This window comes from Hesperophylax consimilis, chromosome 1 (genome assembly GCF_061612785.1).
Source record: "Hesperophylax consimilis isolate HC1 chromosome 1, BYU_Hcon_1.0, whole genome shotgun sequence".
Lineage (NCBI taxonomy): Eukaryota > Metazoa > Arthropoda > Insecta > Trichoptera > Limnephilidae > Hesperophylax > Hesperophylax consimilis.
The window spans coordinates 45,480,082-45,552,170 of record NC_142836.1 but is presented as its reverse complement, the minus strand read 5'-3'; positions in this window follow the sequence as shown (position 1 = coordinate 45,552,170).

The window sequence follows — 72,089 nt, the reverse complement described above, 5'->3', positions numbered from 1 at the left end:
AATGAATATATCTGACCATTTTCCAAAGATAATAAAATTAGAATATATATAATAAATAAATTAAATTTTCAATTACGAAAACATTAATTAATACTAAAAATATTTTAAAATAGTAAATATAAAGTATACAAAATGCATTAGGACATAGGTAACTACTTATCTTTAAACCATTAATAAATAATAAACGAAAAACAAAAAAATTAAAATGTCATCATATAACAACAAAAAAACTTGCAATTACGTCCCGACGAGTAAGCAAACACGTGGGTATAGAATAGTAATAGAATTTTCATATAAATGTTTAATTTCATCTAACTTTAAGCAACACACAGTTATTTATATTTTCATGAATTTAATTTTTTTTAAATGTTACTTATAAACAAAAAAACTTGTTACTACGTGCCAAGAACAGAACATATTTTTTTTACCAATAATTCATGATGGAATAGAATACTAGGAGACATCATAAAGTCAATAGAATTTATTTCCGATTGTCTCCAAGAGTTGCCCACACCTCGGGGAGATGAATCTCGTGCAACGTACCGAGAGGCAGAGGCAGGATTCGCTTGTAAATAAATAACGTTTTATATGGCCCGTATGAATGGCGAATGGATTTAATATTGCATTGTATTTTTTTATCGTCCGCTCTGCATTGTTTCAGGTGCAGGTATTCGCTTATGTTGTACTCTTATAGGGCTCAGATGATCTATAGTAAGTATATTGTGATACCTATTGAATTTTATGGGATTTCGTTCAAAAACATAAGTTTTTCATGGTATGTTCCTATCTGTAGTCTGCAGTAAGTTTTATTATCGATTAAATAATATGGAAAATCATGAATGCTGTTTATCTACACGCTGAACTCCATAGCTGAACATTTTTCGTTTTTGCTAGCATGTATTTCGGATGATGGTCCTTTTGTACTCCAGCGTGAGTGGACCGGCAAATAATGTCAAATTTACTATTTTTAAAACTATTTTTTTTTAACTGAAACCGTACAAGAATCCCAACTGCTCCCAACAGTGAGACTATGAGACTATGGCATCCCCAGACGGAGTATGTTTTGAGGCTGAAGATAGTTCAGAGGGGAAGGAGATGGAGAAGAGTTAGAAGGAGTACCTGGTTATTCAGATCTGGTCACCAAACTAATACAAGTAATATGCAACTAATTACAGACCTAGGTATTAGCTAGTTATTCACATTCAATATTTCTAGTCTTTAAAAAAAACTTGTATCTTATATCAGTGTATTCCGTACCTAAGAGTACATCAGGTTTTTTTTAGTTTTATTTGTTTTTAACAAACATATTAATGATTGTATACATACGTACATATTTGCTTTATATATTAGACCTATATATATTCTCCTTTTTTAAAATCTTCTGTCTTATACGACGAGCGAAAACGCCGTTTGGTTTGGACGAATTATTTTGATTACTTGCGACGTTACCTTAATTCTAATTCCTTTTTTTTCCAAAATCAAACTTAAATTCAAAAATATATTTACTGCACAAAAATACAGAGTACAAAGGGTATAGATTATGGGTTACATCCTATTTCTTCCAGCTAACCCAACACATACACATTATATTACATAATCCAACAATTACATGTTAACAAATATATATATATATATATATAAAAACTAAAAAAACACAGTTATTTAATTTATGTAAGGTATTCATTTAAGGTGTAGTGACATTTGTTTAAAATAAATGTTTTAACTAATGATTTAAATTTAAGTATCTTGGTTATTTGTTTGATGCTACGTGTAAGGTTGTTATATACTTTAATGGCCATGTAGTGTGATCCTTTTTTAAATATATTTTTGTTTGCTTTTGGGATTAATAAGTTTTCAATGAACCTTGTAGCGCGTTTATGTGATGAGTTTTTTGTGTGAATTTTTCTGGAGATGATCGTACTAACAGGCATAACTCCATTATATATTTATATGTCCGTCACTGTCAGAAGTTTGAGATTTTTAAAAATTGGTCTACATAATCATCCTTGCCTTGTAAAATTGAAAAATTTGACTTACCTGCCATTAGAATTAAGGTGACGATAAGGAGCATAATTTGTTTCATGAGGCTGTTTCAGTTTGCATCTTATTGGTTTATTATTATTAAATTACCATTTTTTTCTTTAAATTTTTAAACCAATCTCAAATTCTTTCGTAATCTTTTATTTCTTCTTAATTGCATTTCTTTCACCTTTCACCACTCAACACTCTGTCAAAATCAACTCAGTAATATATTTTTTTGGTTTAGCTTACATTCAAATATCGTGATGATATCTGCTTCATCTTCCGAGCATTTGTAACCTTACCGCGACGATTTATAATATGTAATTAATTATCTTTATTTAATTAAAACCTTGGTAAGGTGCTTCACATTAATTCCCCGGTATTTCGTCTGCATAACTGTTTTAAACAATCAGCAAACCGGTAGAGAGGAAAAATACTAATTTCATTGACATCGACAGATTAAAAGTTTTCTCCCCATAAATGGAAGCACACTTGACGGATACAAAATCGAACAATAATAATGACCGTACATTTTAGTGTCAACTATGTTCGTTGCGAATTGACAACAGTTTGTTTGAAACTCCGCAGTGATGACAAGAGAGAGAGAGAGCGGGCAAAATGAAGATAAACGTCGGGAAAAATACGTCGTGTCAGTTGGCTCCGTGCTTTATTAAGCGGTGGTAAACCCACTAGTACCGTGTGGACCAGATTGTTATGTTCGCGGAGCCATAAAAATAAATCGACAAGCAATATTTCAGCCAGACTGTCACCCTGTACCCTGTAGCCCGTACCCTACACTGTACAGTCTACCCGGCATCGGCAGTAGCGGAAAGAGTTTAGTATGCCAATAGTTACTACCGTGTGTTGTTTCATGAATTGAAAATGCGTTATTTTATCCTGATCGGGTGAAAATGTTGCTGGAAACGTGTGTACAGTCATACTAAGTTTAATATTACATTATAACATCTTCCACTTCCAATATTTAGTATAATCTTCCTTAATTTGTGGGTTCTCTTCAAAGTTAATAGATCCCATAATTTGTATTTATATTTACACAAATAAAAAACACAACAATTTAAAAAAGTTATGAACAGTAAAAAAAAAATATTACAGAAAAAAAAGCTCAGTTTTCAAGTCCGAACCGTGTTCATAGGCAGCCCGTTCCTACGGGTAGAAAAATCCATTTTACAAGTGACCAACCTAGTTCGCGACAGAGATTGATTTTTCTGAGACTCGGCATACACTCGACACTTTATTATAAGATCAAGTAAAGATAATCTTTTTCATTAAAGCAATAAAATTAAGGCAACCAAATGAAAAAAGCATGCAATTGGTTGAAATGCCCCTGTAAGTACATTTTCAGGACATTTTGTTCGATCTCCGATTTGATTTCTCCAACACGTTTTATAAACAATTTAAAATATCTAGCAGCTTCTAACTTGCAGTGCGATTTGTTGCACACTTACCCTACCCACGTATGATGAACAAATTAATAATGTTTAATATTTTGTTTTTCTTTCTTTAAATATATATATTTTTTGGTGAAATATCTTTTTAACAATAATAAATGATTGCTTTAAAAACCACTGATTCGGTCCAACCCCAGCTTTAAGCGCTCTCCTAAAATAGGTAGGTAGATCTAGTAGTTTTTTCACCGGTAAATAAAAATGTTTTTGTATCCATGCGTACACAATCCGATATGATGTGTTCCCTTTGCGCCTATTGAAAAATTGAACACAATGAGTGACACAACATCAAGGCGACTCTTTCGGGCATTGTCACTGGAAGAGAACAAAAGTATTAAGCTTTCTGAAATTTACGAGGAAAAAAAAGTATTGTTATTAGAAAAAAAAAACATTTCGAAGGTTGAAACGATATTTTTAATTACTTACTACCGACCCCATATAAAAATATAATTCATTGATCTATCAAATTTAGCTTAGACTTAGACAATTATACATCCATAGGCATCAGCCAATATTGAGAGGTGTACTTGGTATAAATGCTTTATTATAGTCAGATGTTTTAAAATTTTACTGTGTGATTACATAATCAAATGTGTAAGTACGTAGATTATGGGATAAACATTCCATGGTTAAGAAGCTTAATTTTACTTTTAATCACTAAGTTAAAAGTGGGTCAACTTGCCTCGATCTTCCCTACTTATTAATAAACACCTTATAATAACAGTAAAGGTAATTAAAATTTTAAAAATTATTTGCGAAATAATTATTATCATTTCAATAAAATCGTTTCAATATTTTTGTATTAATTTAGTTGATATAATTTTTTTATAAGTTTCGAAAGACTTGTGTCACCTATTATTCAAACGTCTCTTTTTTCTGTTCACCAGTTGATCTAGAAGCAGATCTCATTCAGTGGAAACTGTAAGAACCATAATGTATGTAGGAGTTTACAAAAAATACTTAAAATAGAGCTGGTTTTTTAGGCCAAGCGGCGAAGTCTGTTCCCGAGATGCTGGTTCAAGATAACCCCCTTTACGCGTTGTCACTGAAAGAGAACGTATTTTTTACTCGACCGAAATCCGGCAGGCCATATTCACCACATCTTACGAAAATACAGTAAATATTCAAATCGTTTAAATTAAACTAGGGCCATACACATATTAAGGTCTCGCGTTATATCTAGCTCCATATGAATGCGTTTGGAGCTATTATAACACGTTTTGGGACTTACTTCGTGTTGGAGGTAATGCAAGGATGCAACATATGTCTCTGTCTCTTTACCGTTGTTCAACTTACAATTATTTTGGTAGTTAGTGACAGCAAAAATAATCTAGACCAGGAGTGCTCAAACGGTCGATCGTGATCGACCGGTCGAACGCGAGTGCTTTTTGAGTCGATCTCGAGAAAAATTTCCCATTTTTCATGCCTTCTTTTTTATTATTTATTTGTTGCTTGTAGCGGACTGAGTTAGTGAACGGAGTGTTCTGGAACAGCTAATGCTTATTGCGAACTAATTTCTGTCGTTCCTCCAAATTCTATGTGGATTCGTAGCCATGTAATTGTGCAACGTCCCTATATATACACATATACCTGCGCCACGATACACCCTACTTACATAGACGACAATCCTACATCACACATAATTGCAGCCTCTCAGAGTCGATCGATCGGTATCTAATAATAGGTATTGAGGTAGATCGCCAGCAGTTCAAGTTTGAGCACCCTTGATCTAGACCAATCGTATAACTTGATAGAACTTCACTATTTACGTGCCGAATATCGAAAGCTTTCTGCTGGAAGAAGCCTTAGCTCTGTGTTAAAATATATACCATTAATATACTATTATTAACATGGGTGTTTTCACAACATATTTTATTTCAGGTAATGATAATATGTAACATATTAAAAACAAACGAAAATGTTGAAAAATGGAGTAGTCACCCTGGTTCTGTTCAGTGTGGAGTAATAGCAATAATATTCAATAAATGATAAGATAACAACGTCAAGAAGAAAGGCAAGAAAGTCAAAAGAAACTTAATTTGTGTCTGGAGAAAATCTAAAATCTCGCATTGTAACACTGTATCTTTCATTGATATTTTGGCGTTATAAATGAAAGAGCATCTCGCAAATGACAGACTTTATTGTAAAAAGCTCATTTTTTTGGTTTAAACATTTTAAATGATAGTGTGTGGATAAAACTAGAAGAGTTCTCATCATAAGAGATGTCGTCAATTCAATTACAATATTTTTATATAAATCATTTTATAGGGAGCCGTATCATTTAAATGTAATGATAAAGTAAAAGGATTAAGCAAAAGTTAAAACTAAGCAATACATTAAAAACAATACTAGCTAATAAAATTGTTTCGTCCCGTTTTCCGCAGAGTTTGGGATTTCAATCCACTCCCGGAGAACTAGTTCGCAAAACGTCCCTCTGAGACCCTTCCCTGAACACTGAAGTCATAGATAATGTCCCGCTCTCACTAATGCTGACTGCTGTTTGATCGATATTCAATGTGCATCGATATCATTGTAACATGTACCCACCGTATGTTGTGCTTCAATGAAGTATTTCTTATCTTGCTCATTGTATCTAGCACAATCAATCGATTATGTCCGTAACTTGTCATAGTTTCCGAGCACGCCTGCAGATCGCGACCGTAAAAATTACAGTTAATAACGTGTAAATGAAGAACACTTAGTTGTTGTGAACTGTTGATTTTGGTTGGCGATCTGCAGTAATTCTCGGGAAAGACGACAAATTATCGATATTATCGATAAATCCTTTATCGATCGACCGCTCTAGATACCCAGGTACTTGAGATTATTAGCACAGCACAACACTATTGATAAATTAATAATAATATCATAATAACGGGCTACTTTTAGTTTATTTCAAACAAGCCTGCAACGAGAAAACTCATTGTTGTTGAATCACTCGTGATAGATTCGAAAGTTTGGTCACAGCATCGGCGGTATGGTCCTGCGGTGTAGTCACAGTCACTGTAGAGATAAAAAGTCTTTTGTTGCGGAGAACTGAGTTTGTGACTTGTATGTACTGTGTCCTGTGTAACCACGGGTAAACTGTGTCTGCTAGATGCTGGCGCATTGATAGAGAAGATAGTTTTTATAAATTGGGTACATGCAGCATACAAACACTGTATGTAGTGTGATAAGAACTTGAAACAACTTACGAACAATCAGGTGGCGAAGAAATCTCGTAATATTTTAAAAATCGGGTATTTTTAAAAAATCAATCATAATCAGTATTAATCTTAATTTTTTTTAAATACCCGAATTTTTAAATATTACGAGATTTCTTCGCAAAAAAAAAATAATAATCAGTATTAATCTTGCAATAACTCTAAGAATATAAATTTTAGATTTTATTTGCATTTAATAATAGATTCTTAGTATCCTAATCCATGTATCTTATCGTTAGCGCTATTTTTCTAACTCAATAATTATTAATACATGTTTAAAAATGTTAATTTTAATTTCGGAATGCATAGCTACCCCGTAAGAAACTGTCGAGATTTCAGACTTCCAAAAAGAAATTTGTCGGGAACCCAAAATAATCTCTATTTTAAAAGATTTAAGATGTTTAATGAATTACCGACAGATGTTTAAAAAGCTTAAAGCCTTGCTGCTTTTCGTGGGTATTCCCTAAATACGATAAAGAATAAGTTTTAGAAGTATTGTAAAATGTCCTTAGTGCAATAGAAATAAGTTAAAAGGTTTATACTAGACATAAAAATATAATTTTTTATAACTAAAAATTTCTCGGAACGACAAAATTAATATTTCTTAGGCTACGCATCATATTGCATTTTTATAGTTTCAGAGGATATCGTCATCCGTAAAACTAATACGCAAGGGTAAATTAATAACCCACATGATTTTAAGAATTCTATTCATTGGCAGATTTTTGATCAATGCTAAGTCACGACTAACCCTGTGAGCGACGCTGAATTGAATAGATAATCAACTGCAAAAATACATTGTAATACATTTCGCTAGATTGGCACCTACACATATTTTAGAGCTGTTGACAACCTGTGTAAAGTGCAAAAGTGAAAAAAAATCACACTTTTTTATATAACTCTATGAGGACACGAGGAAAATTATTATTATACAGTCATATTCGGGGATGCTGCGTGGAGGTTTTTTTTAAGGAAATTAAGGATAGGGAGTTCTGGGGAGGAAAATGTTTGAAGGGTGGGTAGGAATCCGAGGGTTAGTAATAGGAGTGACTGATGTATGATCTATCCCTTTCACTGCGGTACAAGACGATGGGTCGAAAGAATCTGAAACTGGAGAGGTCAAAACGTCTCCCTCAACTGGTCTTTCCCGATCTGGGCCTGGAAAAATCTCGCCCTGTAAACCCGGGCATCCCTGCTAAATCGCCAAACGTAGCGGTGTGGGTTAATTGTTCCCGGGCGGATTTCTTTGATGTACCTTTTCTGTACATCAAAGGAATGTTCTGATTGAAGATGATCGTTGCAATCCAAATTTTGATTTAAATGTAAGACGTTCATATAGATTCATGTACACCTTTAACTGCTCATTATCATATTGTACGATTTAAAAACTTAAGTTTTAACGAAAAGACGTAATCAAATAATCAAAATAAAAAATACAAAAAACTCTGAAGAAAACCATAACTTGAAAATTCATAGCCCGCATCACTTAAATGAGCATTGTAATTGTCCCTCATTAGAAAATGTTGACCATATAACGTATCTAGGTCTAAAAATAGATGGGAATTTAAAATGGACCAATCACATTAGCTATTTAGATAATAAAATTAAAAAACTTAGTTATTTTTTCAAAACTATCAGGAATGTGTTCATTAAAAAAGACTTAATCAAAATCTACATGGCTCTCTGCCAATCACTGTTAGAATACGGTATTATCGGATGGGGCAGTGCAAATAAAAACATACTAAATCCACTTATCAAATCTCAAAAAGCCATAATGAAAATTATACTGAAAGTTCCTGTAAGAACTAGCACTAACGAAATCTTCACCAATCTTAACATCATGTCTATTAAACAACTATATTCTAAAACTATACTCATTTACATTCATAAACACAAAACACAAGAAATAACAACAAACACGTACAATAGAAACACTAGATCTCATGATCAAAAACTTATCCAACAAATAATTACAAATACAACTTTTGGGCAAAAAAGCTTCTTATATCACAGTATTAAACTCTACAACAAAATACCACTCACACTCAAAAACCTCAACACTTTAACATTTAAATCTGAAATAAAAAGCTGGATACTTAACATAGGAAGATCTGAAATAGAAAATTTACTGAAATCAAACACAGACTAAAACAGAATCAACTGAACTATACCAAAAAACAGTACCTTACTTATTTTAAAATTACTTAAAAAATATATATATACTACATTATACTTTGTTGTAATATTAATTTCTTATAATTAAATTATAATATGTAAATGACATCCTCAGCACGGGAGATCCCAGTGAGGATATCATTATATCTATGTGTTAATAAGAAAAGAAGACAATAAATCATTATTATTATTATTATTATTATTATTATTAAATACTCCAAGCATTCTAGACATAAACTCTGAAAAACACTTCTGTTGAGAGTTGATAAACTACGGGAAGATCGTCTTCATGCAATTTTTAATCAAAATTAACCTTATTTGGCAAATTTTGAACTATAATATTCGACCCACTACTAGATTAAGGCATTATCAATTATTTTTTTCATAACATTGATGGATGTTGATAATAGTATTTGGAACAGTATTCTGAAAAACGGTTATGATGCGACTTCATTGGGAACTGATAGCAAAACCACACTAGCCCGGAGTCGAATTTTCCATATTCTCAGATGTTGTCACCTAGTATATCGTATACCAATGCTAGAAGTAATATTTTCGTCAGCTGTACAGAAGTAAGGAGAGGTGATTTACATGTGATGCGTGCGTCGCGCAAGGACACATCGGAAGACATTAATATCATATTAAATATATTACTAGCAGTTAAAAACCCGCTCCGCGGGTTTTTAACTGCTAGGCCCTGCGGGCGGCTCTTCGTTGGGCTTCGCCCATTTTAAGTGATATTAACAACAGTTACATTTAATAGATAGATATTAGGACGTTCACAGAGAGAGGGTGAGTATATATATTGTTAAAACACGGAACAGAAAGGAGTTAATTAATAATAACATGCTAAATTTACGCATAATAAGAATGACAGTTGTTTGAATAAATTAAATTTTACGTATTTGTGATGGATTATTTCAAATGAAACACTATTATTGACGACATGTCTACAACTGATATTAACTGTTATCTTAGGTACCTAATATAATTAGCTCATAGGAGACTTGCAGTGCTTAAATATGTGTTACAACCGTCAATGTCTATAAGTTGAATCAATATCGTTTAGTTTGTCACAATTAAAGATAGTTATAACAAAGTTGACTTAAATAATAGATTATTACATATTGATTAATTGTACCCGTGTTTATGAATAAAAGGAGGGTAATTGTGCGATGAGATTAGAAGTCGGTTTAATTAAAAGGTGTTAATTTTACTCCAACTGGTGGTAATTCTTTACCTACAACTGTTACTGTATCTAATAAAGTTTAAAGTTAGATTATATATACAACATCATCAGGAGAGTAAAAATCTATATATAAAGGTAGATTATTACAATATAGCGCCCCTGAGGTGATATCTCACAAAAGTGGCGCTATGCAAATTGTCCAATAAATAAATAAATGTAATGTTTACATTTTATTGTGTATACACCGAAGTCAAAAATTAAATATAGATTGCAATTGGGAAAGAAGAAGTGGAAGGAGGGAGGGGGGAGGGGTAAGAGTAGGCTGGGTTTATAATAATTAGGAATTACAATATCGTTAGACGGGAAAGACCAGTTGAGTGGGAAAATATTTAAAAGAGAGTTTATAAAAAAATTCTTGTTAATTATATCTGCTTTTATATTAACATGTTTCCTCGTTTCCAAAATTTATATATTATTTATAGTGAAGTATTTTAAGACCTGAAAAAAACAAATAGCATACAACCTTAAAACAATATATCCATAAGACAAATAGCATTTAATAACGGTTATTCTAATAAATTGATAGTTGAAATACTAAATAAAAAAATTAAACATATTCTCTTCAAACGGTCTTTCTAAAGATAGAAATAAACAATGGCGTAGAATTCGTTTTGTGGATAACGATACTTCTAAAATTATATATAAAAACAATCCTGATACTATTCAACTGGCGTTTTACACTAATAACAATGAAGAAATATATTCTTAATAAGAATGACAGTTGAACAAAAAAATCAGGAGTTAAAAAACTGGGATGATTGTAATTTCTTTTACAAAGGTAGAACCAATAGAAATTTTGAAGTCAGAACTAAAGAATATCGCACGGCTCTAAATGGAAATAGTGAATCTGAGTTTGCAAATCATCTTTTGAATAATGATCACACTTTCGATAAAAAATTCAGGTCTTAAAATACTTCACTCAGGATATAAAGCATCGCAAATAAATAATTTTGAAATTAGAAAACATGTCAATATAAAATCAGATATAATTAATAAACAAAAAAAATATAAATAATAATGAAAAATGCCATTACAAAGTGATAAACTTCCAGAAGAAATCTGCTTGTTAATCGTAAGTACTCAAATATTGTGAGCTGCATATTTAAATATTCGCGCCATTCATTTGGTTCGTTTTTAGACCGCCAGAGGTGCGCTCTGTCGGCGATCTAATCTAAAGCCGTGCGTATCGGCCATTGAAGGATCGCGTGATTTTTTTATAAACGTCAAACATAATTACGTAACTGTGGATAATTTTCACTGTAATGTAATTAATCCAATGGATTATGAACTTTCTAAAATATATTTTCTTTGATATTATCCAAAAATTATATGAGGAGAAACGATGCTTTTGAAGAAATCTCGTATTATTATGAGGCGATCCTATTTTAGTATGAAATCGTGTCATTTTCAAGTTGGCGGAATTTAACCGAAACAGACAATTTAAATTTGACCAATCAGAGGGCCTACACCGTCCAGACGCTGAAGTATTAATACTATCAGATTTAGGTAGCTACCTGCCTCACTAGTCAATACGCAGGTTCCTACCTCCCTTATTGGTACAGGCACCGTACAATGGTTGCAAGACATCTAAATCATTATCTTCACGTTGCTATCCGTATATTTGGTATCTAAATATTATAGTGCGCAAATAAAATTTTAATAATATAATATTAATTTAATGTCGCAAGAATTATACAAACTCTTATCAAAAATACAACTAACTTCCTAAACTTTTTTTGTAAATTGACTGTGTTTTAATAGTTGTCAAAGTACAACATGGAAAAGCAATTTTTACTGAAAAGGGCATTTTAATACTAATAACTTAATTTATGCTTATAATTTTTTTACATTATATTGAGAAAACCATAGATGAAATAACTCAACCCTCAAATCTCTGATCAATACTTATAGAATAGAAATACTTTATGGTGATTTATTTTTGGGGTATTATGCCATTTTGCACTACCGTTGCAAAACGTTAAACGTTGGCTAAAGAAGGAGGTAGCGCAACACGGCCCAATACCCCAAAATAAAACACTATAATACTTTTGACCGTGAAAATCTCAAATACGCATCTGTTGTCCGATACAGCATATTAAAAAATAATATAAAAAGTTAATATAACTTTTAAAAATATGATATATGATGTTATAAGTAACACATAACAAAGAACCACCATGTGGTTGAATGCCTAAGCCCATAAGCGGGCGATAATTTTTTTAGGAACTTCCTCTCATTGTTTGATGGAAGTCCCCTCATTTGACGCTAGGTGACTTAAGGCTTCTTCGTCCCTCGACAAATAGTCATGACGTCAGAGATGATATGCCGCAAACTTGAAAAATTGTTGAGAGAATTGAAAAATTCGGTAGATTGTTGACAAAAACGGTAGGTTGTCAAATATTTATATTTATTTTTGTTCACCTACCAAAAATACCATTTTTTCGATTTAAATACGGGGTTAGAAATACTTCACAGCAACGCAGATTAATAATTTAAAAATATTAGAAATTTGAAAAAATTTTATAAAGAATTTTTTAAATATTTTTCCACTCAACCGGTCTTTCCCTTTTAATGGCATTGTATTTCCTAATGTAAATAATCTTTCGCCTCTCTTTATCTCTCTTTCCCCCTCCCTCTACCCCTTTGCAAGAGTGATCGATTTTTAATTTATAACTTTAATGTGCATTTACTCCTGATGAAACGAACATGTATATTGTTTGAATACAAATAAAATGTAAATTCAACACTAAAATGATTTTTTTTTTGTAAAAAGAAAGACAAACATTCCCGGGTTGCGAATAACCTGACAATATTTGAAAATCTCCTACTACCACCACAGTAAGCTGAAAATGTTGCTTGTATTGTGATGGAGGACTTAGCCAGCCGAGGAATTGAACACACTACGCCGAGTGGGACCCAAGCGCGATGTCAACTCGGCCACCGACCGATCACTTCACGTATTTGTATTCAGTGCAAAAAGGAGCAAGAATATCAGAAGAAAGTTGACGATGTTTTTTAAAATCTGATTACCTTGACTTAGATCTAAATCTAGCTCTAAAGGAGCTGAGTTGGTAAAACTAACACCAATTGCCATTTTTTTCATTTAATTATTGATTTCAAGCCACAAATCGATTGCTTTCTTCGATATTATCTATTTTTTAATCTTATGTGTAAAAAAACAAATTTTAAAATTTTTTGTAGACTATTTATCCAATAAAATTAACTTGCGCACGCCGGGATTGGAACCCGCGCCCTCCAATTGTGTAGCCAAGAATGATAACCACTCAAACACGCAATTGAGACAGAATGAGATAAAAATAGTGAACAACTTCATTTTTGTGAGCTCTACCCAACCAAGTTTTACGTCGACTTTTAAGCATTACGTCGACCTTGAGATCCTTCAGGCGTATGTGGGACTGGTAGAAAGGTACAATAAGATGCCCAGTACACGCTTATATATCTAAAAGTTATGGTCATTTGTAAAATTTGCTTCTTTTATGTCCTTTATAGCTAATGCTTAAATACCAACAATGTCTAGACTTTTGTTATATTATTCGTATTTTGTCCGTGTTTATCTATCGTATCTATGGCCCAATATCAGAAAGCTTCCATGGATGGCATCTTTGAAAAATCTAAATCCTTTTAACACTTCGATTTATATTTTGTATCACAGCCAGTGGAGTAGCCTAAACATGTGCTGGTGGGCGGCCACTTGGGGTCACGCCAGGATATTATAAAACTGTATACTGTAATTATGCATGCATTATGAACAATACATACCTACATAGAAATAATAAAGTGTAAAACAATATGTAGTAGATTTTCATTTTTGTAAACTTCCAAGAATCTAAATTAAGATTTGATAATTACTAAATTTTTTAACAGGATATACGAAGCAATTGCTTATATGTAAGAATGTCTTCAAATAATTGGTAATACAGTTAAAAACGGGATGGCTGACCATTTTCTAATAAACTTTTAGTAAATTTCTAACTTATCGGAACACATATTCATGATAACATATTTTTTTTTTAAAGAAAGACAAACATTCTCAGGTTACGAATAACCCAACAATGTTTGAAAATCTCCTACTACCACCACAGAAAGCCGAAAATGTTGCTTGTGTTGTGATGGAGGACTTAGCCAGCCGAGGAATCGAACACGCGACGCTCGGGTGAGACCCAAGCGCTATGCCCACTCAACCACTGATAAGACGAAACGTGAAAATATTAGAATTTTTAATGAGCACATTCGTTAAAGGCCTGCAATCTCGTGTTTAACCGGATTACTAATAATTGGAGAGATTTTTAATAAATTAGAATTAATTCCGTTTGCCAAAAAAGGTTCGTTCTTTAAAAAACTTTGTTCAAAAATCATCATAATCCATGTTGAATCCTGCGTCATATAAATATTTTATTAAAATATATCTACGTTAACAATTGTGTTGAGAAAGGCTGTTTATTACAACGAATCACGAAACACCTATAGAAACTCGCTTAATGTGCGGAGCGCATTTATGTACTGTTTCGTGTCTTTTATACAGGGTTTTCCAATAAGAGGTGTTATTTTGAATAGTCCGCTATTTCGGTAGATGTTACTTTTGAAGCTGTCATATTTTGACATTTGACAGGTAAAAACTACGTCATTAATAAAAATGGAACAATACACGCTTCAACAACGCATTTAAATTATTAAAATTCACTTGAGTGAATCAAATGCAAATCATCTTGAGTAATGAGGCCCATTTCCACCTTGGTGGCTTCGTCAACAAGCAAAATTGTCGCATCTGGGGCTCGGAAAACCCAAGATTTATTGTTGAAAAGCCTCTCTATTCTCAACGTGTGACTGTTTGGTGCGGTTTATGGTCCGGCGGAGTCATTGGCCCTTACTTTTTCGAAAATGAGGCTGTAGCAACAGTTACGGTGAATGGATCGCTATCGAGAGATGATTAATATTTTTTATGGCCGGAATTGAATGGTATTGATCTGGACAACGTTTTTTTTAACAAAACGGCGCTACGTGCCACACAAGCAACGAAACCATTGATCTTTTACGATTGAATATCAAAATAACACCTCTTATTAGAAAAGGCTGTACGATTTCAGCCTCATTATGACTTAGCTTTCAATATATATCTGCCTTCAGAGAAGTTAATAATTAAGATAGCGCAGATCCTTGAAAATTCACGGGAAATATCGTTTGATTTATCACTAAAAAAATTAGGTTTGATAATTGCAAATTAGCTGAAAAGCGCAGAACCTTGAAAAACCACGAAATCTGACTTTACTTTATTAACCCAAACAAAATTAAACAAAAGCAATACGAACAACGATTTCAAACAAAGAATTTATTGTAAAAATAATTTTCGATATAAATTATGTTTTTATCGTATGCAGATATTTTAAGTATCATAAAATTGAACAGAAGAAATATGCTAAAAAATTTTTTACATGAGGTAGTTTATCGCTTTATTACAATCAGTTTTGATAGCCTGCGTGGTCGATGGGTTCTTAACTAGTAAGCTTGGAGGTCGCGGGTTCAAATTCCAGCGTGCGCAAGTAAATCTTATTTGATTAATTTGTTTTATTTCACAATTTACTCAATCAAAATAATAAATAGTATATTTGCGGCACGTTCCAAAGTCGAAGATATTCCCTGTATCGCCCTGGTGTAAGACCATTATTCTATTAGAATAGAAACTTTACTTAAAATGGATATGTTTGGTGACTAGATCTGAATATCCAGGAACTTCCCCAGTTTCCTCTTTCCCATCTTCCTATCCTCCCCACTACCTTCAGCCTCGCAACATACCCTTATTAGGGATGCCATAGTCTCACTGGCTCCAAACTTTTAGGAGCAGTTGGGTTCTTAGGCACATATAATAAAATTTTAAAAAACAATTTTGAAAATGATACTCATGGCAAATCTGAGTTCTAGAGTTCATTGAATCAGAGTCACAGACATACACACAACCAAAATTAGTATTTTTGATAAAGGTAAAAACGATTGTGTCGACCCGCTTGGATATTAAACCATCACTGTAGGCTACCTTCAGTTATGGATTTTAAACATTTGGTCGTGGATACAGAATATTGAACCTCCTTATCTACTCCATCAGTTCCACGTAGTAGAAACATGTGACGTAACAGGGTCATTGACATCTACATCTTTTGAAAAGGAGACACAGAAAATTGGAAAAATTGATTATGTCTGGTTGATTGTTATGTTGTTATTCTTCTGGTTGTTGTGGAACCCTGAAGAATAAATCATACATTAACACGATACATGTCATATTAATCGTAATTATACTAAACATAACAATCGAAGTAGAGTTCAAATAGTTGAACTGAAGAAATTGTAACTCTTGACTTCGACACTGCACGGAGAAAAATGAGTATTGCTAATTTATTAAGATCTCTTCAAATAATTGGTAATCCGAATAAAAATTCGATTGCAGGCCATTTTCTGATAAACTTTTAGTAAATTCGTAATAATATCGGAACACATGTTCATTCATCTGCGTTTATCTCGATGATATATAGTGACGAAATGCGAAAATTTGTAGGATTTTTAAGATGACATATTCCGACATCGTGATAATACGTTGGTATTTTACTAAAAGTTTGCCAGGAAACCTATCAATTCATTTGTTAAGGGCGTTCAATCCCATTTAACCGGATTATGAATAAATTGAAGAGATTCTTAATAATTAGCTGTATTTTTTCTCCGTGAACATGAATGTTGTTGTTAGCCTCTGATAGAAGAAGCAGGCAAATTTGGAGTAAAATGCGAATGATTTATTCCGTGAAATTCGTGCTTTTATAAGTGCGTGTAGTAAAATCTGTTTCACTAGGTTCGCTGCAAAAGAAATCCCTTTTAGCGTAATGTCAGCGTACCTTTGTAAGCGCGGTAAAAACTTTCCCATTATTAAATTAAACAAACAAATGGGGGAGAACGTAAATGAAAACTAAAAAAGGGCCGAAAAGAATCAAAATTCTTTATCAATTAAATTCTGAAAGCGTAGTTGTAGAGAGGTACGGTGGACCCACAGAAAAGGGAAAAAACACGTCTGGGCACGAGTACGTAGGAGCACAACCGATCGGTGTACCACGTGAAAAGAAAAAAGCTGTTTTTATATAGAGCACCACCAGAAAACTTTTTCTTTGATGACATCCATAATTAAACGAAGTTACAATATTTTTCAAAATAGTTTTAAAAAACAAGACGCTTATGCTTTATAATTATATTAGACGTCTTCATCTTCAATATTTATTTTTGTTTCTTTATATGCGGTTTAATTGTAAACATTTCAATTATTAACCTCACTAGGACTAGTAGTAATAATTTTAAAATAATAAAAATAACAAAAAGTAATATGTTTATTGAAAGAACAATATTATTGCATGAATAATGTGTACCTACTAAGCTGAAGGAACCTATTTCAATAAATTAGTAAACGTGTAGGGTGAACTATGCAAATGTAGGGTGACATATATTCTTATTGGAAGTTGAACAACATCATCGATATCTTATTTCCTATCACTACAGCCTATACTATAATATACAGACGTTGTGTTTCGTTCAAATCTAATCCAGTACCTATTGCAATTTGTAGTTTTTGATTGTGCTACATTTTGACTTATTTTTGAATATTATTAATTAGCTGTATAGTTTTTGTTGCTCTTTCTTTCCTTTGATGATGAGAACGTTCTCTACTAAAAGTGACTACCATAAAATCGTATGATTAGATAATTTTTCTGAAATACTTAATAAGCTTCCTTTGTAGAATTTAGAACGACAAATATTCAAGAAATCGCTCGTCATTTCCATTATGTCCAAATATGCAAAAATATACGCGGAGAAAAATGATCCGATTCAAAAAGGGATTACAGTCCTCGTGAACGAATTAACATGTTTCCTGATAAACTTTTAGTAAATTTAAAAAAAAAAAAATCAATAATGAGATTCTTAATAAATTAGCAATACTCATTTTTCTCCGTGTAGGTTGAGTTAGATTTGAAAGATATTGAGATGATATTCATAGGGTGATATGTTTTTGATGAAACGACTGCGAAGTCTCCATTTTGTGTCTCGATCGTAGCGGAATTCTGAAGGTAGAAAATGGAAATCCTTCATCCGCCGTCACCTGAGATTGGGCATTATTGAGGAAGTCTCACTCGCAGAAACAATAAGGCACCTCCAGACATCACTTTCGTATTCCGCTGTTTGTTGTTTTCCTACAAACGTAGTAGCACGCCTTTGGTACGGCGCCATGTCATTTGCATACCGCCATTACAATCTGAGCGGGGGCGTCCGCGAGAGGGACGCCGCTAGCCAGGAGAGCGGGACGCCCGCAGGACGGAACAGGGATGGTGTAATGCGGAAAATGCGCGGAGGGAGCGAGACAGAGCGCATAAAGTGGGCGGAGGATTACATTATACCCTAGCGGCGAGCAGGGAAAGTAATCGATATTCTGTTTTATAGTAGGAGAGAGAGTTATGTATGTAGATAGGCGTCTGTACTGGGGCATAAATAGACATCATCGAGTCGCGGTGTATTTACAGCGGTCTGCGAGGGCGGGGGTTGCGCTGCCTGGGCGGGGGTGGGGGTAGTGGGTGGTAGGGCGGCTGGGGGCGCTTATTAAACAACTTTGTAAACAACAATGTGTTTATGAGGTTATATTATGGTTAGCGCACCGCCGAGTGCTTTTGCTTGCCAACCGAGCTTCTTTGTATGGATACTTTTAGTCTACTTCGGTGTCTGTGCCACGTGTAATACTATCGTCCCTTGGAAAGACATTAGAAAATGAATTTGATTGATTTTGTTTTTTTTAGTCATTGTTCAACAGAACTAAATAACTTTCATAACGGTATTAAAACATTTTCACGTACCCATCAATGACTAGCTACAGGTATACATATTTTTTTAAATAACTTAATGAGAAAAACAAATTGTAATATTTAATCATTGAAGATAATATTAGCGACTCCCAAAAGAAAATTTAAAACAGAAAGAGATTTGGTCGCATCTAGGAAATGAACCAAGGACCTCAGCCTTGCCGGGCCTTTCTCGTGTAGTTTGGGAAGAATATTCCAATCCTACCTAAAGGTAATGTTGGTACTTCTTTTGCGAAGTATGAAACATTTCAATAGACCGAATGGATCAGGGTTAGATTATCTCTGGAATCTTTTTCTGATATTTCTGTTTCAAATTGTTTGAGAGCCGCTTATATTGTCTTTAATGATTGTATGTATTATATTTCTGGTTCCCTCAACCATCGAATGTTGGTTGTCATCATTACAATCAACTCTGAAGACTAAAATTCGGTACAACTCGGTAGTTCTTCACTCGTACCAGTCACGCATGTTTTGATTGCAAAAGGCTCGGCGTTTTTTCACCACGTTTCTATCAATCTTCCCTAGGATTATCAGCTTGCTGACCTTAAATCTAGCGCCCCTCATGATGTTGCTGAGATTTGCGGCTTTCACTTACAATTTTAACCTTTGTCCACACTACATCAGTTAAATCCCAAATACTAGACAGTAAAAAGAACATGTATATCTTATTTTTACAGTGTAGTATCGATGACATCAAAAAGGTATAAAAAACGTAGTCCCAAAAGCTCTTAACCGTTGGAGCCAATGAGACTATGGCATCCCCAATAATTGGGGTATGTTGTGAGGCTTAAGGTAGAGGGACTCCTCAAGAGATGGAGAAGGGTAAAGTTGGGAAGTACCTGGCTATTCAGATCTGTTCACCAAACATGGCTAAAGCCATTTCAAGCATCGTTTCCATTTTAAATGTTGATCTTACTCCAGGGCGATACTAAGAGTATCTTCCACTTTGGAACGTTCCATAAGTTTAGAAAACTTGTGGATATTTGCTTAGAAACAGGCGTAGTTACAAAAATATTCCAGTGTTTATAGTATAAGAAATATTGGACAGTAAATGAATAGATGAAAAAACATAAAAAAAGCAACTAAATGAATCTGAAAATATTAGTCCGTTGGTTTTGGAAAAAGATGTAACATTAGTTTAAAAAAATTTGTAATAGGTTTTCTTACATTTTTCATTAATCAACAATAATATTTTGTGTTCTCAGCCAAATATTAACGTAAATAAAACTATTCAAAATAGCATGCTAACACGTTTGTTTCTTAAAACGTGGGTACCACCTCCAATTAAAAAAAATCGATCTAAAAATCGATCGAAAAAACTTCTGTGAGAATCGATCTTGCAACCTCTCTCTTCAGTCAAATGCATAGACCATACTTTCATGGTAACCACCAATTTAAATTATCTATTTTCAAAAAAATCCTTTTTGTGATTTAAATAACATTATTTGACTGAAATATATGTAATAGAGTGTTACAAAATAACGTCCAAAGCCCTTACGAAAGTTTTATCGCAGTAAATTATTACAAAGCTGTTTCTTCCAGCATACTTTCCGCGTATAAGGTATTCAAATCTGCTATTTCATGAAATTTCTCTTTTTTCACGGCCGTTTGCTTCTGTGAATAAAGTTCAACGGTAACAAACTGAATTTTCCGTTATGAAAACATCAACAACGTATTTATCCGAAAAAATAAATAATTTATATTCGGTAATGGTCGATGGTAAAAGAATTTATCCACGAATTTTTGTTGCGTGAAAAATGTTTTCGCAGACATAACATAAACAAATATTGTTTTCTAAAACATTGGTGAATAATGAGCAACCTTGAACCTTAAAGGTAAGGGGACTTTCAACCATTATTATTTTCTCTTGATGTTTGAATTATAATACTCAAGGTCAAACAATTTAAAATTACTTAACAACAATCATAATTTCCATTCGGAATAATATTATCATTAGTAGATATATATATTTTTTAAATGTAGTGTTGATGGATGAAACGGCTTTTGCATGGCCTGGACGGAACTATTTGAGAACAATTTGAAGCCGCGGGGTGAAGGGAAAGATGTATGAGTTATGATAAACCTATTTAATTTTCTTAATGATATATCTCCGTCCAAAAACCCAAAAAATCGTAACCGTTACAACTGCATTAACAACACAAAAACAAAATTATGATAGTTCATTATGCATTGCATACAAATCATTTACAAGTTTGTCATATAAGATGGCTGCCAGGCAATTTCCCCTCAACTTAGATAAGGCTTCAATGCCATTCATAAGTCGCACTAATGCTTTGTCCAGAGCTTTTTAGGCCCATGGTAAGATGCGTTATTTTAGAAACCAACGATTTTTTAAATTTTTTATTCGGTGATAAAGTTTACCGTAAATACCTGCAAAACCTTCCCTCTGTGTAAAAGCGGATAATTCGTTTGATTTCCGAAGCGAGTCGTTGGCCTGCATTGGTGGTGGTAAATTATTAAGGCAAAAAGGCAAGATGATAAGATTAAGCTACGTCTTTTGTGCCCGTATTTCAAATGAGTATGCTGTGAATAAGTGGTATTAATGCTCCCGTACTGAGCATAGTTGGGAGATACGATAAATACACCCTTAATGGTTAAAGGTTAGTTTTCCGGTCTACCAGTATGCGTGTTTCCTTTTTGTTACAACACAGTATTCTTAACACAGTTCCCCAGATACATCATAAGTCATGACGAAAACTTGTGGAGGTTTTAGTTGATACTCTTTTTCGATTATTCAGATTTGATCCACTGCTCAGTGAAAACTTTCTCACCATGGTAAATTTGTGTAGATGGGTACCTATTACTATTGTCGGTCTTTTATTTATGCATTTATAAAACATTAATATTAAAATGTCCTTCGTAAAAGGTGTTTTTTAAATTTTTATTTTGATTTCCAACCAATTTGCACTAAACTCACTACACTTTGCTGTGTGCAATGCACCTTTCGAACTACCGACCTCATGTCCTTGCCATAAATAGTGTGAACTGGATGTCAAGTGCTTAGAGGCAGACATTAAGGGGTGAATGAAGATGGGTCACTGTTGGCAGCGGAGATCAGAGGGAAGAGGGGGTATCTCACACAGCATCTCCGCGGAGACTCGGACCCAATACTTAGCCACCTAATTATGATCCTCGGGGGTGGAAGAAAAGGAAACGATGAGACCGTTGATCAAGGGCGGTGCGAAGACTTGCGCATCTTTGAATTGGACTATGCAGAGCAGAACTGTGCGTTATATTTATCACCATATATAGGTTTATTTTCCTTTGTTTTTGTTAGTTCTTTCTGACATGATTGATGAAAACGATTTAAAAGTTTATTTTTTTCTTTAAATGAAAATGGAGGCGAAAATTTTTAACAGTGAGGAGGAAGAAAATATCGGAAGGTGGGTGAATAATATTATATATATACATATATATTATATTATGTACCTATATATTATGTAATTTTAAAATGGAGGACATTTTTAATACAATTTGAATTCTTAAAAATTAGAAATTCACGAAAATATTACCAATGGTTCTTACACTCTAATTTCAAATCCACATATTTAATTTATTGATAGGGCGTTAGCGACAATTTAGTAAAAATGTAGTGAAACATACTGTTTTGATCAGATACAAATTCTTATCAAAAATGTATGTTAAATCATTTTTGACTAAATTTTCGCTTACGCCCTTTTGATACAATCTCTGGCCCTAGGGTAATATACAGATTTGCACAATAATAAGGATTTATACGAGTACATAAATAATTTGTTACTCAATTTGCTCTTGATACGATCGTATTTATCTAGTTTGTTCTAAAAGGCGATACATTAAGTTTGTCAAGAATTGAACACTCAATTATACAATTCATCAGAACTATAAGCATTCTAGTTTGAGTATTTTAGCGGACATTTCATCTAACTAGCACAGTTAGCATGTCAGTTGTAGGTACACTTCGCAAAATCGTAAATTAAAAACATCATAAACATTTTTCGTTGTAAAAAATGTGAGTATTTATTTCAGCGATAAATTGTAACATTATTATTCACTATGTAAATAGCAACAATACAGGTTTTATTGGCCATTAACACAAAGCAACAAGTATGTGGCCGAAATATAAGTAGGCAGTGCTATCTGACCAGAACTTGCTGGTCATTATATTATGGTCATTTTATTGCTAGCACGATATTTGGCAGCACCTTAAAATTAGTTGCTGCAGGTATGTATGTGATAATATTCTTTAAACATATTTAAAAAAATTCTAAGGGGGGTATACTGTAACGGACATTAAATCTATGAAAATCGAAATAATTGATAAAAATTTACTCAAAAATTAAATGTAAAAATAAATAATTAAAATTAGTAAAACAACCATCAGGGCCAAACTAAAGAGATCATCAATGAATACATACTGATGAAAAAGTTGCCACCAAATAACGGTAGGCAGGTACTTAATTTATTTTTCATATAATATGAATATTGAAGTATGCATTTTTATTTGTCTTTACGTTTCCATTCACAAGTCTTCTTTGACTATCTACCGACCCCTAAAAAAACCATAGGCTCGACCTGCTACGAGGTTTTTATGGTGATACTTTGGGGTATTATGCCACTGATCCATGAGCCCCGATAATAGACACTTTAATGCTGTCCGAAACGTTGGTTTAAGAAGGATTGCGCAACATGGCATAGTACCTCAAAAATAAGTTTCTCTAATACTTTGGTAGTGAAAATCTCAAATCACAATTTTTTTTTATAATTATTAATGGATTTCGCCATTTTACGAGCATTGCGTAAACGATATCAAGCTTCGGGGAAAACTTTGTAAAAATAATTTACTTACTGTGAACTAAAAAACATTTGCGTAACTTACATTCAAACAATGTGTTGAATGTCACTATTATACAACCATTTCAGAAACAAATTTTGTTTAATGTTTTGTTTCAAACCAAAAACTATTAAATTTATAAGGAAATTTTATGTTTAAGCTTTTGCTTATTAAAAAGCTTTCTAAAAATCACAGTGTTACGATTCCAAATAATTTTAACACGCCGCCCAAGGAAATGTGATATATTTTAGTTATTATAATGAAAGTGAAGGAAAAAATAATAAACACGTCATGAAGTGAGAGCGTGTCTAGCGTGATGGAAAAATGTCACCGCCAGTTACTGTTCTTTTCACACAACATAATTTTCCCGTAACGGCGATGTTTGATGGAAATTTCGACTCTTTTTCCCTTACCGCAATCACGCGTGGTGTTGTTTTTGTAATTTTTCATACGAATACGGCGCGTTTGAGTCTCGCAGGGAAAAACTATTCGTGTTTCGGCACGTGACATGGATGATTGTGAGCGAAAATATATACCGAAACTGGTTTTTGCAAAAATATATTCTGTTAAAAATAAAACACTTTTTTCGCGCGGATAGCTCACTTTTAGGCTGTTTTTCAAAAACATTTCAAAGAGAGCTTCCGGGTTGAAACATCAATGGGTGAATGCAGTTGCTTGCTAGAATTAAACTCTACTTGTTTACATTGTTTTTTTTTTTTTGTGTCTTTTTACCTTTTTTGTCTTTTTACCTTTTTAACTTTTGTGTCTTTTTACCTTCAAGTCATTTTGGTTTTAATTAACATAGATCTTATGGTAGATTCAGCAAAAAAGGGAAATTTAAGACATGGCACGCACGCGAAAGAGTCATTATAATTGTCGAAGTTAGGATAAATTAGTTTGTATAGAATGCATATTTGCAGAATCGTTTAATACCTACATCGAATTATCTTGCTATAATTATTATAAATAGGGTTTGGTTAGAATGTTTTGTTTTCTAAAATGGTGATATTCTACGAAACATTTTTCAACTTCCGGAAAGGGTTAAAATAGATAACCCAACTACTTGTAAAATAATAAAATTTAAAAATAAATAATCTGGTTTGTTTGAAAAGTTTTCAGAGTTATCTGCCAGCAGAAAGGGTTGTTTAAAGCCCTCATTTAGGGCTGTTTGGAGTTTCCAAATTCGTCTCTGTTTCTTGCGGCCATAACGAGAGTAGTGTCGCTATCAAATTACCTTCGCATTTCCTCCGTTAGCACTACTATCTCTGGAGTGCGTGAAGGGAAAATGGTTCTGGCTTACCCCTTGGGACCACCCTTCCCCGGTCCCCCCACGTCCCCACCTTAACCCACCCCTCTCCCGAGAGGAATGAGAACGAGGTGTTTCTCGCAGTCGCGCCGTACTTAGTACGAGCGTGTGATAGGTATTTATCTACGCCTCAAGTCTGCGGTTTGGGTACATTAAGGGTACGTAGATGGGAAACGCATACAGACGAATCTTAGAGCTACTCACCCTTACTCGTAAATTTAAGTTATATTATGGAAATTCTCAAATAATTGATACATATTTCACAAAGCTTGATCAATAATGTTTTTAAGAATAATGATTATTCAGTTTGGCTCAGAAATGCGTGACTATTTATTCACCCAAAAGAAAAATGCATTAAAATTTTTCAGGTTGTTAATATATTTTTGTGTAAAAGTGAAAGAGAACAGGTTGCAAGAGCATTTGTAAGAAGAAAAAATTCCCACGTGTTTTAATTAATTGCAATCATCACTCAAGCTCACAATCAAATAGAATTACATCAGTATTCATTAAAACAGTTTATAAATACTGACAACCTTAATTCTTTTCCTCGAATCTAGTATGTCGTTGGCTAGTTAAAAAATGCAGTGTCTACTTTGTGGAACGATAACACAAGCGATGAGTAAGTTACTGATGTTTTTTTAGATGCCAAACGTTTAAATCCCTTTGCCATTTCGTTAAAAGTGCCTAAAACCTTTCCGCTTTCTGTAAATTTTTAAACATAAGTATGTAAGCATAGTTATTAATGGTTCTACGACAACTCAACACAGTGGCAACACTCCTTTGAAAAGTGGTATAAAGCAATTAAAAGTAATGAAAAATTTCTTGCCTGTAAACCTAACCTAAAATAACCTAGTCATTTTCATTACTTTATATCACTTTTCAAAAATATGTTGATTTGTTACCATTTTTAAGAACACTTTTTACCGCATGCTAGAAGTTGCAGGTATTACCAAAATGCACGGAAAAAGTATATTATTAATGTTTCGCTTAAAACGAGTTATATATTTGTGTAACTTTTCTATGCCCGTAAACGAAGATGAAATTTAAAATTAACAAAAAATTGCTGTGCTTCCTAGCCAAAAACTGCTTTCTGATTTAAAAGACCTCACACAGGAATCGACCTATTATATCAGAGAGAATTGATTTGCTTATTCAGTACATCAGAAAGATTCAGAAGTTCCAATACGAATAAAGACATGAAGAATCATTTCGTTCTCACATGATCGATGTCAATCACACAAAAAAGGCATAATAAATATTCAACAGAAATAAAATACTGCCGTATAATTCCCAGAGGTACATTAATATATAAATGAAAAACTAAATACAACGGAGAAACCGGAATGCGGATGAACCATGGCTCTCCATCCTCTTAATTTAATATTTGACTAGTGCAGACTCGTGAATATTTTAAAATAAAAGTTTTTAAAAAATGCGATGAGAAAGAACGAACTTCGATCAACTACTTGGACTTGCTGACTATTACTATATCAACTAACGTAAGAATGGCGGCATAAATTCATTACACGTACTGAAAATAATAAGAAATATAATATATGTTTTTGGATGGAAATCATATCATCAAACACACTAATTTCGGTTGTGGGTCTGTTTGTGAATGATTGTTAATATGGTTCAATGAAATCGGATTTATTTATGAATTTAAATGTTATTTTCCAAATCGGAAATGATTGTGTCAAAATTTGGAGAAGCGATAAAGTACTTAACCACAGTATAATATTTTAACAGATTTTTTAAAATCTGAAATGCAGTCCCTACTGTTTCCTGTCTGGAGCCAGTGAAACTATGGCATTCCCAACTGGGGTATTTTGTGAGGCTGAAGGTAGTGGGGACGGGAAGGAGACGAGGATGAGGATGGTGGGGAAACACCTGGCTATTTAGATCTGGTCACCAAACACCGCCAAAGCCATTTCAAGCAACGTTTCAATTCTTAATGGTGGTCTTCCACAAATAAAACTACTATAAAAATAGCAACAAGCTAAAACGTCTTACATAACATTATTTAACACGTTCATATACAGGGTTTTCCAATAAGTGGTGTTATTTTGAATAGCCCGCTATTTCGGTAGATGTTATTTTTGAATCTGTCATATTTTGACATTTGACAAGTAGAAACTACGCCATTAATAAAAATGGAACGATACACTCAAGTGAAATTATTAAAATTCACTTGAGTGAATCAAATGCAAATCATCTTGAGTGATGAGGCCCATTTCCACCTCGGTGGCTTCGTCAACAAGCAAAATCGTCGCATCTGGGGCTCGGAAAACCCAAGAGTTATTGTTGAAAAGCCTCTTTATCCTCAACGTGTGACTGTTTGGTGCGGTTTATGGTGCGGTTTATATCGGTGCGGAGCAACAGTTACGGTGAATGGATTGTGCTATCGAGAGATGATTAATGATTTTTTTTATGGCCGGAATTGGATGGTATTGATCTGGACAGCGTTTAATTTCAACAAGACGGCGCTACGTGCCACACAAGCAACGAAACCATTGATCTTTCTTTTTTGGAAATTGTTTTCCTTATTGGAAAACCCTGTAGATGTGAACTATCATTTGAGAGAAGATTAACTTAGAAGATGTATTCATGTGCAATGCTTCCCACGGTAATAATTTATTGCACGATTATTTTAATTTATAGGGAAATTCATTCTTTAAAGGTAATTTTACTTAATACTTTAATATATATTTATTTATAAAAAATAAGTTTCAGTGAGAATAAGACGAATTAGGTACTTAGTACGAATTGTGAATTATTTTAACGTAATTTGTTTGGAAAATTTAAAGTTTAGAATAAATATTAAAAACAGTCCCACCAAACTAGGCAATGCCCGTGATACAGTGGTAACATTATAGAAAACTAATAATAATAATAATAATGAATTATAAAAGTTATAAAATAAAACCAACAGAATCAAAAATGATAATTCTCTCATAGAAATAGTTTTTCATTTGTAAGCTACTTCAAAGTCATGCCTCTGAGAACAAAAAGAAAAAAAAGTGCTTTAATATTAAAAATAAAATAAAAGTTGAAAAAAATGGTCAATGCGAAAGACGCAGTTTTCTTGAATTGTGAAATGTTGGAATAAGAGTGAAAGAAAGCAGTGGCGCGCCGCGGCTGTCTCCCCCCATTCGACTGGCACTGCCTGTGGTAGGTACTATTCCAGTGCCGTCCCGCGGTACGCTGACCTTGCGAGAAGTGGAACACACTTAATTTACATATTTTGTGTTGCTAAGGGCGGGATCGATAGAAGCTTTGTCCGCCGCATGTTTTCCGCTGAGGTTTAGCATCGCGACGCCGACGCCGACGCTGCCAGCAGAAACGATGAGATTCGCTCCTAATATTATAATGTATGGGAAGAATCAAAACCAAGAAAATGTATTTCTATATTATTCATAATTTCGTTTATTAACCACCTGAATGTTTTGTTTGGCATTGTGCATGTCCGAGTAGCGTAATGTTAAAACTGTGAATATCATTTTTTGATTATTTTTGGTTGGCGTGTGTTGTGAGGCTGATGTGTATGGGGAAGTAAAGAGATGAGAAAGGTAGAAGGACCTGGCTATTCATATCTGTTCACCAAACATGCTAAAAGTTATCTTAAACTCTAAACGTTCCGCAAGAACAATATCAATACTAGATATTTATTATATTATTTCAATTAAATGCGAAGCAAGGCCATTTAATAAATAAGTTTAACTTGTGCATGCCTGGATTCGAATACGTGACCTCGACCACGGACGCCGTCTGTTTAGATATTTGACAAGGTTATCGGGTAATCAGAATAGATTTTGACGGTATAAATCAATTTAGTTATTGTCATGGAGAGAAAAATAAAAAAAAGTACCTACTAAAGAAATTTCAGTCGGTGAAAAATTTATTTTTTTAGTGACACTTTAAACACTAAAACCATTTAAATTACACAAGTAAAGAAGATGTAGGTACCTAATTAAAAACCAATTTATTATCCGTAAAGCAAATGAAAAAAATATTCATGGAATGAGTGAAGGGAGAATGTCATGTCATACATACATGTAGTTTTCATCCGCGTTCTTTTGCTAGCACTCCCAAGATTTAAATAAATTCATTCGAAAGCAGGTGCATCAACTTGAAGGTTTATTTGGAAGGAGATTGTAAGTTGTCGGAAAGACAACATGTGCCCAACTAATGTAACAAGCATTGGTATCTAATATACTCGTGGGTTGACGGAAGTTAAAATTTTACACATAATAAAATAAATTAATCAGGCAATTTTAGGAATAGATGTTTATTTTTATTTTAGCCTATTTTTATAAGCTTACAAATGCCAAATTTAGTATTCAAAATAAATATATATATTGTTACATTTTCTTTTAATTAATACGGCTACTGCAATTCAGCTTCAATGTATCAATCAGTGCAGACTATATGGTTTGCAGCGCATTATAATATCATTTCAAGATAAGTATTTTGGTAATAGGTCATTTATTATTTTATGCATTAATATCATTGTGTTTGAGTTCAGCGTCTGTTTCACTGTTACAAATTTTTACTCCCTGTATAAACATTATAGATAATTAAGTACGTACGAGTCCCACTTGATCCGAACATGGAATCCTTTTATAGACTTTATTTAAAAATAAAATCCACACAACGCACGTGAACCGTTCCCAACTCGCAAGTAAGTAAATAAATACTTTGATTTCGTACACTATACTACATATTGTTTATTTACAAAGATTGAATATTATTTAGACACTTTTTAAGGGTAATTTGATTTAAGTATACCTAGTGAAATATTTGGATAGTATACAAGAAAAAAAATTAAAAATTTTAATATAAAAGCGGTACTAATTCAAGAAATCAAATTTCTATATGGTAAATTTACTGATTAAGTAAAAGATTTAGAAACAATTTTGTGAAAACAATTATAAAATTCAAAATATAAAAGCAGTTTAAACAATTTTGACATAACAAACTATTGACGATTTCCAAAGACAATTTTCTTTATTATTTTCAGTAGAAAACTTTTTAATATTTAATTATGTATTTTTTTATTCTCTATCTCAAAGCTAGTGACTTAACTCTGCAAATCACATTTTTGCTAGGTAAGATACCTATTTAAAAAGACGATCCAAATGATCATTACGCCAGTAACTATCTAATTTTATTCCATTCCACCGCAATAATCACTTAAAATTCATATTATGTCAAAAAGGGACAAAAATTGAGCACCCTGTGATATTACGCCCACAAAATACAAAATAAAGCCAATTACCTCTAAACGCATAATGACCGCATTCAGATCCTCGCGAGGAATTCCCGACGAGCGACACCTGGCGTATACGAAACCCCCAAATTTTCAAAGCAGGAAATTAAATTATCAAACCTTTAACGTTAAATAGTCCAATCAATTCATTCCTGGGATTCTCTGGGGGGATGCGGTGGGGGGGAGGTAGGCGGGGAAGGGGTGGCAGTACCTGCAGTTTGCAGTAAGACAGGAGGCAAAAATGCGACCAGTCCTCATAAGTCTGGATGGACAGGTTGCCCCGCGGAGCTGGCGCGAGGAGGTGCTCTTTTATTTATTACCAATTTGTTTTAAGATCATCAATAAACATTCAAGATTAAACATTAATTAAATATGGGTAATAAAAAGAAATTGTTTTTTTTGTTAAGATTAAAGCCCACTTATTTTGATTACATCACCATCGCATGAATGCGTTTTTTACATATGCAAATAAATAATATTCGAGCCTCCGCTAGGTAAAAAATAAAAAATATTCATCGTACGAACATGTAAAGTGTAAAGAACATCGCAGGAAACAAAATGACAGACTCTTTGCTTTTACCACGTTTTATATCTTTGGATAGGTGTTAGAAGAAATCATCCTTCGTTTGAAAAATATATATTTGTGGTTCCGAATATGTTTAATTACTTAACCAAAAATTAAAAATTATTACTTAACTACATTACAACATAAATCTAGCTTTGATATTGACTTCACTTAATTGAGCCTATTCAATGATTTGTTAGTCAAGATTCTGCTACGTAAGTGACCGGTTTTCGTAAAGTGCATAGTTGATTTGAAATATCTTAATTTAAGGTATTATCGTGATTTACTTCGGGATATTATGCCATGTTGCGCTTCAACCTTATTTAGCCAACATTTCGGACAGCTTTGCAAGGCAGAAGTGTGATTATGGTGAAGTGTGTGTGTATATATGTAGAAATGCACATCTATCATCATAAGTTCGGAATTTCAGTATAACAATTAGTTAAATTAATGTGGGTTTCGGCATTTCGTTTTGTTGAAGCCGTCAATTATTGGATACCAAAACTGCTAAACTTAGATCTGTAATCTCTTTTAATATTAATCGGGTTCCCAATACTTCAGGAAGATTATTTTCGACATATACATCACGATAATACTTTTGACGTGAAAATCTTTTATCATTTCTTAATTGAAGGTTTTTAAAATATCCGCATTTTATTATTGAATTTTGTTAGTAACGTAATTTAACGTGACGTGACGAGTATTAAGGTGTGTATCGACTGCAGTACAGCCGGGAGCGACCTGTCCCCGACGTGACTCCGACGCATGATGAGCGCGGCCACAAAACGACCTGCAAAAAGTGACCCGATCAAGCCGAACAAAAAGATCGGCAGCGCAGCCAGCGTCCTGTCTGGAATAACGTCAGGAATCAATCTCCACGAGAATCATCTCCCCGACCTCATGCTGGATGCAAGACGCTGAAATGGAGCAGGGCTGGCGATAGCGGTCAAACAACAAAACATTCTCAATATTAAATATCCACCAAAAATAATAAAAATAATGATTCATTTCATTAATAATATTAAAAATTGATAATTTATTAAATATCTCTCCAAATTATTTGTTATCCGGTTAAAAACGGGATCACAGGCCCTGAACGAATGAATTGATAGGCTTTCTTATAAACTTTTAGTAAAATACGAATGTATTATCACGATGTCGAAACACGTGTTTAAAAATCCTAGTATTTCCGCATTTCGTAATTGTATATTACCAAGGCAAATGCAGGTGCACGAACATGTGTTCTAATATATTAGGAATTGACTATCGGGAAACGGCCTGCAATTCGGTTTTCAACCGGATTACTAATAATTTGAAGAGATTCTTAATAAATTATAAATTTGTGTAATTATTTTAAAAATTTAAATGACTAGCGCAGGCCCGTAAAAAATATAATTTAATTCGGAATTTTATAATTGTAGGATTTGTGAAGCTGAAAGTATTTATAAAAAAAAAAACATTTCGTTCAAATGTTTTTTCAAAACCTTTCAAGATAATAAATTAACTTAACAAAACTACCTACGACACCTATCAAAAAATTAAACAAAAGAAATACACATTTCTAATATAGAATTACTAATTAATAAAATATTTTTTGTAACTAAATTATCGCTTGTATTAATCGTTCCCACAATCGGTTTCAATTTTGAAAATCCAAGCAAATCTCAGATCTAGAGGCATTTGTTTCAGAGACACACCACTGAAAATGGTTTTTAATATTATTTTGAATACATTTAATACAAACTTGTGACTAAGAATCTTCGCCAACTGACTGGGGCTTTTCCTCCAAATTATTGATTTTATGAATACTGAATCCTGATTTTTCTGTTTCCATCTTAGTTTTGGCATGTGTTTAGGATGGACTGCATTTTTGTCAGATTAAAAAAAAACACTGCAAAGGCCGTTCAATAAGATGAGCGAATAAGGATGATAGTCGAAGCGATAAGCCGTACTAGGAAAGGGCTAGGACTAGGTAGAAACAGGAAGCTTTAAAAAAAATATATAAGTGAATTCCGCACAAGAGTCCCAACATCTGCCTACCGTCTGGAGCCAGTGATCCCCAATCGAGGTATGTTGTGAGGTTGAAGGTAGTGAGGAGGAAAAGGAAATGGTGAAGAGGACGGTGGAAAAGTACCCGGCTATTCAAATCTGGTCATCAAATACGGCTATAGCCATTTCAAGCAACGTTTCAATTTTGAATGATGGTCTTACATCATGGAGATACTGAGAGTATCTTCCACTTTGGAACGTGTCGCAAGTAAACATATGTTATTTTAAATTAATAAATTGAAAAATACACAAATTATTCAATTAAAATTTACTTGCGCACGCCGGGATTTGAATTGAATTTCATTGTTAGTCGAGAGCCTTACCCCTCGACCGCGGATGGTGTCTATTAATTCTTCCGTTGAGAGGCATAAGAATTAAAAAGCTATTTGTTTTCAGTACAAGATTAATTAATTAATAATAATTAGATAATTTAATATTATGAGGCATTGGCATCCTTGATCCGTGTGCCGGGTGTACCAATGAAGGCAGTGATCCGCGCCCACCCCGCCTGCGTCTGTCTGGCGAATGTTCCTCCATTGTGCCCAAACATCGCTTTGTTTTTTCCTGAACCCGGTACGGCGAATTCCTGGACAATAATTATATTTCAGGACGGCATAGAAAAACATATATTCCAAATGTGAAGGGAGACAGTGACCCAATGAAAAGATATTCTTAGACCAGATCGACATTGCATGAATATTATTATATTATTCTTAATATTCATTAATGACATTGTAAACATATTTAAAGATGTACAAGTCCTACTTTTTGCAGATGATCTAAAATTGTTTAAAAGAATACGAAATATATATGATTGCCTAATTTTACAAGCTAATTTAGATAAATTTTTTAAATGGTGCGAACAAAATATGTTATTTTTGAACATTGAGAAATGTCAAGTAATACGATTTTCCAGAACTCATTCTCATATCTTACATGAATATAATTTAAATAATGTTAAATTAACACCAGTATCACAAATTCGTGACTTGGGAGTTATATTCGAATCAAACTTAACATTCACAGCGCATATAGATGATATAACTAATAAGGCTTTAAAGATTCTTGGCTTCCTTTGTAGAACCCTAACTGATTTTAAGTCCTTGGATTGCATGAAAACACTCTACATTTCACTAGTTAGAAGCCAAGTGGAATATAATTCACCTATTTGGTCTCCTTTCTATAAAGTACACTCTAACAAATTAGAACGGGTTCAACACAAATTTCTTAGGTACTTAAATTTCAAGCTTAAAATTCCAATAGAAAACATTAATTATGTAAATTTGATGAATGGACTTAATTTAATTACGCTGTCTGACAGAAGAACCATTTCAGACCTAATTTTATTATACAGAGTCATGAACAACCTTATTGACAGCCCTGCCATCGTTGCTGCTATTAAACTCTATGTACCGACAAGAAATACTAGACAAAATACAACATTCTTTTGCGACACATATAAAACCAACTATCAGTCAAACTCACTTACCAATAGGATGCATGATTTGGGCAACAAGTTTGGTGGTATTATAGATATATTCCATGATTCCCTTTATAATCTTAAATTCAAATTAAACCAACACTTTGTGGAATCATACAAATTATTGTAATAGATTTAACGATTAGATATGTTATTGTAATGTTTTATATTATATTTTGTTCTTTGTTATTGTTAAATATTATGTTGTTTAAAATGTTTCTTTACGCCATATTCTTCAAAAACTACTTGTATATTTTTTTAAAATTCTTCACTTTTATAACTCTTAGTATAAATTCTAACTCGATAACTTATGTAAAACTCATTTATAATCTATGAAAAAGCCCCTATGGGCGTATAACAACAACAATAAACAATAAACAATATTTTTTTCGGTCTTTCAAATTCTCCCTGAGCAAAAGATTAGTTCTTCTATTTATTGAATGTTATACTTTGGTTTTAGCACAGCTTAATTTACATTAGTTTAACATATGTTCACAAAAAAAATTACACCACTATATATATGAAGTAGCGCAGACCCGTGAAAATCACGGGATATTATGTTAGTGAATCTTGTTAGTTAGTAAATAACGCTTTCTTGGAAACGTAAAAAGCGCAGACCCTTAAAACATAGAGAAATCGGACATTACTTACTTATCAAGTTTATCTTAAGAAATTTGAAAAAAACAAAATACATGTTTTAAATGTAGAATTAAAATAACTTTCCGGTAAAAAAACGATAACTCAAAAAATTTTCTCTGAAGATACTAGTATATTACAGGTGATACTTTATTGCTTGTCTGAATTCATGATTCTTGATTTTGTTTTGGAAATGACACTTAAATTCAAAATAAATATGTAAACTTTGTATGTTTAATGTATCTGATAATGCAAGCACTATGCTTTCTTATTAAGTTTTAACGTTATATTCTGTTTTTGCGAAGTCTGATAATATACTGTGCTCTGATTTTGTAATATACCGTTTCAAAATGATAGTTATCTTCGTCGCTATCCCCATCTGATAAGACTCATTCATTGTTCGCATAATAATGAATGACTTTGAGTCATTTGTCTCTTGAATTTGGCACACGTTCGATTTAATTTATAGGATTTTATTTATATGCATTGACCATCCAGCGGTTTCATCGCTCCATCAGTGTCACAGAAAAGAGCACAGATGTCAACGCTCGGTGCAGCACGACACCATCAAGACACTATTTCCAAGGCACGCTCCGTGTCCCAACAAACAAATAAAAATGCTGAATCTCATAAATACGTCGCCGGGGTTACGCGACGGTATGATTTCGTGATATCACCCTATAAGAAATTAAGAAACCAATCCCAAGGGTAGAATCGTCGGTCTTAATGTGTATTAATTATGTCTCTGGTGGCTAGGTCATAAAGTTAATGTTTGTGTTTGGTTTCGGAATGGGACCTTTAAGGCCGGCCCTCACTAGCGCTGGGATCCGGTATATCACGGACTCCATACGTGACCGTGCGTTGGCGACCGCTTTCCCAGGCCTAATCGTACGCTATGCTATGTACTTTTGGCCACAAACTGTCCGGATTTGGTGATTTAGTTTGGGCGACGGTAAATAGAGCTCGCTACCGACTCCTCTCTCTAGAGCTAGATAGAGTCCAGAGAAAATTTTACCGTATATATAAATCAGTAGCTTTGTTTTACGAATCACTTTTGCTTATCTGTAAAATACTGGAAATCTAAGTTTTACGAGATACACCTCTACTAAAACTTGTTTTATGAACAGTAGACCTAGCGTCCAAAAAAGCAAGTTTTTATTTTTTTCTTAAGTCAAAACAAAAAAAAATTCATCTGAAATTATTAGATTTGTAATCGTGTACTTAAATCCCTATTAATTAATTATGCAAGGAGAAAAATGAATATTGAAAATGTATTAAGTTGCAGGAACTTGTAACAGGTTTCCTTTTAGTAAATTAAAACAATATGTCACATAAAAATTAAAACTTATCAGAAAACCTGTTAATACATTCGTAATTCCTGCAATCCCGTTTTTAACACAATTTCCAATAATTTGAGAAGATTCGTAATAAATTAGAAATACTCATTTTCTTCCTATAAACCATTTTTGTGTAGTTTACATCTTTTTTATATCAAATAAGGATTTATCATATAATTTGTCAAAAGAAACGTCACTATCTTAATTAAAATTATTTTTTTAAAATTAATTATTTTTATGTATGTACCATAACAACTCAAAGTTGGCAACTAGTCTAAGCTACAACCATCTAGTCAAAGTAATGGTTGCTTCAATAATTCAATATAAGTGAATGCAGCAGATTTTATAAACCGGAAACGGAATGTAAAAACAGATTCACGGACAGACGAAATGCTAAACGGTCGATTAAAACAAAACTTCATAGTCGAGAACCTAATTCCTCGACCTCGGAGAACGTCATTATCACCGATATTTTTATAATCAATTTTCCATTAAGAATGGACACAAATTAAAGTGATATATGTTCATTTATGACATAAAAACTTCTGTCAAAAAAGCATTAACTCCCGCACCTTGAAGCCAGCAGTCCATAAAATAATGTTTCGAAAATTCACCCCAAAATGAAAAACTGTTTTTCCGCACGACAATTAACGCCCTGTCAATTCGGTGCTTCATTTTAGTTCAAGCTACAAAAATGTCCGATGTTCATTTTTTTCAGTCGTGTCGCCGACCCCTGACATGTAAACTTTTAATGGGATCGTTTTGTTTTTGGACACTGACAATGGTAATACGAGCTGTCTGACACTGCTTTTTGAAATCGTGTCAAATGGTCAACATTTTGTTAACTTTTTCTACAGCTCAGCTGGGAGTTAAGTTTGGTGTTAGGGAAAGTCGCTACGGCTGGAATAAAAACATATTAGGTACGCAATATTATAACACCGTTATCTGGCCCTTGCGTAAATGTACAATATATAGGGAGATGTGTTGAGCATCAAGGAATTAGTTTAGTTATCATGTTTAGCATCATAATATTGCATTCTTTGTACAGTAAACTATTTTGTGTATTGGCTTTGTACTTTTTAATATCCTAATTTCATTGCACGTTCTTGTGCTATGCATGTTTTTTAATGTTTTTGTTGTATATAATTTTGTTTAAAAAGTATTTTGTTAATGGGTTATTTATTATTGTTTGTATAAATAGCATCGCGTTCAAGTAATATTATTTTTTTTTAAATTAGACAAAACGTATTTTTCGTTGGATGCTCGGTAACCAAATTAGTAAAATAAATACCGAATTGTCAGTTAAATCGAGTTGATTTTTTTATGTGATACCGCATTAGAATTGTAAAAGCCTATCTGGGCGTAAAATCAAATATTAAATGAAAAAACAATATTTTTGATTAATTATTCTTGATCTGGATTGAAAAAACACAACAAAAAATAAATGCCACTAGTTTGAACGTATTGACACTTGCTAAAAATATTTAAATAATCATTCCTAAGAATCCATTTCAGACCGCAGAATAATTCAATTGTTATTTTTTTGATACTGGGAACAATTATTAAAGGCGTGAAACAAGGTAGCGTCACGATTTCACATGCCATAGTTTTTTGTCAGATCCTTATAATAGGAACTGTGAATTACGTTGGTTCTAGGGTTACCGAACTCCAATGTGTGGAACTGATTTTTTGGTATGGAATCAAAAGAATATATTATTAAGCTACTGACGAATTATTCTTTATTAAAACAATATTAATTCGGTTGTGATTGTTAGCACATTCTAAAACTCAGAAACACAAATTTTTTCAATATTTTCAGTACATATAATTAATGTTTGCCGCCGTTCTTAAGATAATTGGTAAGGTAATGGTAAGCATAGTTGCTTCAAAAGTAGTTAGTAGGTTCGATTTTTTCAAATTTTTTTCATATTTCTTTTTACTTTTAATATAAATATATTTAATACTTCGACCTTCATAGCAGAAAAACCGATGGGCGGAGGGCGCGAGTTAAAATCTAAAACTGATATTGTTCTTCAAGTTTGGACGTTGTCTTAAAAAATAAATATGTTTTAGTAAGAATATTTCCAAATAGCTCTTGACTCTATTATCATGAAAAACCTCATCTAGAGAGAGATCAACATCGTAACAGAATGTAAATATTGCAAGAAATAGTGCGTGGGTGGAAAATCAGGTGCAACTTCAACATTCTTCCGTCGCACTTCTCCAAAATACAGAGGAAACCATAATCTTCGTTTTTATTCAAATCAACGGAGAAAATAATACATATAATACAACTCTCGGTGGAATAAGAAATAGAAGAATTCAAAGAAAAATTTAAAAAGATAATGTTCGCTACTGGAACACACCCGAATATGAGTGCATATGTAAGTGCGCATATATAACAGAGAAATTTCTGTAATAATGACACTCCTCTTCCAACCACAAGCTGATGCAAATGAAAGAGTAGAATGAAAATTTCATTTGTAAAAACCTAATAAAAATGAAAATTTTATGAGCACTTACCTTAAATTTAAAAGAAGAAAGTATATATTACACATTTTGAACCCAGACATTAAGCTTAAACCATTGTGGACGTCAAATCCTACGGCTGAAACCGAATTGCTTTTCTATAAACACATGCATACGTTTTTTGTAAAGATGTTTCCAGGTGTAAAACGTAGATGGATTTGAATCGTATAAATTAATAATATTGCATGACGTAGCCAATCAACCATGACATCGTAAAAAGGTGCAATTATCTAAAGTTTTATTATTTTATTGTTGACAAATTATAAAAACATTATTGTGTTAATGATTTATTGTTTTGAAGTTTAATTACAGTACTCCTGGCAAATGATGGATTGGTTTAGCACCGGCAACCCTGCATTCCAACAAACCACGATGGGTGTGGACGAATAGCAGACAAATGGCAACACAATTGACAAAACATTTTTGTGATTTTTTTCCTTGAACATTTGTGTAGGCAGTTAAAGGTGACTATCGAAAGTTGTATCATGGGACATAATGCCAAACTAAAACTGCACAATCGTTTCAATTGACAATAATCATTGTACAAAATTTAGTTTGCACGAGATTTTTTTTATTTATTGCTTCTAATTGTATCGTTGTATAACTGTGAGGTTCTGAATGTTCATTGTATATATTTTAAATGCACTGTTAGATTTTCGTATATATTGTAGATATACAAATTTATAACAGGCAAACACAAATAAAAAAATTTGAAGGAAAATTATTATTGTTGGAAAGAAGAAATTGAGGATTCTGTTCAAGTAAAAATTATGAAAAAAAACTTCAATCCGTTTCAACCTTCTTCATTAAATCTTCCTGCTCTTTATTTTTTATTGTTAATACCGCACAAGAATCTCAACTGCTTTCAACATTCAATCTGGGAGGCGGGTTTGGGTACCGCTGCCCTGGAAACTATTTGTTGGATAACCAACACCTCTGCCTTAGGTCACCCCAAGTGGTTTGCTACGTTTGGTGACTTATCAGAGGTGCCCGGGTTCATCGGGTGAAGTGTGTTCAGGATGCGCCTGCCCACCAGCTGCTCGGCGTGCCAGATCGGGAGATGCTGGTTTGGGGAGACCCTTTGACCTCTCCAACTGGTCCCTCGACCCATACACTTGAGCCGCTGCGGGAGGAATAGATTGATACGGCCCTCACACTGATCCCTACATTCCTACACGCCCCTCTTACCTATTTTCTTCTTATGACTTTCTCTCCTTCATTTCGTAAAAAAGACTCTCCACACAGCATCCCCAAATATGACACAAGCCCTGAGGGAAATTATTTTCCGCAGGGCCTCCTGCGTGGAGCTAGTGTAAAAAAAAGTCTGGAGCCAGTGAGACTACGGTATTTTGTTAGGATAGAAGTAGTGCGGAAAGGAAAGAAATGAGGAAGCAGAAGGTGGGGAAGTACCTACCTGGCTAATTAGATCTAGTCACCAAATACGGCTAAAGCCATTTCAAGATGTGAATTTGGGAAGCAGTTTTGGGTACCTTCGCCCCGAGAACCATTTATTGAATAACCAACACCTCTGACATAGGTCACATCAAGCGGATCGCGGTGCCGGGTTCATCTCCATTCAACATCTCATCTCTTCTATCCCTGAATTCGATTCCAATCTACCATATAATTTTAAAATTTACCATTTTAAACAAAATTAATATATATATATATAAATTCTCCTCCCCTCTCTCTATAATTTTAATGATGGCCTAGATATATATACCTATACCCTTGCATGGTGTAAACCAGAAACATTCGGAAAAAACGTGCCGCAAATATTCCACTATTATTTGAAACAAAAAAGGGAAATAACACAAATCATTCAAATAAAATTAACCCGCGCCCTCCGGATTCCTAGCCGACTGTCACAAGTTATGGAGTGTTAATAGATAAAGGAGAATTTAAAAATATATGTACCTATATATTTATAACGACTTCACGACGGGCTAACAGTACATTATCAGTTTGATTAAGTGTGAAAGTGATGTGAAATGATACCAATCGAAAGTCAAGGTTCCCTCTCTCAAGAGATCGGTTCATTCATAAACTTTTCATGAATGGTCGTAAATGTATGTTTACATATTCATAAGTAGTATTAGTGTCCGTGAATAAAATATGCCTTATTATTTTTATTGCTTGTAAAAAGTGTTGAGAATTTTATCTGATTATTATATACAACACAGTACACAGCAAAACAATACCTTATCATTCAATCAGACAAACACTTATAAAATATTAAAATACGAACGCGGTTCGAGTTGTTTATTCGTTTCGACAGGCCCGGTGTTTGCGGATTATTTAGGATGTTGTTAGTAAGTTGTTAGCTTGCAAGTCTTGGGGCAATCAAACGTATTTCTTTTATTTTTTATTTTTTTTATTTTTATTTTTTTATTGTTGATACATTTTTTTTACAATATTTCATATTTCAATTTAGTAATGTTGGCCTCACTGGGTTGTTTACCCGTGCTGAGGCCCCCATTTTATAATTTAAGAATTTATACAAAAAAAAAAATAAAAGAAAAACAACATTAAAATAAAGATAAATTTAAAATAAAAAATAAAGATTAAAAATTAAAATATAATTATAACACTAAAAGAAAAATATCAAAAGAGAATGTAAATCGGCATTTATAATGATATATGTGTTTGTGCGTGTTGCGTGTTTTATATATTATTTTTTTGTGTTGGGTGTATATGTTTTATTCTTTTATGTTATAGTATTTTGGTAATATTGTCTTTTTGTTCTTTAATCCATTTTTTTATTTTGTGTTTGAATTTATTTTTATTTTCCTCAATTTTTGTTTCAAGTGGAAGACTGTTGAATGCTTTAATAGCGTGGTATTTATGGTGTGTTTGTCCAAAGGTAGTGTTTACCGTCGGAGTTTTTATGTTTTCTTTGTACGCTTGTCTGACCGGTCTATTAGTGATATTTTGTGTTTGTTGGGGTTTGTTTTTTTGGTCGAAAATGTAGTTTAGTAGTGTTTTAACATATAATTGGCGTATATCAAGTACGTCACAGCTTTTAAATATTTGGTTTGTGTCGGTTAGTTTATGTTTTTTGAGTATTACTTCTAATATCGTTTTCTGTGCGATTTCTATTTGAGCGATAGCTGCGTTTGTTGCTCCTCCCCAAGCAATTATTCCATATTCTATTATTGATTGGCATAGTGAATTATTAGAAGATAACCTCAGTGGCAGAACGGTGGGAGGCTACAAGGCTTAAAGGTCGTGGGTTATAATCTTTGAGAGAATACGCTACGCGGAATTAAACTTTAGAAAATGTGGGAAATGCACGAGAAAGTCAGGATATGTCAAGAAACAGAATAAGAAAAGTGTACGTATACTAGTCCCAGCGAAAGCTCGTCCATACGTCATTCTTTTCACACGTCTTATATGAAAACGAAAATACAAAAGATACCAGAACGATGACGTACCGACGACCTCTAGTTGAGACTAGTATAACTATGAGATGTCGTATGAATGTGAATGAATCAATGAGTTGTATCAATACTTAATGGGTAGCTAGTTATAAGCTTACAGAATTATTTAACTTTACGAAAATAATATCATTATTCACTCGGCGTCGCGAAAATCGCACATATTTCAAAATGTTATGAGACAATAAAGCGATCGTTTTTTCCGGATGTCCTGCGTCGGCGACCTGGGGCTCTATTCCTGAATCGAGGGCGCTCGTAATCGCCGTCGAAAGTACGTACGTTAGTCGTCGTTGCTATTCCCGAAATTGGTCGAAGGTACCTACATACTTCGACGCCAAACGTCAAAAGTCATTCCACACAACAACTACTGGGTATAACCAGTAGAAACAGGGCAGCGAGTGGTAGGTTGTTGGCGTTTCTATGGAATTGGCTGTCAAAATCTAGTCTAGCTGTCAATTTTTGTTTTACCGCGCGGATTCCGCAAATGTAAAAGTGGGTGAAAATTTGCCACTTACTAAGTCTTTATCGGAGCTAACAAGCTCAATTAAGAGTTGCTTTTGGCAATATGTAATATGTCCCGCAGCCATTTCTGTTTTGAATAACGAATAACTGTTGTCTGTTTGACAGTCACACCATAGAAATCCCAAAAACATCAGGAACATAGACAATATTCACAGGGGTGCCAATATAATCATCTCTTCTACCAACTTCGACCGTTCGACGCTCAAGAATACGTAAAATTGAAACATTCGAAAAAGTTAGTCGCGAAGACTAGTAGTTTTTCACTCGAAGACGGCGCATACGAAAACGATTGATCGTTTAACTCCATAATCGCAGGCCTGATCCACGCCTCCAGACGAAGCCACCAGTCTCTTGAAACCGTTGAAAAATCCGTATAACGGCAAGACGGCTGCCGAGCAACATCAAACTGTCACATCCCTGATTGCAGTAGTGCCACCACTTGAGCGGCTTCGTCAGTTGTGGTGTCCATTTTAAGGGATTGTTTTCTAGCTCCAATTATTCACTGATTGGATTAAACTGCTCCTTGGCACATGTAAAGATTTATTATTTACTATATAAAGATTTATAAAATGAATCTATTGTTTGTTAAGAGGTCGTTAAATGTACTTTCAATTAATATCAATATTGTTTGGGTTAAGAATGAGTGGCTCGGGGAAACTTGAAACTTATTTTGAAAGTTGTCCGATTTTTGTGACGCTGGGTGTATTTACACCTCGGCCAAGAGAAGAAAATTCTATGAGCATCATCCCGGTGAGACACCACCATTGAGTTTAAAAAAGTTGCTTTTAATGAATTTAGCTATATTTGTAAAATTGATGTACATGTCTAGACAGATTCTTTAATATCGACATTTATTTATTTTTTTTTTTCGAAGAAAACTTCTTCTAACTGCTTTTCACTTTGTGATGGCATTATTTATTTTTTATTAAAACACAAATAACATTGTTTACATCACTTTATTTCGATACAAAATCTCAACATGTTTCATGAACCAAGTTCACTTCATCAGTATATCATCAGTTTTAGTATACTTGTGCTCCTGATGAAGTGAACTTGGTTCATGAAACATGTTGAGATTTTGTATCGAAATAAAGTGATGTAAACAATGTTATTTGTGTTTTAATAAAAAAATTATTTTTTCTACTGCTTCCTCACTCGAAGATTTCATAGTCCCACTGTCTCCGGGCAGTATGATTTTTGAATGGTATCATGTTAACGTACCCTTATAAAAACTTTCCTAAATGCTCACCTGTGTTTTTTAATGTTTTCAAAATATTGTATTACCTAACTACCCTCTCTATATATCTCTCGTAATATTTTTTTTCACGACCATTGACACTGTGTCGATATGTTTTGTGATGATTGATAAAGCTCATTTTTTTCAGATCTCTAAATATGACCCATTCAAATTTCTTTATTCTCCTTCCCTCTCGGGCAGGTGTCGGGCCTCAATGACAATCCAAATTTTATCAATGAAGTGAAACGTCTTTCAACGGACACTACATATAAATAATAATGTATGAAATCAAGTTTTCGATAAATATTTCTTTGATAAATTAAATCTAATTTGAAAACGAAGCCAGTAAGAAAATGCACCACATTTGTAAAATTTAACGAAATCTCTTATAGTCATTTTATATTTTTCGATAAAGCTCAGTGCATTTTAAATTTATTTTCTTGACATTTTGCTATGTATTGAAAAAATATTTTTATATCGACTTGATTTCGTTGTGTGAGCTTGTCAATCTCACACAACAAAACCTCTTTCAATGGTTAATTAATTGATTTAAATAATAGATTGTTTATTTAAAACAACAAAATAGTTCGGATGTGGACAAAGGACGTGCGAATATCGAGTTATTTTTGGCGAAATTCGTGTTCTTTTTTTAAGAAATTCGCGGTTTTAGTATAATCGACGGTATTTTGCAACAAAGGTGATTTTGTACCAACTTTTTGGAATTTTGCTGCAAAAAATTGTACAACGCCTTTTTTTCCAAAGGAATGACACTACACGCCGTTATTGGCGTTTACTGGATTCTCTTTTATGAATATTTAAGCTTGTGAAAACCATGGACAAAATATATCAGTTAGAATTTATAATATTACTTTCTTATTTTAAAATACGATAAAATCACGGAAAAATCCGAAAAATTGCTTTATTTGTCCGAAAATTGCGAATTTCGCATTAAAATTCGCGCCATCGGAAATGCGAATATTTCAGTTCTCTTACATTGATAATACGAAAAATCAATAATTTTCCTTCATAAAGAAAGAAGGTAGTGTCCGTTTCAAATAATTCTTAACATCCAGCAGATCAGTACCTACACAATGGCCAAGCCTCTCAGCTCTCATCAGATCATGCCAGGAGAGAAGAGCACAGAGGAGACGGGTCCTGTCGCTACACCTCCCTAAGGCAGATAGGATCTCAGGACCGCCAACAAACACTCCCACATCCGGGACGCACAATGACGACCACAATTTTACAACGATATGGTCACCAACCTTGGAATAAAATCATCACTGTTTTTTTTTTTCTTTTAAATTTATTTTATGTCTGTTAATTGATATATACAACATAATAATTTATAACAAAAAAATAAATATAAAGATATTTAGCGTTTATGGTTTTAGAAATTTCGTTCAATAGCACCATTCCTCTTATCATATTTGCTGTACTAAAACATCTGTTCTGCCAAATGATATCTTGAACAAGTCATGACAATAACGGCTGAAGTTTTCAGGCAGGTATAATAGTGTATAATTTTTTTCTTCTTTTTAATTTATTAAATAAGGTAAGTATTTCGTAGTAATATCTCGTCGGAACTTGTTTGAAAACGAAAGATTAACAATTAACAGTGCGCGTGGACCGGATTCAATAGTTTTTGCTTCGTCTCTCATCTAAATAACATACTCGTACATCAATGACGATAGTCTGAATTCTCGACAATTCTCTTGGCTCTTGACTTTCTTTGTGATACAATTCTGATTCTAAGGGACCCGTCGTAACTCACCTTTCCGTTACATATCTACGTTGTTTATGGGAAAAATGAAGAATTTTCAACGAATCTCTCACCTTCAGTAATGCAAAATAATTTAATTGAAGATGGCACCATTGAATGGTCACCCCACTCTTCCTGCTTGTGAAGCTAAGCATTTAGTAACTATAATCAATGCCATCGGTCCATAATCACTAAGCATATAGTGCAGCAGACATACTATTATTTTAATTATACCTTTAGTAATGTATACCAGCAATCATATTCCAGATGACAATTTTTGAACCAGTATATCTGTATTTGCGTTTAACGAAATGGTATCGCGCAAACCGCTGAATCACCACGCCTACACATGGCTGCATCCGCAGTTATAAAAATGTGAGAACTTATTTAAAAATATCTCTATCACATCTACGCCTTTTTAAATATCATTAATTAAAAATATCTCCTATATTTTTGTACACTATATTAAATCCACATGCTAAGCGAAATTTGAAAGATCTCCCGTGACCTTTAGAAGGTTACTTATTCATGGAAATTAAATTTTAGGGTTCAGTTTAAGAGTATAAAATCATATTTCATCTTCATATTCTTATTTATCTTTTCATTCTTTGGAAGAAAAAGATGAATCTATCATGATGATGGAATGGTGGGACTAAAGCCAGTAGGAGAACCTCAAACATGACTGTTTGACGATGTTAAAGCCTGGATTTAAGGCCACGGCAACTTTATTATGGGGCCAACTTTAACCCTAGATAATTACCATTGTTAATGTTAATCAAAATTGTAATAATTAGCAATTCGAATTTTTAGCAAAAATTTGTGGAAGACGTATTTTTAAATTGTTTTTTTTTATAATTACATGTATTTAATTATGTAATGAAGAAGTTATAATTTAAACAACATTATAAAAAAAATATCTAGTTTCAAATTTTATATTTCAAATCAAATATCAAATGGCATTACTTTTTTGAGATTATTGAAGTGAAACTTCTTTAGGCGCGTAATTCGGGGACGGAGTAAAACCGAGTCAGGATCGACACGAAAATGCGGGTACCCCCACCACCGCTCACCGTTCACTGTCCCTCTCTCACCATATGCGCTTGTTGAGGTGGGGGAGCCGCTCACGAACGTTCTCTCCCGACACGGGACAACAATCGATGCAGTTTTTGCACGATTCATTAAGGATTTAAGTGCTCATGTATATATCTCGCACTTTAGTTACCATAACCCAATTATCACGACATTAGGAAATGATATTCATGAAATTGACAATGAAAATGGCACATGATTGGTAAATTGTCATTGTAATTTCTTTGTAATTTTTAATTGTAATATTGTTATTTATGTAATATTGTATACTTGTGAATAAATTGAAAATTTTTGGAACTATACATTAATCGAACGTCATTCATCTATAAGAAAATATTAGAAAAAGCAAATCCATGCTTCGTCGTTGAATTATTTAACCTCTAATTTTCAAACTAACCTAAGAGAGAAAATAGAGATGATGAAATGAAAATAGAGAGAGAGGAATACTAGAAGTTTCACTTCTGTCTTGCGTAGGCTTGACACACCCACTTTTTTTCACCTTTCAACTTAATTTCACCTTTAAAAACTGAATACAAAACAATAATTGCGTTTTTTCTTTGACATCGTGAAGAGAAAATATATTACAATAAAAGATATAAATTTTTCTTAGACCACTTTAATTTTAATTGTACTCTATAGGTTTCGGAAGCACCCTTCCTTCATCAGGAGAATATTCCTGACGAAGGAAGGGTGCTTCCGAAACCGGTAGAGTACAATTAAAATTAAAGTGGTCTAAAACAAATTTATATTTTTTATTGTAAATTATGACGAGCCACAAAGTAAATGCTTATTACAAATAAGAAAATATATTAATCAACGATGACAATCGAATTCCTTATATTTGTTTGGCACAGGCTGGACAAAAACATCAAAACCACCAAAACCGTTGAACTAACCATTCGACAAAATGTAACAACTATATAATGTAACTAACTAACTAACGGCTATACTCTCGGTAGAAGCATTCAAAAAGTGTAGGAAAATTTGCGATAGATGCTTGTCATTTTGAGGAATTGTAGGTATCTAGGATTAAAAAATTCCACCCAAAATAGAGGAATGAAGCTAATAGAGTTACACAGCTATATTGAATTAAATGTTGGCCAGAATTAGATACTAGATACGAAAAAAAAATGAATGCTTTCTATGATCTAAAGTAGGTATATTAATAATATTTATATTTACGAAACGGTACCCACGGGTTTCAACATTTTCATTTTATGTAATCTCTATAATTCTAGATAAAGGGTTTGTATGTGAAATATTTTGTCTGTCCGTGTATTGTGTACTTTGGTTTAGTTCATGTTTTTTCAATAGATCTCTGCTATCAAAAACAAGTCTTTCTTTGAGACGAAGAAATACATTTACGCGAACTGTATTTCAAATCGTGTAACATTTTTACCACGATGTCGAAATGGGTCTTTTCCTTAACCAAAAGCTCTTAACGACTCTATACAAAACTGGCTCCACAATCTCTAACGATTTTATTTTATTATTTGGAATCCTCGGGGCTAACACCGCCTCCTTATCACCGGTTTAACCTGAACACACTACACCGCGCACTGTCTGCCACTGTATACTACTGCGCACTACTATCCACCGCCACTGCGCACTTCGGTGGCACTTTCCCATGGGTTTATCTAAACACGCAGAGTGGGCGATATCTTCTTCGTAAGCCGGACAGGCTCCGTCCAGGATTATACGTAAATGACCATTATATCTTTGATGCAAATTGTTTTTTTGTAAATTTAACTTCAAGATGTCTAAGAGAGCACGATGAAAGCAAGTGAATCAAATATTTAAAAAGTACAGATGTTTGAAAATATTTTGACGTTTTTACCCCCAATTGAACGTATTCTAAGTTAAATAATTTTGGCCTAACACATAATGGACAGTAAATAATATACGTTTTATTTACTTAGATAATGCAAACTAGAACTTAAAACTTAAAACTAGTGGTAATAATCATAATAATCAGAGTAGAAGACTACATTAGCTAGATCAAAGTACCTAAGTATAGGAATCTAGGTGGTTCTGTTATCTATGATATTATGCAACATTAAAATTGCCGACAACAGCCCATTTAGGATTCTAGGTGGTTCTGTTATACATGGATATTATATAACATTAAAATAGCTGACAAAAACCAATATTGCAAACCATCCCATGATTATGTAGGTCTTCTTTGATTTTATGGATTCTTTCGTAATCCTCTAACCAGCTAGTCTAGCTAGTCTAGCTATCACCAGAAAATATTGCCAGGATGATGAGAGGACACTTTCACAACCAAGTGGGTGCCTCTGTGAAATAGACGACGAATCGGAACTGGAAAGGCGGGAAGTAGTTGTGGGACCATTGGAACAGGATGGGTAGACCAGAGGTCTAGAGAATAAATACTTGGGACCTGACTGGTGCATAAAATCATCTCCATGATAATGATTATCATCATTTATTCCGAGACGAAGATTTAAAAAAATTATGGCGACTCGTAAAAAAATCTTAAATGAATTGTAATATTTTATCAAGTGCTAGAGTTTCGTGTGCTCAAATCAATCGAATCGCTTTTAGAATGGTCCATAGATGTATAGATACCTGCGGCTTGAGCTATCGCTTATAGCTAGCTGTCGTATCATTCAGGACGGAAGCGCTATCCGCTATCCGCTGTCCGGCAACAGGGGCCGAGTTGACCGGGGCAGCGGGGCGCACGGGGTGTGATTTAGTGGGACCCCGTATCAATTAACTCGTATCTCACACGGCGGCTAAATAATTATGTCCTCTCTCGCCAGTGGCCCCCTTAATTAGGAGCACCCGTCCTCGCGAGGAGAGGCGGGAGGGGCGTCACGAAAAGGGAAAAGGCAGATAGCGCCCCCGTGAAGCGTGTTCTTGGAAGAGTGACCTTGGCTCACACTAATGAAGATCTTAATTGGCTTCCCTTCGGGTGGACCAAGCTACAGGAGCGTACTACAATTCTAATAAATTCAGATAGTCACTGATCGAGTCAACACACCACTGTTATTTGTGATTTAAAAAATGTTACCAGGACTACTTAAAATCAATGCATATTGGAATATCAAAATTTTTGTGATCCCATTTAAAAAAATATATTATGTAAAACTGAATAAAGTAACGTTGTGTTTTAAATGCAATATTAACATTTCGATTGAATATTTGTATTTTTTCTTACTCTACGTCAAATATTAAAACAATATAATTTTTTAAAAAGCAAGAATTTTTTAATGAGATTGTATTGTGTGCGTAATTTGCAAAAAAATAATTAATTACACTGACTTTATAGTCGTCGATCAGGCAAAAGTCACAAAATCACAACACATATTTTTAAGGTAGTACTGCAAATCTGAAGCTAAAATATAAATGACATTAATTTTCATTCAAATTTAGATATATCAAAACTTGTGCGTGTGGGTTGGTTGGTTGCATGTTTCCTTTAATCCAGTTTTCACATAATTTAAAACACCCGTTTTCATTCACTATTTATTACTGTAAATTATGCGCAGAATACTTCGTCACGTCACTCAAAGATCCACCAGTTCATCAATTATTCGCGGTAACCTTTAATAGCGTCGCAGCGTCCAGCTCTGGACCTGTGTGATCCGTCCACCGGATACCGGGGCTCAAAACCAGTAGCGACTTGTGGGCGGCTAACGACCTCTGCAACTTCTTCCTCTTTAACTGGATCCCGTCTGCTGTAGCTGCCATCCAGTAGCTGGTAACTGGTAGATGGTACCCCGTTGCCTGCAGCCCGTTGCCTGTATGTTGACCGTGTTGCCCGTTGCGCGCTGCCTGTATGTTGACTGTGTTGCCCGTTGCGCCTGCCCTCCCCGCACTCCCTCGCGAGGACAAGTGCACTCTGCCCACGACAAATGACGTGGACCATTAAATGATCAGGCCTGTAATCTGTCGCGTCCGTTCGATCCTTGAAAGGTTTTTTTTAAATTATGTAGCAGGAGAATGATAAGGAATACGCTGCGAGGTGCCATTAGAAATCTTCAGCATTGTTTTGATTCAATTATGTACATATTCTTTGGAAACAAACATCTACATTAAGTTTGATGATTTTAAAGGTAGAATATCCATTTCTTTTAAATAAGCTCCAGACAGGAAGCCCTGAGGAAAAAAATCCCTCAGGACTCATATAATCTTTGGAGATGCTGTGCAGGGGTCTTTTAGGGAAAAGATGGAGAAAAAGTTCTGCAAAGGAAAAACTTAAGAGGAGTGGGCTATGATCAAAGATATTAGAAGAACGAGATGTGCTATGCGCAGTTCGTACTGAGTGGAATTGTTTTTCCGAGTGTCGCCGGTTTTGTTCACCAATACTACTGCACACCTTCGCTTACGCTAAGGTATCCGCACTAATGCATAGAACAGATTTCTTTGCGTACACGTCCCGATAGTATTCAAAGTACCCTAATTAGGTAGTACTCCGCCTACGGTCCGGCGGCCAACATAGCATATCTCGTTCTTCTAATATCTTTGGTTATGACTCTGGGGGTTCAATGTGTGGCGAGACGGACGTGTGATATTCTTCCACTTCGGTGCAAGGTGATTGGTCGAGAGAGAGTCCGGCTGCAGAGGTCGATTCGACCCGCCACGCTTTAGGTGAGCAGACGCATCCGCCGCCAAGACCTAAACAATCCTCGCCTCATGAAACCGGGCACCCCTGCTAAGTCACCAAACGTAGCGATTTACTTGGGGTGACCAATGGCAGAGTTATTGGTTATCCAATGAATGGTTCCCGGGACAGCGGTACCCATATCAGCCACCCAAAATGAACTAAAAACAGTCAAAGGCAAGAATACCTATGACTCGATACAGAATAGATTGGTTTTATTTGCAGAAAGGTGTAAAATCACGTAGCGAGTTATATTCATTATGAAGTCTTCAGGGCTCCGTAGTGTAAAGTATGTCTGTAATACCGCTTCCCAATATGGGCTCGAGTATAAGCTGAGGAGCTAGTAGTTTGTAAGTGAGGCGGTGGGGATCTCCTAGACCTAGAACCTAGCCTTCGACCAGTCATTCTCTTTTCAAGCAACAATCATCCGCTTTTACAATGAAATTCCTGAATTCCCGACAAGAAGCGGCACAAAAGGATTGGCGGGTAAATTGCTCCCGGGTTTAATAAACTTTTCCCCGTACGTTCATTTGAATACTTTACGAGGTATATTGTGAAAATATTTTTGTTCGTCGGAGATTTTCTGAATTTTTGTGGATTTTTTATTTAAAGAATTTTCTTCTCTGGAAACGTTTCTGTTAGCCTTTGAAGAGAGGTTTTTCGCTTTTGTTTGCGTTTGTTATCTAACTATTCATATTTTTAGCGAAGGGCAGCGTACGCACACTGTATTTCCGTTGCAATGAATTTGAAATATACACATTGTTTTTTTTTTTAATTTTGAGTAGATACATCACAATATTATGCTATTATTTGCATTTTTTCGATAAGCGAAAAAATGTATCTATCTGATCTTCTCGAGTAACGAAACTTTTTAGTAATAAATAAAATAAATAATGCCTTATTAAGGGCTTCAAAATTAAACTAAAAAACGCATTTTAAATTAATTTAGTAGTTATATGAAAATGAAATACTTTGTGTAAACCACTTATAATAAATAATAATCTATATGTTTCAAAGCTGATGGCTTCCTTGTCAGGATAATGAAAATTAACTAAACTTTTAAATTGGTATTAGTTTTTATTATTCAATACGTTTTTTTAGGTTAGGCACACAATGATAAATATATATGTTACGATCTCAAATATGTAAAACACTTTTTTTTTTTAATTTTTGCTGGTTACGCCATTTTTATTAAATTTATGTGTATAATTCTTTTGAGTTAGTTCAAGAAGTTAGTTTAAAAAAACAGGAGAGCAATATTTAACATCGAAATTATGAAAACCAAATAATCACTAGGTATCATTAATACATGCTCATTCTCGCTTTCCGTTGTTGTAAGAAAGTAAAAAATAATTTATATGTGTACAAAGTGTGCAAAGAATTATTCGGAAGTGTAAAGATTACGAGAAAACATAGTTTTTTTATAATAAAAGTAGTGGATATAAAATGCTATAAAAATCATCCCGTAGAAAATCTATTTTAGAATGTAAAGTTTGAATTAGTTTTACGAGAATGGTGTAAAGTTTTCACTTTGTGGCTTGAAGCGTTTTACCCATTACGGTCGATTTGAATTAAAAGAACAATCTTATTTTTTATGGGTAAATTAGAGTAAAAGTAATTTCACTGAAAATGTATTATATTATTTATGAAAAATGGCTATACTTTAATATATTATAACACCAAACACTACAACTACTCACCATATTATTATAAACAAAAAAACACAGATGTAAAAGAATGTTTAATTCACATTCCTAACGGGACATCGCCGGTGAAATAAAATATTCTCCGCCTCCCTCGACTCCTTATTCCATATAGGTACCTATCTTATATCGTAAAGCCAAATTCTTAGACAAAACGCGGGCCATAAATCTACTCTTGTCTCCGTGCTTCTGCCTCTGTCTACCTGTCTCCAGCAAACTTCTATACAACAAACCAAATGTTTTATTTTGCAAATACATTTTTTTATTTCAATATCCACTGGCAAAACCGAAGAATGTGTTCTTGAGTTTTAGAAAAGGAAAAATATATCATCACATCTACGCTTTTTGCAGTAACTTTGCCGAAGTAAAATACCATATTTTCAAGAAAATATGCTATTTTCAGGATGTGTCGGCTGTGTACCAAAAATCTTTAAACAGTGTTATTTGATACTTTTCAGGCAGATTTTATTTCAGTAAAATAGTAACACGGATTTATAAAACTGTTATAAGTGGCATCTAAATCGAAAACTTTTTTTACTTAGAGATTTTGATGAAGTTTATTACCATTATTTGCACGAATACATATTATATGCCAAACCGCACAAGAGTCCCAACTGCATCCAACGGTCTGAAGCCAGTGAGACTATGGCATCCCTAAATGGGATAAGTTGAGAGGCTGACGATAGTGGGGAGATGGGGAAGAGCAAGATGAGGAAGTACCTGGCTATTCAGATCTGGTCACCAAACACGGGCAAAGCCATATCAAGCAACGATTCATTTCTAAATGGTGGTCTTACACTAGGGCGATATCGATAGTATCTTCTATTCTGGAACATGCCACAAATTTATTATATCTTATTTTAGATGAGTAAATTGCGAAATAACACTATTGCGAATAAAAATTCAATTTACCTTCGCCCTCTGGGATTGAACCCGCGACTTCTGACTTGCTAGTCAAGATCCTTACCCCTCGACCACGCAGGCCTCCATTCATTAGTTGTGTTGTCTTTTTTACTGTTATTATTAAAAATACTAATAATTGTGTTTTATTTTATAAATTTTTTCCATATATTTTTTTTTATAAGAAACATTTCCACTATGAGAATAACCTAACAATATTTGAAAATCTCCTTCTACTGACGCAGAACGTGGAAAATGTTGTTTATGTCGTAATGGACGACTTAGCTAATCGAGTAATCAAATTCAAAACTCACGATACTTGGTTGGGAACCAGATGTAATTCCAAATCAACCACTGATCGGTCAATTTTTTATGATCTGGTCTAGTATTTATGTTCTATGGATGCCATTGGAGTTGGGTAGTGTGATTCTTTTTAACCATGTTTCCAGAGTGACTCTAAGCTCACATTACCACTTACATCTACAATAATCTTTATTTGTAAAAATATAAATTGCTCAATATTTAGTATGTAACAAAATCCTATAAATCTACACCAACGCGTTTAGATGATCCAGAAGTTTCAATTGTTCCTATTATAAATATAATGTTATTCTATTTTTTCCTTATTATTGGTGTAACTCGCTCACCAAGTACAAGATTCAGTTTCTTCTTTGGTGTGATTGCGATCATAAATATATTTTGTACCGATATGTAATTTATATAACACCACTGAAACCAATTTTATCTACATTAATTGAAAAAAAATGTATACAAACAATACCTGTTAAGATATATTCTTTACATCTGCTTTAAGAAACCGATTGTTGAAAGATCTCTGTCACGTAGAAGACCACGTAGTGTACTAAAGATTTGGACTAAAGTTCCTTAATATCGTGAATGTGTCACTGAACTTGCTCATACCATACGAGGCAGAAAAAGAAGCATAATTATCAGCAATAACAGTTACCTACTGAAAAAAGAGCAATATTAGCCTTTGGTTTGAATTCTATCGACATTTTCAAGGCATCATTAAGTGACTCCGCGGACGTCAAATGAAAATCGTTGTGACTCCTGAGCGGGGGCAAGGAGCCGGGTCTATCGGATAAAAAGTGGCTAAATGAAGAAATGTAAATGGATAATGACTGTGAGTGACACGTGTGGACGGGCCTAAATGTTTGCCGTGCCGTAGGAATAGTTACGCGTGCCGATCAATGATGAAATAACCACGGACGTTGCGTTCACCAATAATAAGACACTGGGTAAAAATAAACTCAATTTCTTAAATCCAAAAAACTCTTTTACTAGAAGGTTAGTTGTACCCAGTTCTTCTTTGAGGAGTGGGAAATAAGGATAGGGGTGGTTTTAGTAAATTATTATAAGCAATAATTTCTGATTTCCGGTCAGATTCTCTGGACCACTAAGCTACGTCGGCTTATTTCCAACCCGCCAAATAATTCAATATGTAGGTACTAGTACTTCAATCAACAATTACTGCTTATTATATTTTTTCCACCTGTAAACAACCAACTTTATTTTTATAGGAAATGCTTTGTTAGTGCTAAATTTCTCACTAGATGGCGTCGAGAAATATTATATATACATTTGTTGATGAAATATTTTAACTTTATTCATAAAAACCTTGTCTTATAAACATTAGTTTATCGTTAAAAAAATAATAATAGTGGTTTTAGTGGCCCCAGTAACCATCCTCTTTGTAACGGACGTAGTTGACCATATTATTTAATTTCATAAAAATTGTTTACTTTTATAAAATGTCCCTACTCCACGCCACTGGCAAAATCACCACTCCCCGCCACTGGTCATTTTGTCCAATTTTCGGCCCAAGCTTTTTTTTTTTTTTTGATTTTATGGATTCTTTCGTAATCCTCTAACTAGCTAGGGCTTATAACAATACCCTTCATGTTTCTAACTAACTAGTACTGCGGCTGATTAGCCTTATTACTATCACCATCTGATGGTTGTATTTAATTGACTGAATTTATGTTACATTAATAAGTTTTATGAGGAAAAATTCTTAACTGGATAAAAAACCTCATACAAATGACAAGAAAAAGAAAACAATAAGTTCTGAACTTTTTACGCTGTTTGACTTTGTGATTTACTGAATTTAAGTATTTCATTTTTTTCATGTTTTGGCTGCGTCCTTTTCGCTTCGGTGGTCCTGCAAAAAAGTTTGTTAGAGAATTCCTGTGGAAGAAAAAACATATTTTGTTATATTAAAAAAGGATACTATTTCTTCGTCATCGCTGTTATTTTTCTCATGGAGCTTCACGGTGTGATCTCCTTGAGGAGCTCCATTAGGATAATCAGTTTCTCTGTCTTTGATGAGCAGGAGGCCAATTTTTTGCGTACCCTGATGAGGCCTCGCAGTAGGATCATTATGTCCTCGTCATCAGAGGATCCGGTGTTTGGCGCTTGGCGTTGTTCTGGTGTGGTTCTTGGTGGTTCCTGTTGTTCAGGAGCCTGTTGCTGGTGGTTGCTTCGGCCCGCTACGTCCGCCCAGGATCGGCCGTCAACTCTGGCCGCGGGTTTCTGTGCCCGGGGCTCTGCCTCTTTGCGCCTCTGGGCGTTGGATTGCTCCTGTCTGCGCTGGAGAGCAGCTACGTATGCCACCCTGTTGGGGCATTTGCCGTAGTTTGCGGGATGGGCTCCGCCGCAGTTGCAGCAGACGGCCGGCTCTTCTCGATTTGTTTTCGGGCACTCCGGTGTGGCGTGACTTCCTTCGCATTTGACGCAGCGAGCGACGTGTGCGCAATTTCTGGACCCATGTCCGAAATTTTGGCACCTGTGGCACTGTGTTCCGTGTTGTAGATGGTTGCTTCGGTACTTTCTTAATGTAATCCTGCAGTGGCACAGGTAGATCACCGCGGCTCTCAGGTGGCCCATGTTTGTTTCCTGGCCAAAGTTTGCCAGGTAAAGCGGGTATTCTGTTCCCGGGGTGGTCATCATGACCACAGTCCTTGCCGGGAAGCCTTGATTCTCAAGGTCTTCCATTATGTCACCTGGTGACAACTTCGGGAGTCCCCTGATGACGGTCTTCTTGAGTTTCTCTGCTTCTGTGGTGAAGGTGTGGAAAGGCTTCTCCTCTCCACGTAGGGCTGCTGTCAGTTTTTTGTGGGCTTCTACCGAGCTCACCACAACGCTGATTTTGCCTCCTTTGGCATACCGGAAGTTGAAGTGGGCACTTCCAATGTGCCTCTGAACTTCCTTCGTGATGTCTCCGTGCGTCATTGACCCTATGGTCATGATTACGGGCGGGACTCGTGTGCTCTTCCCAAGAGTCGGTGCAGTCGTTCGGCTGGTGGGCGCCTGGTCTCTGCTGGTGGACGCCACTGGTCTTGGTGGCGTCGGGCGTTTCTTCGTCGGTGGCGACGGGATATCCTGGGCTGGTTCGCTTACTTTATGTAAGGGTTCATATTTGTTTTCGTGAACCAGACGAAAAATGGGCTTTGGGGGGGAATGGGGGCGCTTTGAAGCCGTAGCCCTCGTCCATTCCTCTACCATGGGTGATGTGGCTCTTGGTGATCCGGTTGCCGATCCGGAGCCGGTCTGTGATGATCCAAACACGAATTCCTGCTCGTGTGTATCTGGATTGAATCTCCAGCCTGTGGCACCCTCCGGGAAATCCATGGACAGGGGCTTGTTGCGCTTAAAAGTCGCTTTTCCTCTTTGCGTGCGGTGGTACGGCATTTTTGGGTTGAATTATTCTGAAACGAGAAAGAATTAATATAATTTGAGTATTTTGCAGAATGCCTTGAAAAAGGCAGTTTGGGGCGACGTAAGTGATTTGCGAAGGTTGCCTTGAAAAGGGCAGTTGGGGCGCGTACGCCTGCTCCAGGCCGGCTGAATTTCTCCGGCCGGCTGTTAGATGTTGGGGCCTGGCTGTGTGAACACAAGCCAGACGGAAGCAGTTTTGTGGCTATATTACAAGCCACAAAAAATCCTCAAACTGCGCAAAATCCACAAACTACGCAAATCATATCTATCTATCTATCTCCTCTCTCCTCCTCCTTTCGGCCCAAGCGGCTTGAAAACTTTGACTCCGAATGGCTTCGATACCACATCGCCGGCTTACCTGCCGCGTGGATCAATGTCCAGCATTTTTTCTATGTAAATTTTACATAGAAAAATCAATTTTTAAACATTGCAAATATGTATATTTTACTTGTTCATCCCCTCGGCGGTAGTCAAATAAACACTATTTTCGATATACTACCGCTGAGGAGATATTAAAAAAGCTGTTTTTCACCCATATGTAAACCCATTTTTGAACAATATTTTTTACCCTTTTTGCGTGTACAAAAATCCAGGAACCTCGTAGCATAGTGAATCTTATCTCTTTCTGAGCGCTATGTTACGGGGGACCTCGGAAAAATACTAACTTAACATGTTTTACAAATTTGATCGCTTGAGATCATTTTTACACATTTATTTTACAAACATTTCTTATTTTTTGTCGTATCTTGGCAAACAAAAAATCTAGTTGTCAAGATACACATTCTCATAACTACTATGCCTTTAAACTATGTAATTGTCATTCATGTAAGCGCTCAAAATCTTTTCTAACTCGCAAATTTAAGCGACCACTATCACCATTGCTGCCGACAAAATGAATATGCAACAGTTTGTCGGAGGCTATAAACTCATTGTTGGCGCGGGTACAACCCCCCACCACTTTTGGGCTCCTAGCCCAATGTCGGGCGCGAGTCAGGCTAATTAAATATAAGCAGCCACATAATTCAAAATAAATCAGTTCATCTTTACCACCGAAACCAAGCGTTTTATTTATCTACAAGTGACTCCTGCCCAACATCTGCCTCACCTCGCCGAGTCTTCTGCTCCAAGATCTTCTGGTGTTACCTCTTCAAGACCAGCCGGCCCTCCTTTGGAAAACCGCCAACACCAGAAGCGAGCAGAGACAACAGCACACCCAGTGCCCAACATTCACCAAGCCTGGGTGCGGGAGGCAGATTTCATCATCAAATATACTACTATCATCATCATCGGCCGTAAAGGAGCATTCTCATCGGTTGAAGACACGGTTTGGACCCGGCGCCTAAATCTACAGTCTTGTGCGGACTCCCGTCCAGTACAAGTGGTCCTTCGAGCCGGATTCTCACACGCCTTCAACCAGGATGTCTCCAACCTTACGGTCGAGCCGGATCCAAGACGATGGATCCTCAACACCATCTGCAGATGCCCTGGATGCTGGGTCTCAGGCCACGGCTGCGGTTCACGTCACGCCTGACGTAACCCCCATGCCCACGCCCAGCACTACTCCTGACATGGCACCACCTGCACATCATGACTCACCGCCCTCCACATCTCAAGAGGATGCGATGGAGTCATTGCGACAACAGCTTCGCAGTCAAACCGAGCACATTGAGAGACTTAAAGCAGCTCTTCAATCAGCTCCAACAGCAGCAGCCCCTGCCCCTCCTGGACCTTCGAAGCTCCTGGAGAGGTCACCACCATCATGGACGCAGCCCGGCCAATCGAGCCCGGTGCCTCTGGTGGACCAGAGGTACGAGGAACCAGCAGCAGCAGTGCCTGCCCGATCTGGACCCGTACTCCTGGAAGGGTATCCTGCCCAAGGAGGACCCTGGCGCTTCCAAGGGTACAGCCCTGGATGGGTGCAGCCCGGCAAACCAAGCCCGGTGCCTCTGGTGGACCAGAGGTACTCAGCAGCGGCGCAGCCAAGGCCAGCCGGTCCCCCGCCCTCGTCACCCTGGCCCAATGCAGGGTGGCCAAACATGATGCAGCCTGGACCCTCTGGCCCCGTACCGCCCGCCCCTCTGATAGAACAGAGGCAAGCCGTACCTGAAGTGCCAGCCGGACCTGTACCTCTGGTGGACCAGAGGTACGCATCACGAGCGCAGCAAGAGCCAGCAGGCCCTGCGCAACCAGCACCCTGGACCATTCAGGGATGCCCAGTACTGGTGCAGCCTGGACCTCATGGCCCTGTGCTGCCCGTACCTCTGCCCCACCCGGGGTACCCAGCGCCGACGCCAGGATCACCTGCCGGACTGCTGGAGCAGTGGGACGTGCCATGGACACAGCCTGGACCACCTGGACCCTCTGGACCATCTGGACCATCTGGACATGTGCCGCCCGTACCACTGCGCGAACAGGAGTATGGCGTGCCGGCACGGCCAGATGGCCCGCCCACAGCCAGTACCAGCTCCATGCCGAGATTCCCGCCCCAACCTACGGCGGATGAGACGGCCCAACATACCAGAGCCTGGGTTCAGCATGATGGCAGTCCCATGGCTCAGCTGGCCTCCGCCCTGACAGAAGCCATCAGAGCTTCAAGGGCTCAGGACAGCCCCCGTCGCACAATCGAGGACGATCCACGAATGGCGGCCCTTATTGCCAGACAATCTATGGCCAAGGACCTGCCTCCATTCTCTGGAGATCCACTGGAGTGGCCCACCTGGAGGGCTCAGTTCAACCAGTCTACCTCCACATGTCGGATGACCTCCAGCGAAAACTTGATCCGCCTACAGCGGGCCCTCAAGGGGAAAGCCCGAGAAGCCGTCGGCCCCCTTCTGATGGACCCTGCCCAGGTTCCGGAGATCCTGGCAGTCCTGGAGCAGAGATTTGGAGGGACTACTTCACTCGCTGCTCTGATGCTGGACAAAGTGAAGAAGCTGCCCCACCTCACAATTGAGGCCTCTCTGGAGGACATCGCAGACTTCTCTGGCACAGTTCAAAACCTGGTGGCATCACTCCGCTCCCTCAACAATGATGGCTATCTGACGAATCCAGCGCTGCTCAGTGACATCGCGGGGAAGATGCCGCCCACCTTGCGGTTGGCGTGGCTGATGGAAGTGCGGCACTACGAGGCCTCCGCTACCATCTGCCAGTTTGCCGCCTTCCTGAAAACCGTCGCGAACGCCATCCCAAAGTCCGGTTTGGTTGACCCCGCGAGGTCCCGCCCACGCCGTGAACACACGCTCGCGACAACGGAACAGTTTTCGCGCAAAAACGGTGCTAAAAAACGTGATACCTGTGAAAGTTTCTTAAATATGTCTGCCGCGTCAGAAAAGTTTTCGCGAAAAAACAATTCGAACAAAAGTGACACTTGTGACAACAGTTTAAACACGTCTGCCGCGTCAGAACGGTTTTTATCGCGGGAAAACAATGTTTACAACAACAATTCTAGTGAAAAACAACAGTTCGCGAAAAATAATCGAAAGCCCCAAATTTTGTCTGGTAATAATCGAATGCCCCAAATTTTGTCTGGTAATAATCGAGAAAATAATCGAAGCGGGGAAAAAGTGCAAAACAGTTACGATGAAGTTCGCGAGTTCGACAACCGCGCCGGTGTGTTCAGTGCGGTGAAAATGGCCACCAACTTAGCGAATGTCGTACTTTCGCCGCGAAAGACATAAAAACCCGTTTTGTGACAGTTAAAAGTGCCGGATTGTGCCGAGTATGCCTCAATGGCAAACATTTTACCAAATTCTGCAAAGTTAGTGACTGGTGCGGAGTGGGGGAGTGCAGATACCCCCACCACCGACTTCTTCACAACCCGAACTATCGTGAAAATAACAATACAGTGGCAAACGTTCACAATATGTGACGCCACACCGAAAGTGCCGTGTTAAAAGTGGTGGGGGTCATATTGTCGGGCCCCAAGCGACAGATTAAAACCTTTGCGCTTCTGGACGAGGGCTCAACTGTCACCCTTATTGATGCCACCACAGCACAGAAAATCGGCACAACCGGACCTACCCGTGAGCTACGACTACACGGAGCAAAAAACATGTGCTCAACAGACTTGACGTCGGAAGCCGGAATCTCTGATGAGTACGTCATCAAGGCCAACACCGTCCAGCAGCTCAGCCTTCCTGAACAGAGGGTCCACGGCCGCTACATCACCCCCACACTTCTCATCGGGCAAGACAATGTACACCTTATTGTCTCGAGGGAAGTGCGCGACGTTCGTGACTCTACGCGAATATTGTCACGGACGGCGTTGGGGTGGATCACCCATGGCGGAGGGCCCCCTGAACACGAAGCTGAGGCTACAACACTGGCCCTGCGCGAGGAGAGCCACAAAGACGACCTCATGAGTGATCTCATCAAACACAATTTTGCGATTGACTCATTGGGGATCACGTCCGCCTCTCGTGTAACTGCGCACATAGTACGTGCAAATCAGCTGATGGAAGATACAACCCATCAACTGACATCTGGCCGATGGGAAACCGGCCTTCTGTGGAAGGAGAATAATATCACACTGCCTGACAATCGGCAATGTGCATTAAAACGACTGTGGTCTCTGGAGAGAAAATTATCGAAGGAAAAGGACTTGGCAACCGCCTATGCAGCTAAAATCAACGGACTTATAACACAAGGCCACGCACGTGAACTTACGGATCGAGAGGTAGAAAAACCCTCTGCCCGCAAATGGTACCTACCGCATTTTGCCGTAGTGAACCAAAACAAACCAAACAAGATCCGTGTGGTGTTTGATGCTGCCAGCCGCTGCCGAGGGACCTCCCTCAATGATCAGTTGCTGACTGGGCCTGAACTGCTGACTTCATTGTTAGGAAATATACTCCGGTTTCGAGAGGGAAAAATAGCTCTCGCCGCCGACATCAAGGAGATGTTTTTACAAGTGAAAATCAAAAGTGAAGATCAACAGTCACAATTGTTTTTATGGAGACCAACACCTCAACAAGAACCACGTACTTACATGATGTCATCAATGATGTTTGGCGCTACCTGTTCACCAAGCAGCGCCCAGTACGTGCGAAACAAAGTGGCCCAGGAGAATTCTGCACTATTCCCTGCTGCCGCAGCCGCCATCCAAACAAAGTTTTATATGGATGACTATTTGGATGCGGTCGATACTAAAACTGAAGCGACAGCACTCATCACTACTGTTGCCAAAGTGCTGTCAACTGGAGGATTCCACCTAACAAACTGGGCCTCTAACGACACTTCAGTGATGGCTACTATCCCGCTTATAGACCGAGCCAGGTCAGCCATCACCATAAACAGCGGAGAAGCAGATACCGAGAGAATCCTCGGACTTCTGTGGGATCCTGTCACAGATCGATTTTTATATGCATTTCGCGATGCTGCCGATCCTGAACTGATCAGCAGGCCTACCAAACGCCAGCTGCTCAGCATTGTTATGAAAATCTTCGACCCTGTGGGCTTTGTCGCTTGCCTCACAGTCCGATCGAAGATACTACTACAAGCTGTTTGGCGATCCAACATCGGATGGGACGACATCATCACACCTGAACACAACGAAAGGTGGATGGACTGGCTGGGACTTCTGCAAGACTGCAAAGTTGCCATACCTCGGCGCTGCTTACAAAACAAAGAGAGCTTCGTCACCCTCCACCTCTTCTGTGATGCCTCAGAGCAGGCATGCTGTGCGGTCGCCTACCATACCGAGGAGATTGATGGGAACACCACAGCCACCTTCTTGGCCAGCAAGTGCAAAGTGGCTCCTCTGAAACCTCTTTCAATACCCCGCCTTGAGCTACAATCAGCGCTCATGGCGGCCAGACTGGCAGCAACCCTGAAGAAAGAATGTCGCAGCAACATTGCGCGAACAGTGTTCTGGACAGACTCGACAACAGTGTTGTGCTGGCTGCGCACAGATCCACGCACATACTCCGCCTTTGTGGCCAACAGACTCGGCGAGATCGACGAGCTCACCCGCATTGCAGATTGGAGATGGGTCCCTACCAAACTGAACCCGGCAGACATCGGCACCCGAGACGTCAACACTCCTGACCTCTCGCACTCTGGACGATGGTTCAGTGGATCAGCTTTCCTGACCTCAGACGAGGCAGAATGGCCGCGCGAACGGTGCAAACTGCCTCAGCCTGATGATGGCACCCTAGAAGTGAGGCCTCAATACGTCGGCATCACAACAACTGTGGCAGAGACACTGCCCGAAATCAACAGATTCTCTTCATGGCGTCGACTTATTCAAACTACCTGCTGGATACACCGTTTTATTAAAAGGTGTCGTGGAAAACATCACGAACAACCTGATAAATATTTAAGAAGCGATGAAATCAAAGAAGCAGAGGCCCGATGGGCAAGAATATGTCAAGAAGAGACATTTTATCATGACATAAATGCGCTCCAGAAAGGAGATCCACTACCAAGTGACAGCCGGCTCAAAGCCTTGAGCCCCTTCCTTGGACCTGATGGCCTACTGAGGATGAATTCCAGATTACAAGCCCTCAGTAAAGTGCCTCAAGCAGTGCGGACACCGATCATATTAGATGGTGATCACGCCTATACAAGACTTCTGGTGAGACATCATCACCAGGAAGCCAATCACCCAAGTACGGAGAGAACCATGGCTGAGGTGCGAGGCAGCTACCTTGTGCTGCGACTGCGAACAAATATTCGGATGATCGCCCACAACTGCCCCACCTGCAAGATGCGCAGGAGCAAGCCAGCCCCCCCATTTATGGGGCCCTTGCCGCCATCAAGGCTAGCCCACCATGTTCCTCCATTCACAAACTGTGGACTAGATTACTTTGGGTCGATGGAAGTCACCGTATGCAGACATCGGGAGAAAAGATATGGTGCAATCTTCACATGCCTATCTACTCGTGCCATTCACCTTGAGCTGACAACTTCACTGACCACGGACTCCGCCATCATGGCTTTACAACGCATGACGGCGCGCCGAGGCCAACCAAAAGCTCTGTTCTCAGACAATGGTACGAACTTCCATGGTGCCGACAACGAGCTGAAGGATGCCATCGAATCACTCAAAAATGATACCCGGATGAGGGATCATTTGTCAACAAAGGGGATCGAATGGAACTTCATCCCTCCAATGTCTCCTCATATGGGGGGAGCTTGGGAGCGCCTGGTGCGTTCTGTAAAAACCGCCATGAAGGCCATCTTGCTGGAACGAGCTTCACGCGAAGAGACCTTGAGGACAGCGTTTGCCGAGGCCGAGTGGACTGTAAACAACCGCCCCCTCACACACGTCTCGGTGGATCCCAGGGACGAAGAGCCCCTCACCCCCAACCACTTTTTACTGGGAAGAGCCGGAAACCGACCTCATCTGTCACTATACGACAGGCAGGATGAGGAGGTATGCCTCCGTCGCCAGTGGCGTATCAGCCAACAACTTGCTGATATGTTCTGGAGACGGTGGCTCCGCGAATATCTCCCCACCCTGGCTGCTCGCCAAAAATGGCAACAGCCAGTCATCCCCATCAAGAAGGATGACCTCGTGATCATCATGGACCCCGCTATGCCCCGCAACAGCTGGCCACGCGGTCGAGTCCTTGATGCCACCCCTGCTGCAGACGGCCAAGTGAGGACCGCCAGGATCCAGACGAGCACCGGAATTTACGTCCGCCCCGCTGTGAAGCTCGCTGTAATCTTGCCGGCCCCACCTACCGATGCAGCCTCAACAGTACCACCAGCCCAGCACCATCCCAGAGGGACTGGCCGCCGCGGACTGCGCCGTACCAACAAACGTCCTATTTTTTAGTTCAGCATAGCTAAACGGGGGGAGTGTAACGGACGTAGTTGACCATATTATTTAATTTCATAAAAATTGTTTACTTTTATAAAATGTCCCTACTCCACGCCACTGGCAAAATCACCACTCCCCGCCACTGGTCATTTTGTCCAATTTTCGGCCCAAGCGGCTTGAAAACTTTGACTCCGAATGGCTTCGATACCACATCGCCGGCTTACCTGCCGCGTGGATCAATGTCCAGCATTTTTTCTATGTAAATTTTACATAGAAAAATCAATTTTTAAACATTGCAAATATGTATATTTTACTTGTTCATCCCCTCGGCGGTAGTCAAATAAACACTATTTTCGATATACTACCGCTGAGGAGATATTAAAAAAGCTGTTTTTCACCCATATGTAAACCCATTTTTGAACAATATTTTTTACCCTTTTTGCGTGTACAAAAATCCAGGAACCTCGTAGCATAGTGAATCTTATCTCTTTCTGAGCGCTATGTTAAGGGGGACCTCGGAAAAATACTAACTTAACATGTTTTACAAATTTGATCGCTTGAGATCATTTTTACACATTTATTTTACAAACATTTCTTATTTTTTGTCGTATCTTGGCAAACAAAAAATCTAGTTGTCAAGATACACATTCTCATAACTACTATGCCTTTAAACTATGTAATTGTCATTCATGTAAGCGCTCAAAATCTTTTCTAACTCGCAAATTTAAGCGACCACTATCACCATTGCTGCCGACAAAATGAATATGCAACAGTTTGTCGGAGGCTATAAACTCATTGTTGGCGCGGGTACAACCCCCCACCACTTTTGGGCTCCTAGCCCAATGTCGGGCGCGAGTCAGGCTAATTAAATATAAGCAGCCACATAATTCAAAATAAATCAGTTCATCTTTACCACCGAAACCAAGCGTTTTATTTATCTACAAGTGACTCCTGCCCAACATCTGCCTCACCTCGCCGAGTCTTCTGCTCCAAGATCTTCTGGTGTTACCTCTTCAAGACCAGCCGGCCCTCCTTTGGAAAACCGCCAACACCAGAAGCGAGCAGAGACAACAGCACACCCAGTGCCCAACATTCACCAAGCCTGGGTGCGGGAGGCAGATTTCATCATCAAATATACTACTATCATCATCATCGGCCGTAAAGGAGCATTCTCATCGGTTGAAGACACGGTTTGGACCCGGCGCCTAAATCTACAGTCTTGTGCGGACTCCCGTCCAGTACACTCTTTCTTTGAAGGACAAATGTGCAAAAATTCATTAATCCCATAAAAAAGTATAAAATTGTATTAGATTCTTTTCTCATAGATTTTTTTACATTATCTCCATACAAGAGGCCCACAGAAAAATAGTTTTATTCAGAGCCTATGTCATGGGAGATGTAGAAAGGAGGAAATACAGAGGCTGGAAAACCGTTCAAAGTTCCACTGTTGAAATCAAGAACGAGTTATAGAACCGACCCGTTCTCATGTGATGAATGTCAATCCTGTACATTTGTTGGGCACACGTTTTCTTACTATACACCTGTGCCGAAAGGACTAATGACGCTATTCCTCGGAGCATCTTCCACTGTGATACCGGTAGAACATGAACAGCATACTTACCTGACGCTTGTGTACTAAAGATTGCAAACAGTTTGTTAAGACAGGGAATATATTTTTATAATTTAATTTTGAAATTTTGTCTTAATAACCATTCTACATCCTTTGATATTATATTGTCTTAGTAGTCTCCTCGCGTCACACTTAGCTATATACGGTCGTCCGGGAATGGTAGCGGCTGGTGGACTCGGACGTTGGACAGACATTACGTGTATCACCTTCTCTGTTCACAGTGTCCACCGTCCACAGTCACTGTCCACAGGCCAGGTCATAAAGCAAACGCTCTAGTCATTGGCAACAAGAGATATTGAATAAACCTTATATGACATAATAAACAAAGGTAATAAAATAATAACAAGTGAAAAATTTATCATATTCAAACAGATTTCTGTTGGTGACGGAAAATTTCAGAAAAAATCATTTGCTAACGTAATATAATTAGAGTTGTTCTAATTCTGAAGACAACTATTCAAAATAGATACGTTGCTTGAAATGTATTTGCGGTACGTTCCAGAACGGAGAAAACTTATTGATATAAAATAGTGTTAACTAATTGAAAATCTGGTCAAATTATTTATATTCCTGCTAACGGGATTTACAGGTTTCCTAAAAAACTATCGGTAAAACATGAATATGTCATAGGGATGTCGGAATATGTATTCATAAAAATTCTGATGTTTTCGCATTTCGTCCTTATATTTGTTAGGATTAGCGCGGCTGCTTAAACAAATATTCAGATATAATAATAATAATAATAATAATAATGATTTATTGTCTTCTTTTCTTATTAACACATAGATATAATGATATCCTCACTGGGATCTCCCGTGCTGAGGATGTCATTTACATATTATAATTTAATTATAAGAAATTAATATTACAACAAAGTATAATGTAGTATATGTATATTTTTTAAGTAATTTTAAAATAAGTAAGGTACTGTTTTTTGGTATAGTTCAGTTGATTCTGTTTTAGTCTGTGTTTGATTTCAGTAAATTTTCTATTTCAGATCTTCCTATGTTAAGTATCCAGCTTTTTATTTCAGATTTAAATGTTAAAGTGTTGAGGTTTTTGAGTGTGAGTGGTATTTTGTTGTAGAGTTTAATACTGTGATATAAGAAGCTTTTTTGCCCAAAAGTTGTATTTGTAATTATTTGTTGGATAAGTTTTTGATCATGAGATCTAGTGTTTCTATTGTACGTGTTTGTTGTTATTTCTTGTGTTTTGTGTTTATGAATGTAAATGAGTATAGTTTTAGAATATAGTTGTTTAATAGACATGATGTTAAGATTGGTGAAGATTTCGTTAGTGCTAGTTCTTACAGGAACTTTCAGTATAATTTTCATTATGGCTTTTTGAGATTTAATAAGTGGATTTAGTATGTTTTTATTTGCACTGCCCCATCCGATAATACCGTATTCTAACAGTGATTGGCAGAGAGCCATGTAGATTTTGATTAAGTCTTTTTTGATGAGCACATTCCTGATAGTTTTGAAAAAATAACTAAGTTTTTTAATTTTATTATCTAAATAGCTAATGTGATTGGTCCATTTTAAATTTCCATCTATTTTTAGACCTAGATACGTTATATGGTCAACATTTTCTAATGAGGGACAATTACAATGCTCATTTAAGTGATGCGGGCTATGAATTTTCAAGTTATGGTTTTCTTCAGAGTTTTTTGTATTTTTTATTTTGAAAGTGATGAATTTGGTTTTATTAGCATTTAGTGTAAGTGAATAGTAGTCTAGCCATTTTTTAATCCTGTTTAGTGTGTCTTCTGCTTTCTTAAATGTTTCTGTCCAATTATTCCCATTTATAAGGAGAACAGTATCATCCGCAAAACTTATGATTTCTCCGTCACATTCTATGTGGCATAGATCATTAATGTAAATTAGGAACAGAATCGGACCCAGAATACTTCCTTGAGGCACCCCGCATTTGACATCAATACACTCACTGGTTATGTTGTTAAGTTTCACAGTTTGCTTTCTATTTCCCATGTAGCTTTTAAAGAATATCAGTTCATTATCAGTGATCCCTATGTTAACTAGTTTTTCAAAAAGATGTTGGTGATTTATTGTGTCGAAGGCTTTAGAAAGGTCGAGAAATACTCCAATGCATTTTTTATGTGAATCTAGAGAATTTTTAATATATTCAATTACTAAAGCTATGGCGTTGGATGTTCCTAGATTTTTTCTGAAACCAAATTGTTTTGGTGATAATAGTTTATTTGATTCTAGGTAATCGATGAGTTGAGTTTTAACTGTTATTTCTAAGATTTTAGATAATGTGTTCAGAATTGTGATTGGTCTGTAGTTATTGATATCTGTACGATTTCCTGATTTAAAGATTGGTGTAATAGTCCCTATTTTGAGTTGTGATGGAAATCTGCTTTCCGTAATAGATTTGTTTATTAGAAAGAGTATCGGTTCGGTAATTTCATCTTGTATAAATTTTAATGTTTTCATTGTGATTTCATCACTACCAGATGAAGATGTTGGTTTGAATTTAGAAAATATTAGTATTAGTTCTTGTTTAGTGATTTGTTTTAGAGCAAATTTAAACCTTTGTGGATTTGGGTGTTTGTTTATTTTTGGGTTATAGTGTTGGGGTTTGGTTATTTTATTCGCTAAGTTCGAGCCTATGTTTGCAAAAAAGTTGTTTGTGTAGTTAATTAGTTGATGTACGTTTTTGTTGAGCGAGAGTGTGCCGTTCTCTGTGTTGATTTCTTCCAATGGGTTTGCTTTGTTTTGATTTGTGTAGGTGATTTCTTTAATTATTTGCCAGAGAAGTTTTGGATTATTATTGGATTGATGAATTTTAGATCTGTAGTAATTTTGTTTGGCCGATTTAGTAAGATTGGAGCAGATGTTTCTATAATTTTTGTAAAATAGTTTTAAGGAAAGGTCGTATGGATAGTTTTTTACTTGCTGATGGAGCTTGTCTCTTTTTCTTATACATTTTAGTAGGCCAGGTGTGATCCATGCTTTTTTGATAATTTTATTGTGTGAATATGTGTAAGTTTTTATTGAGGTGTGGTTATGTATTTTTAATTGCAATAGTTTAATAAATAATTTCCAAGCATCTTCAAGGTCTTCAGCTTTATATATTAATTCCCAGGTTTCAGTTTTTAGTGAATTTTTTAGTTATACTCTCTTTTTAATATACTCTGAATGTACTGATAGTTTGTTTGTTTGACAGGATTTTAATAAATCATCTTTCAGTATCGCTTTAGTGAAAGACCACCATTTAGAATCGAAACCGTTTCTGGTGACGAGATCTAAATAACCAGGTACTACTTTCAATCCTTCATATTTGCTTTTTCTATCACCTCCTCACTCCCTTCAATATCCCAACTTACCACGCTTTGCGGTGTCGTTGTTCCATTGCGGTATCACGAATTCCTAGTTCCTGACAGTCGGGAACAGTTGGGACTTGTGCAGTATTCTCTTAAAAACTGACCGTAAGGTGAAAGAGTACCATCTTAAAATAAACTTTAATTTATATTGCTATTGAGCAAAGGTAATCGATGTGATTGGGTACTTATAGAAAACAATGCACAGGTAATTACCATTGAAGAGGATACAGTGCTCGGGAGATGGACGCTAAACTTGGTGAGGTCACATCATTCAGTCTCCAAGAGTAACCGAGAGGACTCAAGGCTTAAGATAAACCGACTGGATCGACAAGATAAACAAGTTAGGCGGGATTATGTGATAATAACGCTAGGCAAGGAAACGTGAAGAGTGGAAGAAGTTCTTCGAGACATATTTATGCAGCAGAGGATTGGCTAATCCATCGATAGTGCATCTTAAATTTTAGGCTGTTGTTTTATACCATCACTCTCCCAGATACAAGACATTTTCAAATAGATGATAATATGTGGTTTAGTTTCCTAATAAGATTTGGCAAAAAAAATCTTCCAAGCATCGCCGTAAAGCGACACACGAAACTTTTCACATTCTACAGAATATGGTCATAAATTATTTTCTTCGTTCGAATCGTTCATCATGTTGTCATCCCCATAAAGTTTTGCGTTTCAACCCCATTTAAATTACCTCAATCATAAACTATTCTCCCGAAAACGAAAGCTGCCATGCGAGAACCATTTTATATTTCGTTTTATGTCCCATTCGAGGCCACATAAAACCAATTTGTCATTACTAGTCAAATAAATAAAAATAAATATTGTATTTACTACTACATTTGATGGGTTCTCTGCGACGACCAAATGGCCTGATTAATAAAAGATTCCATTTAACTCCACGGTTATTTGATCGCATATTCTGCAGATAACAATATTTTAAGGTAAAATTAATTACCCTCGTGATACAAGCTGAAACGTATCCAAGTAATCTAATGGACTATGAGCATAAGCAAGTTATTTGAATTTTGTACAAAATATAGTTTTTTTTAATATATTGTGAATTTTAGTTTTAACTTAGCTGACGTGTACGTGAACCCGGCGTTGCTCTACTTTTCTGTACTTTATATAAATATAATACGTAATCCTCTAAATGATATTGACAACCCTATCAAAATCCGTTGCGTAGTCTAGAGAGAGTAAGCACACAAACAAACAGACATGGATAGTACCTTTATTTTCATATAATAGAGATGTTGTTTTCAGTACATATTTGCTCATCACTCTAAAGTGTGCTCTAAAGCCTT